The sequence below is a fragment of the Triticum urartu genome, chromosome 3 (assembly GCF_003073215.2).
Source record: "Triticum urartu cultivar G1812 chromosome 3, Tu2.1, whole genome shotgun sequence".
NCBI lineage: Eukaryota > Viridiplantae > Streptophyta > Magnoliopsida > Poales > Poaceae > Triticum > Triticum urartu.
The window spans coordinates 678,422,854-678,494,942 of NC_053024.1; the positions used below are offsets into that span (position 1 = coordinate 678,422,854).

Sequence of the window (72,089 nt, forward strand, 5' to 3'; positions counted from 1 at the left end):
AAATGAAAATGGGCCAGCCCATACAAGCACTCATCGTGTGAGGGGGATGCGCGCTAGGTCGCTCGCGGGCGACCTGTGCGCCGTCATAGGTCCAGTCTCTATTCAAAGGTTACATTATCTTGTAGCCTCACTGGCCCAATATTAACCAGTCTGGCCCAAGATGAGCCCAATAAGATGGGGTTATCTTATTTCCCGAAACCCTAGGCCACAAATCCTCTATAAAGCGCACGCTCTCGTATCCTGTATTCCCTTCCTCCATCATCTGCCGCCGTGTGACCATCTCAAGTTTGCTCGTCAATCGGCGATGTGTGCAACTTGTTTCCTGTAGCTCTTCTTAACCAGAATCTTACGTTTCTTCAGCTCTTGTTTGGTTTTGCTTGACTAGCAAAAGAGCCCGTGCGTTGCAACGGGAGAGAAAACATAACACACGCTCTTAACCCAACAACCATCACTCAAGACCACAATAGGTCCATCTTCTTTATTTTTGCGAGGCATCATATTTGTGTTGCCGCTTATCCTCCTTCTCACCCTCGCCGGCGATGGCCTCCGTGTTCACACAAAACAAAACAAAAACGTGTTTGAATATGGTTAATCCTAAGGCGTCTCTCTCTCCCTCTCTCTCTCTCGCTATCTCTCACTCCCGCGATGAGAAATCTATTGTTTTCTCCTGTGACATTTTTCAGAGATATGCATGTGTAGTTAGCAATGTTTTCTTTTCCCTATATGGTTATAGTGGGGTGTTTATTTGCAATTCGGATCGCCGCCGGTATGAAAGAAAAATGGATCTTGCGTTATAAATTATAATTTTGCTTCCAAAACAATATTTTAACAATATTTAAAGGTAAAATTAACAACATATTTAGATTCCACATATTTTTCTAATAAAATTTCATATATAATATGTTAAAATCAAAGTTACGGTTTAAAAGATACAGATAATTTAGAAAATCATTTGTTTGACTTAAATATATTCTAAAATAATATTTATCATACTTAACATGTAAAAATAATCTCATATTCATATTCTACATATTTTTCTAATCAAGTTTCATATATAACATGTTCAAATCGGAGTTACGGTTTAAAAGATATGGATGATTTAAAAAAGCATTTGTTTGACTTATATATGATCCGCGGATGAATTACCTAAAACATCAGGGGGGTTTTCGAAAAATGTAAAATAACAGTTCGGGTGTAACTTAAATCCGGACCGCGGGTTGATTTCATCAAAACACATGGACTTTTCTGAAAAATGCCATGACGGACGACCGAAACCCAATTTGCTTTAGTATTAGGTAAAGATAAAGATTTCCGTTTGATCCTTTTGTCTTCCTTAAGGAAAGGAGCAAAAGGCCCAAGATTAAAGGGGTTTAAGTGATGGTAATCTTCCACAGAAAATCATATTTAGTGTTGACTAAAATTAAAGACTACAATTATCCGATCAACTTCTAAATCTCAACTGATCTACTCTTTTGTTTTTGTGGATCTTCATCTGCTGCTATGTGCCTTCGCTTCAACTTCTCGGGTTATTTTCTTGTATCCGTGCACAACATGCCGATGCTCTGGCGAGAAGAGGAAGGAAGCATGGTAATGGGCGCGCAGAGTGACTGAAGTCGGTATGCATGTCTGCTCACCCTGACGCCCTCGGGCTTTTGTCTAGCGGACCTGAATTTGACTCACACTTTATTTATAAAAATTCTTTAGTATTCAAAAGTAATCACATCGATAGTTATGTGCATGCCTTGCTATGTAGGCTAGATTTAGTATTGTCTGTAATATTTCAGTTATCTGCATACATGACAACAAGAATTTACTTTTTTTGAAAATACTATGAATCAATATGATATGTTGATGCATTACGATATTCAAAAGAACTGGAGATAAGGGGCTTACCTGATGTATTCCCTGAAAAAAGAAAGCGATATCACTAGCTTCAACCAGATTACAGAGGGAACCTACTATATCTGTTGGAATGAGTCTTACCAATCTTTCTCAGTTTTGGAGGCAAATTTTAACATGGTCCCTCTTACATCCTTTTCTTACATATGAGGTAAGAAGGTAAGAGTGAATCCGGTCACTAATTAATAGGATCAACGACTCGGATCTATTATATACTCTTACCTCTCATATGAAAAGAGGAGGTAAGAGGGACCATGTTAAAACTGCTCAGTTTTGGAACATGAAGGGGTGACTCCTCTCCCTTTTTGGACCCCATACGTTAAAAGGATGTCGTCGACAACGATGTTCAAAAGCCATATCCATGAAAGGGAGACAGAGGGAGATGTCAAAAACGATGTCTAGTATTAAGAGGCGATGTTGATCTAGAGTTGGAGGCCCTTCTGCATGCCGCTTGACGCCATCATCTACGAATGCACTATGCCTAGGCTTGGCTTCATCCACTAATAAAGAACATAGCAATTGTGTTGCAACATTAGTGCGGGATGAAACTTGTTTTTGAAATTGCTCCACACGCTACAAAGTGTGAACGATCTGTGGACGACCCACAATCCAGTGGCCATTGTAGGGTAAGAGGACGTGATTCCAAGGCTGGATTTAACCATCGTGCACCAATATTTTGAATTTGGTCATTTGCATAGCACTTGCACTGCTCCATTTCTTTTAGAAATGGATAAAAACCTACGCCTCTGCATTATCGCGACACTTGAAATAGATAGATCGGACATGAAAATATCTTGTCATAGTGCACAGTGTACAATGTAAATGGAAAGGTAGACACTAAAAATATATTTAGAAAAATGTTAATAAAGTATTTAAAAAATATTAAACATGTACAAAAAATGTTCCTAATATATACGAAAAATGTACAACATGTATAGAAAAAGTAGATACTACAAGATGCAATTTGTTTTGAAAAAATTACATTTTTTTTCAAGTGTGTATATAATTTTTTTTATGTATACGAAAAAATACATTGTGTGTAAAAAAAGTAGACTTCAAAAACATATATTTGAAAAAAAATGTTAATCATGTATTTAAAAATTGTTAACCTTGTATAAATAAATATTCGAAATTTGTACAATATATGTACGGTGTATATGCAAAAGAGGCACAAAAACATATATATGTTAAAATGTTAATCATGTATTTATAAAATGTTAAACATGTGTAAAAACAGGTGTTCCTTATGTATACAGAAAATGTACAATGTATATATAAAAGGTAGACATCAGAACAATATATGTGACAAAAATGTGTTAATCACATATTGAAAATATGTGCAATGTTTACAAAACAATGTTTTATATGCATACTAAAAATCTTCCATGTATTTGAATAATGGTAAACATGTATAAAAGAATGTTCCTGATGTAGACGAAACGTACATTGTGTGAAAAAATGTTTTCGTGATTAAAAAATGTTGACCATGTATTCAAAAACCTTCGGGCAGAATATATACCTTTCATGTTTAATATTTCTAGGAATGGTTCGAAAAAAAGCCGCACTCCCGGTCGATGTATGAAATGGAGATCTGCTGGAAATAATGTCGTGATGGACACAAAGTTCCAATACAGCTGGCCATTTGGATTCTCCGGCGTCAAACGTGCGCTGACCGGAAGATCATTTCAACTCAACTCCACGCCTCATTGACATGCTAAGTTATTTTTGAGCAAAATCGTCCAGTGATAAGCCCACGCAGAAGCTGAAAGAAGACTGGGCTGTATATGGGTATGGCAAGTCGGGCATGCCGATGGGCTTCGTTCCTCGGCAATGCGCAACGGTCGCTTTGGAATGATAAGCTGCTCTTCATTCACTTCTCAGAAAAAAAAAACCTGCTCCTCATTCCAACCTCAAAAAAGAACATTAAAAGAAAATACTGCTCTTCATTCCGGTCTTTGAGGCGCGAACGATTGTTTTGGCGCTTTTGATGCACGGCGTGAACATGATATACTGGGATGTGTGTACAGCGTGGACAATTCCTGCAGCCGAATCTTATCCTCCACTACGTGTACCGCAAGTGCCGACATGCGGCGAATAAAGGTAATCCTGGGGCCATCTGCCCTTCCTCGACTTGTGTTGCCATGCCTAGTTGTTTTTTCTCCACTGGCCGCCCAAAACTGCAAGCACGAAATAAAAAAAGAGGCATTAGAATAGTACTGGCACTCGCCGGCCTTGTAATTTTTACTCAAGACATCTGATGGACAGGACAGATGGTTGTGTTGAAAGACTACTCACGGTGAAGATGGCAATGGACAACAGCTCAAATCTGACATGTGTATTCTCCTTTGTGACTTGTCTGGTCTGGTGGCCCTCTGAGTGTATTATTAATCTAGCAATGTCGACATCGCGGTATAAATATTGTTAGATCACGCAACACCACCACTACAAACGACAAGGCGCACCCGCGCCAACGTTTGACCGGGGCCCAGGCCGCCATGCAACCGCGTGCCCGCATCAAAGCACACAAACCGCTGCTCAACATTGTTTTCACTGCGCTCAAGACGCGGGGATGAGACGCACAGTTTGAGACCCCTTACTCGAGATCCGCCGGTTTTAACACCGACATTGGTGTTTTCATTAAGAGTTCCACTGTGTCGCTGTCAGAAGGTTCGATGACTCCATCAATCATCCGCAACGATGTTGCCTGGGGGGAGGTTTTTCTTCCCAGCCAGATCTTCGTATTCGGCGGCTTCGTATTGCGGGCCAACTCGCTTGGCCATCTAGAGCAGATCGACAGCTACGCCCCAGGTCACCAGATTAGTTTTGGAAACCTGGATTATGTCGCTGATATCCGAGGAGACTTGATCCTCCAAGGATTCACAACCCCAACCTCCGCTCTGGCCTTAGATCGGGAGCACGTCGCCGGGTCCGAAGACGGCATTTCTAAGCCTGTCAGACTATCTGTGGCCACTAAGCCCAGTATGGGAGAGCCGGAGGAAGCAGTGTTGCTGGCAACCATCATAAAGCCGGACTCTTCTCCCGACACTAGCTCCGAACCTTTGGAGTCAGCCTCGTGTGAGCTCGGCCATGGAGTCCCCTTCCCGCCGTACTCCACGAATTCTTTTCTCCCTGGACAAACCTCGCCTTTAAGCGAGGCTCTGGACTTGATGCAATCCATCGTTATTAGAGAGGAGCAACATCCGAACTACACCCAGCCCGGACTAGTGGCTGAGAGCGGGGAATTTTACGTCCCACCCACCATCCACTTCATCGTCACAGTCGAGGACTTAACTGACATGCTCGATTACGGCTCCGAAGACATCGACGGTATGGACGACGATGCCGGAGAAGAACAGGCCCAAAACCCGTCGTTTTCCGGACGCTGGACGGCCACCTCTTCGTATGATGTGTACATGGTGGATACACCCAAAGAGGGTGACGGCGATAATGAGAAAAATCCGGTTGAGGATAAACCTCTTGAGATACAGTCAAAGCGCCGATGTCAGCGGCGCCGCTCTAAATCACGCCGTGGAAAAGACAGCGATACCGGCACGAGAGACAACAACACTCCGGACGAGGCCGAAGACCAAGAAAACCCCGTCGAGCCAACCTTCGAAAAGGACGATCGGGAAGATGGGCAAGTTAGCGCTGATGAACAGGCCATAAACGAAGACTCGGAGGACAGTAATTATCTTCCACTCTCCGAGGAGGAGGTGAGCCTCGGCGACGAAGAATTTATCGTGCCTGAGAAACCTCTTGAACAGGAGCGCTTTAAGCGCCGACTAATAGCCACAACGAGGAGCTTGAAAAAGAAACAGCAGCAGCTTCAAGCTGATCAAGATCTACTCAACGGCAGGTGGATTAATGTCCTGGCAGCCGAGGAGTATGGCCTTGAGCGCCCAACTAAAAGTTACCCGAAGCGTAAACTGCTACCTCAATTCGACGGCGAGGCACTTGATCCCGTACCGTCAGCACGTAATGCGGCCGACCGGCCACCACGTGGCCGGGACAAAACGACAACTCAAGCCGAACACCAGCCCATACTATCTCGCCGTAAAGGTCGAGACACAACAGCTCGGGGCTATACATATGACCTACGGCAGGACCTGCAAAATAGAGCAGGTCCGACCAGATCGATCGACGGATCGCGAGGGCGTGCCCCGACGCGCGACAACGGCTATCTAGCCGGACATGACAAGCATAATCACGCCCGAGCTGAAAACTCAGACGGACTCCATCTGAGCTACGTCGCGACCTGGCCGGATATAGAGGCGCCGCACACCACCTCTGCTGCACTAATGAAGTAATGGAACATGAATTCCCAGAAGGGTTCAAACCTGTGATTATCAAATCATATGATGGAACATTAGATCCTGCGGTATGGATTGAGGAATTTCTTCTCCATATTCATATAGCCCGCGGTGATGATCTTCATGCTATCAAATACCTGTTGGGGATCGTAGCAGAAATTCAAAATTTTCTACGCATCACCAAGATCAATCTATGGAGTAATCTAGCAACGAGGGGAAGGAGAGTGCATCTACATACCCTTGTAGATCGCTAAGCGGAAGAGTTCAAGTGAACGGGGTTGATGGAGTCGTACTCATCGTGATCCAAATTACCGATGATCCTAGCGCCGAACGGACGGCACCTCCGCGTTCAACACACGTACGGTTGGGAGAGACGTCTCCTCCTTCTTGATCCAGCAAGGGGGGAGGAGAAGTTGATGGAGATCCAGCAGCACGACGGCATGGTGGTGGAAGTAGCGGGATCTCGGCAGGGCTTCGCCAAGCTCAGCGAGAGGGAGAGGTGTCACGGGAGGGAGAGGGAGGCGCCAGGGGCTCAGGTGTGGCTGCCCTCCCACCCCTCCACTATTTATAAGTGGGGAGAGAGGGGGCCGCCCCCCTAGATCCCATCTAGGTTTGGGGGCGGCGGCCAAGGGGGGGAGGAGTGCCTCCCAAGTCAAGTGGAGGCCCTCCCCCTTAGGGTTTCCCCTCTCCCATGCGCATGGGCCTTGGGGGGGGCTGGTGCCCCTGGCCCATTAAGGCTAGGGCGCCCCCCTACAGCCCATGCTGCTGTATTGGACGTGGTGGAACATTTTCCGGACCTCCGGACCCCTCTGGAATCCTCCGGAACCTTCCGGAAGCTTCCCAATACAATACCGGAAAAAACCGAACTTTTCCCGGAACCCGAACAACAACTTTCCATATATAAATCTTTACCTCCGGACCATCCCGGGACTCCTCGTGACGTCCAGGATCTCATCTGGGACTCTGAACAACTTTCGGGTTACCGCATACTAATATCTCTACAACCCTAGCGTCACCGAACCTTAAGTGTGTAGACCCTACGGGTTCGGGAACCATGTAGACATGACCGAGACACCTCTCCGGCCAATAACCAACAGCGGGATCTGGATACCCATGTTGGCTCCCACATGTTCCACGATGATCTCATCGGATGAACCACGATGTCGAGGATTCAATCAATCCCGTATTCAATTCCCTTTGTCCAGCGGTATTGTACTTGCCCGAGATTCGATCGTCGGTATCCGATACCTTGTTCAATCTCGTTACCGGCAAGTCTCTTTACTCGTTCCGTAACACATCATCTCGTGATCAACTCCTTGGTCACATTGCGCATATGATGATGTCCTACCGAGTGGGCCCAGAGATACCTCTCCGTCACACGGAGTGACAAATCCCAGTCTCGATTCGTGCCAACCCAACAGACACTTTCGGAGATACCCGTAGTGTACCTTTATAGCCACCCAGTTATGTTGTGACGTTTGGCACACCCAAAGCATTCCTACAGTATCCGGGAGTTGCACAATCTCAGGGTCTAAGGAAATGATACTTGACATTAGAAAAGCTTTAGCATACGAACTACACGATCTTTGTGCTAGGCATAGGATTGGGTCTTGTCCATCACATGATTCTCCTAATGATGTGATCCCGTTATCAACGACATCCAATGTCCATGGTCAGGAAACCGTAACCATCTATTGATCAACGAGCTAGTCAACTAGAGGCTTACTAGGGACATGGTGTTGTCTATGTATCCACACATGTATCTGAGTTTCCTATCAATACAATTATAGCATGGATAATAAACGATTATCATGAACAAGGAAATATAATAATAACTAATTTGTTATTGCCTCTAGAGCATATTTCCAACAATACCTCCCCCTAAAACTCAAGGGACCAGCTCGGCACTGGTTGAACAGCGTGCCTGAAAACTCTACTGGCAACTGGGAGGACCTGGAAGACGCCTTCCGCGACAACTTCCAAGGCACATATGTCAGACCTCCGGAAGCCGATGACTTAAGTCACATAGTTCAATAGCCTGGAGAATCGGCCAGGAAACTCTGGACTAGGTTCCTAATTAAAAAGAACCAAATTGTCGACTGTCCGGATGCCAAAGCACTCGCAGCCTTTAAACATAGCGTCTGCGATGAGTGGCTCGTCCGCCATCTCGGCCAAGAAAAGCCAAAGTCCATGACAACTCTCACCGCACTAATGACCCGCTTTTGCGCGGGAGAAGATAGCAGGCTCGCTCGTAGAAGCAATAGCGCAGGCGATCCTGGCACCTCAGAAGTCAGGGACGGCAATGGCAAGCCACGACGCAATAAAGACAAGTGTCACAACAATAATGCAGAAACCCAAGACACAAGGGTCAACGCCGGATTCAGTGGCTCCAAAACCGGTCAACGGAAGAAGCCATTTAAGGAAAACAGAGATGGTCCATCCAGTCTAGATAAAATACTGGATCGGCCCTGTCAGATTAATGGCAGCCCCGATAAACCCGCCAACCATACCAATAGAAATTGTTGGGTTTTCAAACAAGCAGGCAAGCTCAATGCCGAACACAAAGGGAAGGGGCCAGCCAGTTACAGTGAAGAAGAGGAGGCTCGCCTACCGAGCACCGGGGGACAGAAGCAATTTCCCCCCGAAGTAAAAACAGTAAACATGATATACGTGACGCATACCTCTGAAGGGGAGCGCAATCACGAACTACGAGATGACCACGCCATAAAGACGGACGCCCAAAAATGCAATCCAAGGGCGGCCTGCTCGATCACTTTTGATCATGAGGACCACCCAACCCGTATCCGTCACGGAGGTTCAGCAGCCCTGGTCCTCGATCCAATTATCGGTGGATTCCATCTTACGCGAGTTCTCATGGACAGCGGCAGTAGCCTCAATTTACTCTATCAAGACACTGTCTACAAAATGGGCATTGACCCTTCGAGGATCAAGCCCAACACAACCACCTTCAAGGGAGCAACACCTGACACAGGCTCAATCTTACTGGAAGTTGTCTTCGGTTCACCGGAAAACTTCCGATACGAAGAATTGATCTTCGATATTGCCCCATTCCGCATTGGCTACCATGCATTGCTCGGGCGGACCACTTTTGCTCATTTCAATGCGGTCCCAAACTACACCTATTTAAAGCTTGAGATGCCTGGTCCCCGCGGCACCATAACGATCAACGGAAACGCGGAACACTCCCTCCGCACTGAGGGGCACACTACGGCAGTCACAGCCGAAGTGCAAAGCGGCCTCCTTAAGCCGCATATCTCATCGGTGGCCTTCATCTTTGCCCAGTGCATCTTGACGCGGGCGAAGGCCATCCACGCACCATCTATGCACGCCGACCGCTAGACGGCGTCAATACGCGGCACTGCATCGACAAGCCGTTGTACCTAACCAAAATAACTACTCGGAATAGGTTCGGCTGGCCATAGCCGAATTACGACTTCCTTCATGGCAGCTCCAGACATCTTGTGTAGCTCGGCCCACTGGGCCATCTGTTCGTTCAGCAGCGCCGGACGCTTTGCCTCGTTAAATTGCGACCAGAAAAGCCTCTCCGCAGCACGTCCATCCTATGCCTAGAAGAACTGCGCCGCGTCAGAAACACTCCTCGGCAGATCCAAGAATGCGTCTGGAGAACTCCAAATTTGGTTAAGCAAGGCATACCTTGGGTCGCCGAACTTAGTCTGTAAAAGAAAGGGCTTACCAGTCGCTATCTCCCCAGCCTGTCGGATCTCCTCCCGAGCCGCTCTAGAATCGGATCGCGCTTCTTTCGCCTCTAGTAAGGCCTTGTTGAGTTCGGCTGCCTTGGTTTTGTTATCTTCCTCGAGAGATTTGCACCTATTAGTAGCATCCTTCAGCTCTCGCTCCACGACAGATATTCTGTCCTGACACTGGCGCAGGGCGGCCTGTTCGGCCTTTAAATCTGGAGCCGCCTTCTTGGCAGTTGCGTCGCTCACTCTGGCCTACTCCTTGGCCCGGGCAAGTTCAGCCCCAAGGGTCTCAACCGCGGCAGCACCATCTACAGTTATGCATATGATTTTCAGCCTCGTGCTCATACTACTATACATGCATAAACAAGCTACCCCAACACATACCTTGTGCCTCATCGAGCCGCCTGTTAATAAGAGTGATGTCCTCATCCGCTAACTCAAGCTTCTGCTTTAGATCTGCAACTTCCGTAGCTTGGGCGGTCGCCATGGGCGTAACAGCCTATGTTCGGATCGATAAGGTTACTTCCTGAGCATGTCTTTTTGATCCTCTGATCGCCTCCCTGTGGAAGCCGACCAGAGCCTCAGGGGCTACTATTTGTACACAGGTGCATTGTGCATTAAAAATAGTTAAAACTATTACATTACATACCTCGAAGCCTCTCAATAGGCCCAGGAAAGCTTCATTCAATCCGCTTCTCGCGGACAGAACTCTTTCAACCACCGTACCCATTAAGGTACGATGTTCCTCTGAGATGGGCACACTTTGTAATGTGATCGTCAGAGTATCCGGCACCTCCGGATTCCTGGAGGCTGCCGTGGGAGTATGCATCCCCTTCAAAGGGATACATCTGCTCGACCCTAGGGTTGTCTTCGGCTATAAGCCGGATAGTTTGGGGCCTTCATTGCTAGCCCCTATGGGGGCTGTACCCCCGGACCCTTAAGGATCGAAGTACCGCCCTAGGGTGTTGTTTTCATTGTCCCCCACGCTACTTGCTGGTCAGGGGAGATTCTCCGAGATGACACCTCGAAGTCATCCGCCCTAGGAGGCGAGGAAGCATGAGAAGGCGTCTCGCTTTCCATCATCCCCAGAGATAAGTCCCATGATGAGGAGGACTGTCGGGGCGGACTGTGGGCCGAACTGCAAGCATATAGTTTAAATATTACCCCTGTAACTCGAAAAGAGCAGGATATGTCTAGAACATCCTGGTTCACTTACGATTGGGCAAGGGGCTTGTCCTTAGAGAGGTGCCTTGCGATGATGTCGGCTTCGGAACCCGAACCATAGTGTAGGGATGCCTTCCCTCTCTTCGGTGCTTCCACCTCCAAGTCTTCGGATGCAGTTCTTTTCCTCCCATGAGGGGAAGGAATATCACCTTCTCCTTCCCCTTTGTCTTTTGAAGAGGGAGCTTCAGCCCCTCCGGACATAGTGTCCAGCATACCTGCAGAGTAGATGCCGCTTTCAGCCTCTTCGCTCTTTTTCTTGTCCTTTGGCGCTGGAACTTGATACGGCGCCGGGACCAGCATCCTCGTCAACACAGGATCGGTCAAGTATTCAGGAAGTGGAGCTGAACATCTAATTCGTTCTGCTTTCTTTATCCAGCCCTAGTTGAAGATAGAACTCTCAGTACATTGCAATGGGATAATCAACCAAGTTGCGATCAGAAGTTGGGTGCTTACCGAGGTATCCGGACGGTTGCAGTTGAGACCGACGTCCTCTAACGTGTCCGGCCGCTGCTCTTGAGTTTTGAAGAAAAGTTCCCACATCCCTTCGTGCGTTGTGTCGAAAAATTGCTGAAGGGTCCGCCATCCCTCCAGATTAAACTCCCACATACGGAGAGGCCGTCGCTGGCACAGGAGGATCCGGCGGACTAGCATCACTTGGACCACATTGACGAGGCCAACTTCCCTCTCGAGGATACTCCGGATACGACTTTGCAGCATCTATACTTCATTAATTGATCTCCAGTCTAGCCCTTTATTTATCCACGAGACGAGTTGCAGTGGAGGGCCGGATCAGAACGCAAGTGCGGCTGCCCATTTGGTGCCGCGGGGTTCGGTGATATAGAACCACAGCTGTTGCCATAAGTTGGAGGTTTCCGCGAAGGTGCCTTTTGGCCAAACAGTGCTGGCGAGCTTGCTCACCATAGCACCGCCGCACTCCGTTTGTTCCCCGTTAACTAGCTTCGGCTTCACATTGAAAGTCTTGAGCCATAGGCCGAAGTGTGGGGGGACGCGGAGAAAGGCTTCGCACACGACGACAAACGCCGAGATGTGAAGAAAAGATTCTGGAGCCAGATCATTAAAGTCTAGCCCATAATAAAACATGAGGCCGCAAACGAAGGGGTGAAGAGCGAACCCTAACCCGCGGAGGAAGTGGGAGATGAATACAACCCTCTCACCGAATTTTGGTGTGGGGATGACCTGCTCTTTCGTAGGAAGCCTGTGGGGGATCTTTGCAGTCAGGTACCTCGCCTTCCGAAGCTTCGCGATATCCTCCTCGCTGACCGAGGAGGCCGCCCACCTACCTTGGGAGATGGATCCGGACATAACTAGAGGGCCGGATAACAATGGGAGAAATCGAATCCTGGGCACTGGAGCTTGAGGTTGGGAAGGTTGAGGAATAGGAAGGATGGGTTTGTGCCCCTTTATAAAGGCGAAGAATATCGAACGCCTCCTCACGGGCCTTTCACTAGTAGAAAAAGGGTCAAATGTGAGACACATTAGTCCCGATTTGTAACACAACCGACACTAATGTGTCCATTAGTTCCGGTTCCAACGGCTAGGCGGGAGGAGCTCTTTAGTACCGGTTCGTGGCGAACCTTTAGCACCGGTTCGTGCCACGAACCGGTACTAATGAAAGTGGTGGCAGGATGTTGTCAGAGTGGGGCCCCTCCAACACCTTTAGTACCGGTTCGTGGCACGAACCGGTACTAAAGGTCGTCCTATATAAAATCTTCGTCCACCAGCACTCTGTTCTTCCCCCTTTCCCCTCTCCCTCTCCTTTGTTCTTTCCTTCTTCCTCTCGAGTTCATCACAAAATTTGCCCCAAATTTGTCAAGATTTGCAGGCCCCCATCCATTCAAATGATCACAAAGGTTAGCAACTTTGTCCTTTCATCTCTCATTGCTAGATCAGCTCTTGCATTGGTTTATATAGTGATTAACTGTGGGTTTTAGTAATTTGGGAGGAATTATATGTGGTAGTATTTGATTTATATGCAAATTGAGGTCAAAAGAACACTTAGTTTGCATATGTAGGTGTGGTTTACTTAGTGCCTTCTAAATCTCCGTCGTAACCACCGTCGATCGCCGGCACCGTCCCGTCGCCGGCACCACCTTGTGGTGAGCCTCTTTTTCATGAAATTTTATATAAAAAATTGATGTTTGTGTGATTTGGATATATAGTTACTCATATAATTATCTTACCCGTACGTTGTTTGTTATACATAGTGCCATGGTTTTGATATCCGTCCCCATCGGCCCTCGTCCTTGTTATGATTCGGATGTGGTATATTCTCTTTTAAAACTATTTCTTGCATTTCGTGTTTATGACAAATTATGCCCATCAAGTTGACATAGATATTTTTATCTAGGAGGTATGTGAACCGGAAATTCCAACCCACCCTATTGTCGAGAGGTTAAATTTAGTTGAAAGAGAAAACGAGTATTTGAAAGAAAAATTGAAAAGAATTGAGGGGGAGAAGATGGAATTGGAGTTGCATGTTGCCGATGTCGTCGATGATCACAAGATCAAGATGGAGAAAATGCGCTTGAAGATTAGAAAGATTAGAAAATATGCCATTGATAGTGAGGCTTGGTATCATTATGCTGTTGGATCAATTGTTACCTTAGTTGCGATCTTGATCGCATTTGTTGTTGCATTTAAATGCTTTATCTAGAGAGTTATTTGTTTGTTGCATTTAAGTGTTGTATGAACTTTATGTATGAGCTTTATGTATTGTATTAATGTGGTGTTTTCGGTGCTGTGTATTGAAGATGAGCCGGCAATGGATGTACGATGACCGATACTCTCCCGAGTTCATTAATGGCGTGCATACTTTTCTGCTTGCAGCCGAGGCAAACAAGCGGGCGGATGGTTTTATGCCTTGTCCATGTGCTGGCTGTAAGAATGGTCACAATTACTCTACGTCAAGAACCATTCACGTCCACCTGTTTGAGTCCGGTTTCATGCCCCACTATAATGTTTGGACCAAGCACGGAGAAAGAGGGGTTATGATGGAAGACAATGAAGAAGAAGAGGACGACGACAGCTATCCTGACCATGGGTTCCCAGAATACGATGATACAATAATGGGGGAAGAAGCTGAGCCAGCAATGCGGGAAGAAGATGAAGAAGAGGCATCATATGAGCCCGTTGATGATCTAGGTCGGGCCATTGCCGATGCAAAGAGAAACTGCGCAAGTGATTTGGAGAAGAAGAAGTTGGAACGCATGTTAGAGGATCACAAAAAATTGTTGTACCCGGATTGCGTAGGTGACAAGAAAAAGCTGGGCACCACACTGGAATTGCTGCAATGGAAGGCAGAGAATGGTGTATCTGACAAGGGATTTGGAAAGTTACTGGTAATGATAAAGAATATGCTTCCAAAGGACAACGAATTGCCCGAGAGTATGTACGAAGCAAAGAAGGCTGCCTGCCCTCTAGGGTTAGAGGTGCAGAAGATACATGCATGCCCTAATGATTGCATCCTCTACCGCGGTGAGTACGAGGATTTGAACGCTTGCCCGGTATGCGGTTTATTGCGCTATAAGATCAGCCGCGATGACCCTGGTGATGTCGAGGGCGAGCGCCCCAGGAAGAAGATTCCTGCCAAGGTGATGTGGTATGCTCCTATAATACCACGGTTGAAACATTTGTTCCAAAACAAAGAGCATGCCAAGGCGATGCGATGGCACAGAGAAGACCGTAAGAAAGACAGAAAGTTGAGAGTACCCGCTAACGGGTCGCAGTGGAGAAAAATCGAAACAAAGTATGGGAAGGAGTTTGCAGATGACGCAAGGAACGTATGGTTTGGTCTAAGCGCAGATGGCATTAATCCTTTTGGGGAGCAGAGGAGCAACCATAGCACCTGGCCTGTGACTCTATGTTTGTATAACCTTCCTCCTTGGCTGTGCATGAAGCGGAAGTTCATTATGATGCCAGTGCTCATCCAAGGCCCTAAGCAACCCGGCAACAACATTGATGTGTACCTAAGGCCATTAGTTGAAGAACTCTTACAACTGTGGAATGGAACAGGTGTACGTGCGTGGGATGAGCACATGGGGGAAGAATTTGACCTAAAGGCGTTGCTGTTCGTGACCATCAATGATTGGCCTGCTCTCAGTAACCTTTCAGGACAGACAAACAAGGGATACCGCGCATGCACGCACTGTTTGGACGATACCGACAATATATATTTGGATAATTGTAAGAAGAATGTGTACCTGGGACATCATCGATTTCTTTCGAGCAGGCATCCCGTAAGAAAGAAAGGAAAGCATTTCAAAGGTGAGGCGGATCACCGGACGAAGCCTCGCCACCGTACTGGTGCTGATGTACAAGATATGGTCAAGGATTTGAAGGTGGTCTTTGGAAAGGGTCCTGGTGGACAACCTGTTCCAAATGACGCTGACGGACGCGCACCCATGTGGAAGAAGAAATCTATATTTTGGGACCTGCCCTATTGGAAAGACCTAGAGGTCCGCTCCGCAATCGATGTGATGCACGTGACGAAGAATCTTTGTGTGACCCTGCTTGGCTTCTTGGGCGTGTATGGGAAGACAAAAGATACACCTGAGGCACGGGAGGACCAGCAACATATGCACGGAAAAGACGGCATACATCAGGGTCATGCAAGCTACGCTCTTACCAAAGAAGAGAAGGAAATCTTCTTTGAATGCCTGCTCAGTATTAAGGTACCGTCTGGCTTCTCATCGAATATAAAGGGAATAATAAACATGGCAGAGAAAAAGTTCCAGAACCTAAAGTCTCATGACTGCCATGTGATTATGACGCAACTGCTTCCGGTTGCATTGAGGGGGCTTCTACCGGAAAACGTTCGATTAGCCATTGTGAAGCTATGTGCATTTCTCAATGCAATCTCTCAGAAGGTAATCGATCCAGAAATCATACTAAGGTTAGAGAATGATTTGGTGCAATGTCTTGTCAGTTTCGAGTTGGTGTTCCCACCATCCTTCTTCAACATCATGATGCACGTCCTAGTTCACCTATGCGAAGAGATTAACGTTTTGGGTCCTGTATTTCTACACAATATGTTCCCCTTTGAGAGGTTCAGGGAGTCTTAAAGAAATATGTTCATAACCGTGCTAGGCCAGAAGGAAGCATCTCCAAGGGCCATGAAAATGAGGAGGTCATTGAGTTTTGTATTGACTTTATTCCTGACCTTAAGCCGATTGGTGTTCCTGAATCACGGCATAAGGGCAGACTTGATGGAAAAGGCACGCTAGGAGGGGAACAAATAATATGTATGGACGGAAATTCTCTCACTGAAGCATACTACACAGTTCTACAGAATTCCGCCTTGGTGGCTCCGTATATGGATGAACACAAGAATTTGCTACGCTCCAAACACCCGGAGCGGTCTGATGACTGGATTACACGTGAACAAACCAGGAGTTTCGCCAGCTGGTTGCAGACACGTACCATGCATGACGCCTCTATTGAAGATGACCTGTACTTGCTGTCCCAGTTACCATCTTCGAATATAATGACTTTCAAAGGGTACGAGATAAATGGTAATACATTTTACACGATCGCCCAAGATAAGAAGAGCACCAACCAAAACAGTGGTGTCCGCTTTGATGCAGAAACCAAGACGGGAAAGGAAACATATTATGGTTATATACAGGACATATGGGAACTTGACTATCAACGTCGTTTGAAGGTCCCTTTGTTTCGGTGCAAATGGGTCAATATGACACGAGGCGGGGTAACGGAAGACCCGCAGTATGGAATGACAACAGTGGATCTCAACAATCTTGCATATGCAGACGAACCATTCGTCCTTGCCAATGATGTGGCATAGGTTTTCTATGTGAAGGACATGTCTACCAAGCCGAGAAAAAGAAAAGATAAGGAAGCGAATGCATCGTACGATGAGCCAAAGCGGCACATAGTTCTTTCTGGGAAGAGAAACATCGTGGGAGTGGATGACAAGACAGACATGTCAGGAGATTATGAAAAGTTTGATGAAATTGCTACATTCACAGTGAATATTGACTCGAGCATCCCGTTAAATGATGAAGATTTTCCATGGTTACGGCGCAAAGGGACACACGCGAAGAAAAAGTTTCACACCCAAAGATCCGGGATGTGATCGGCTTCACTATCATCACTTTCTTCTGTGTTTCACACCCAGGAGGGAATCTCTGTAATGGTTAGGGTAGTTATGTGTTTTGGCATTTGAAACGCGAAGAAATTTTATGTGCAAACAAATTCTTTCATGCTTTTACTGATTTTTTCAGCTAAATTGAATATAATGATAAAACACACTAATATTAAACATAATAAAAAAGAATCACTGAAAAATGTATTTTTAAAGTTAAGTTATTCACAAACTAGTGATTCACACAAATTTCAAATAATTCAAAATTTAAACTATTCAAATTTGAAAACTACCGACACTAACAGAAAGTTTCTAATTTTTGTACCTAAAGCAAAAATATTCACAAAGAAACTCTAAATACAGCAAAAAACAACTAAAAAAAGTAAAAAAATAAATAAAGCAGAAAAGAAAAAACTAAATGAAAAAAGCCCACCTACTGGGCCACAGCGGCTTGCATACGACTAGAAACCCAAATTGTAATTGTGCCAGGATGCAGGCCCGCTAGCCCAATAGGCCCATGAGGGCATAGCAGTAGACGTAGGCCCGGAAGGCCTGCTTAAGAGAGGAGCTCGAGAGAGCTACCGCACTGAGGCTTATAAACCAGTGCGGGAGCACCTCGACTAGCGAGGTGGGACTAAACTTGCCGCACCGCACCTGCGCCAGCGCACCACCTTTAGTACTGGTTGGTGGCACCAACCGGTACTAAAGACCCCCCTTAAGTACCGGTTGGTGCCACCAACCGGTACTAAAGGGGTGCGCTTCCCGCCGCTTGGCCTGGCCAAAACAGACCTTTAGTACCGGTTGGTGGCACCAACCGGTACTAAAGGTGTCCCCTATATATGAAAACACTTCGAAAAATTTCAGTTTCTCATCTCCCACTTCTCTCTGCCGCCGCCCCGTCCCGCGCCGTCGCCGCCCCTGTCGCGCCGTCCCCGTCGACTCCGCGACGCCCCCGTCCCCGTCGACTCCGCGACGCTCCCGTCGCCGGCCTGTCCCGGTCGCCGCACCGGCCCGTCGCCGTCCCCTCGCCTCGCCGCCGTCGCCTTGGATCGACCTCGCCTCGCCGTCGCCTCGACCTCGCCCGCGCGCGCTGTGAGCCCCCCCCCCGCCCCCCCTCCTCCCTCCAATCGATCAAAGCCACCGCGCGCCGGCACCGGCCATAGCGCATGCACACACGCGCGCGCGCGCACACACACACACACTACACGCGCGCACACACACACAATTTTTCTGTTTTTAGTTTTTAGTTCTTTCTGTTTTTCTGTTTTTAATACAAAGTTTTAGATGAATTAATTAATTAGATTAGATTAGTGTCAAATAGTATATAGAAATGTTAGTTATTATATATATATATAATGTCAAAGGTTTTTTCTGTTTTTTATACAAATGTTATAGAAATGTTAGTTATATAGAAATGTTAGAAATTTTGGAAATGTTAGTTTTAGCTAGATGAATTAGATTAATTTCAAATTGTTAGACGATGATCGATGTTTTTTTAGTTTCTTATATTTTTAGTTATAAAATTTAGAATTTGCATATATGAAATCACAATCCATCATTTAAAAAATGTTACTTTACTTTTGCGGCATATAGTATTTGTTGTCGACGATGCCCGGCCCGCATCCTCGCCGTCGCCCCGTTCGCGACGACGTCCTGCTTCAGAGGACCCATGTCCGGGACTGGGCTCCGCCGGGCTGGCACTGGGAGGTGCTACCTTCAGGGGAGCGACGCTTGGTGAGGAACCCGGCCCCGGGTCCCGTCGTTGACCCTCATCTCCTTTGGTGGCGTTCGCGTGGGCCACTTTCGGTGCGGAGGGAGCCGGCCCCGCCGGAGGTGGTACGTCGCCGTGTCAGGGAGGAGGACGAGCACGTCCATCGCTACATGGCTGCTATGGACGTCAAGTTCTCCAATACCTGGCAGGTTCTTTCAGGAGATCACCCGAGCTATGATCCAGTGATGGTTCCTTCACTTTGGTTGTCCACCGCCCGCGCCTCAGGAACCGTGAGTGGCCCAGATTACTCTTTAGTATTCGATCTTTATTAGCTGCTAGATAGCTAGCTAGCTAGTGATGTATTCGATATATAATATTCGAAATGATTTATTCGAGATTATATATATTATTCGAGACGATGTATTCCAGATTATATCTATTATTCGAGACGATGTATTCGAGATTATATTCGATGATGCTTATTATGTACTATGTTGATTCAGTTTTTCCTTATTAATTGATTGCATCCACGCATTGTAATTTGAATACTAAATTGTTTTATATTTCTTTTGGATTAGTTAAATAAAAGCTATGGCGGACAATACCGGTAGAGAGGGAGAACATGCCCTGTTCGATATCATACGCCATCCTCACGGGCCAGATGATGATCAGAATGAAGAAGATTATGACGGCTCCGAATTTCTAAACAACACCGGGGAGGGTGATATGATATTCGATCGCGACGACCGAATTGATGAAGTCATGAACTATGATTATGATGATGACAAAGAAAATGTTGATCTTGAAACAACAAAGACCGGCGAGGTATATATATTTATATAAGCAGGCATCTGGTGATCATCACATGTTTTAAATGACTTGAAGATATATTAACGAATCGATCTTTCTTCTTTCAGCCATCCGGATCGAGCAAATCTTCAGGCAACAGGATGAAACGAGGCCCGGACAAAAAGTTGAAGGAGGGCGTAAAGTACAATATCGAGGCCATCAAACCTAATGGCGAACCATTAGCGCCTAAGAATGTTGCGGACAAGTTCATTCGTCAGTGCGGAGTTCTTGTGAAGGACCAACTCCCGATCTCCCTCCAAGCATGGAGAGAGCCAGCAAAGCCACGTCCAGATGTTACTTTTGTCAACGACAGACAAAAAGGTCTGCTTTGGGAAACTCTCATGGAACATTTCACCCTACCAGATCATTTCACAGATGCAGATGTGGAGAAAGTCAAGGACGCTGCTCTTAGGAAGATGGCGGTTGCATTCAACAACCATAAGAATCGTGTATGGGACAAGTACGTCAAGGGAGGAAGGAAGACTCCAGTATTCGAGGGAACACTAGAGAAGCAAAGTGCTCATTGGGATGATTTCGTGAAATTCAAGGATTCAGAATTAGCTAAGGAACGGTCGAGAATAAACAAGAAGAATGCCGAAAAAATGATAAGTCCATAAGCTGGGGCCAGGTGGCTACGCGGTGGCAATGCCTAAGTGGGATAAGTCTGAGAAAGAGATGGAGGATGCATGTGTCACTTCGGTTACTAGGAGCTGGCCCCCCAGGTGCAGGACTTGGTTCTATGCGCATGGGGGGGAGTTGGACCCGAAGATAGGCAAAGTTTCGACGAAGGCATGTCTGAACGGAGCCGACGATAAGCTACTTGTTGCAATAGAAGAGGCTCGATCGGGGGTGTTCCAGCCCAACAGAGAGAACGACGAGCTTATGCGTGCCCTGGGAAATCCTGAACACCCGGGAAGAACACGAGGCAAGGGCGCTATTCCGTGGTATGAGGGGTTTTCGGACTGGAACGCCGACTACAGAACCCGTGCGAGAAAGAAGATTGCGGAGGAGAAGAAGAGGAAGGTGGAGGAGGAGCAGAGGAAGCTGGACTATGAACGCCTTCAAGGCCTAGAATCAGCACACGCGGACTTGGCAGTCAAATTCCAGCGGCAGCAGGAGCAGATCGACTCACTTAGCCAGCAAAGGGGGTCTCAGCAGCTGCAGCAACTAGCGGATGATCCAACATTGGATAGCACCGCCCCATCCATGCGAGAAGCAGCGTGGGTTCCGCCCCAGGCGACGCAATGCTGGATAGATACCCCGTGGATGACATCATGGAGAACACTAACTGCGAGCTACACTTCAAAATGAAGAACATATCGATGAAGGTGGCGGACGCCGTTGCTTTTACAAATCCCCCCGAGGCAACCTTCCATTGCAACCCGATTCCAGCATGCGATGCTCGTGTCTTGGTTGATGAGGTGGTGGACCCATATTCGGGGCTACAACTTGACATTCCTGGAGGTGACGACGAGCACACATTGGGAGAGGCCATACATCGTATCATCCTATGGAGAAAGGATTGCATCGTCTTTCGAAGGCCACCGACACCGCGTCACCCGACTCCTCGTCGAAGTCCGCCACCGAGTCAGCAGACTGCCGCTCCTCCAAGTCCACCAACGCGTGAGGCCACTCCTCCTCCTCCAAGTCCGGCAAAGTGTCAGGCCACTCCTCCTCCAAGTCCGCACAGCGTCAGACGTCCACTCCTCCTCAAGTCCAGCACAACTTCAGGCCACTCCTCCTCCAAGTCTGGCACAGCTTCAGGCCATTCCTCCTCGTCCAACTCAGCCACGTCAGCCGTCTCCGCCGCCTCAGCAATCACGGAAGAGAGCTGCCGCAGCTATGGTGCGTAGCGGTACAAGTCGAGGTAGTACGGGAGGTACAGGCGGAGGCAAGCGATTTCAATATGGTCCAAGCAGCCTCGCACCTCTTCCGCAGAGGCCTTATGACAAGTCCGAGGAGGAAACCGCAGCCATATCGAAGGCCGAGGCGGAAGCCCATTTTGCACCGAAACCGCCACCGCCGCCAAGGGAGAAAGTGCCTGAGGAAAAGATTGACCACTTCATTCGTATGGCTAGACCACCAGCTCCCAAGCCTGTTGACACAGACTATGAGCGCCACCTCAGGAAGTTAAATCGTGCACGTATACAGAAAGAGGCGAGCTCGAGCTCGAGCAAATCAGCTGGCAAAAAATGCGGTAAAACCGTTCCCCAGCTGGGAGAACAGGCGGCGCAATCAATCCCCCCGCTTGTTGTGCCAACAACACATAAGAGTACACGCGCCCAATATTATTGTGGGCAAACCGTTAACGTTCCCCAGCTGGGCGATGTGGTAATAATCGAGGAGCATATAATGCAGGCTGAAATCCTCAAGATCACTATTGGACAACTCCTCGAGATCGAGCCCATGCCGACGCTTAGAGAGGAGGAAATAAAACGGAAATATGTCCGGGGCCAACCTTTGGTCAAGCCAGACGAGGTCAAGAAGCTCCCAACAAGAATGTATGAATTGCATCAATGGTACATGAACATTACCAAGATTTCAATCGAGAGTCCCTCATGGTGAATGTCAAGAAGGATCATTACTACCATGAGAAAGCTGTGTCCGTTGAGTATTCAGAACTATTTCAGTTATACAATCAAGACGCACTCGACAAATCTATCGTCAGTTGCTATTGTCTGTAAGTGATTTCTTTCTGAGTCTCAAGCTAGCTGTAGTGATCATTTTGATCAATCATTACCTGTAATTATCCTCACTATATTCTTTTCTGTGGTATTATGCAGGATGAAGATGTATGAAATGAAAAAAGGTGGACGCTATGGCATTGGGTTCATCGACCCAAATACTGTTAATGAATACACATGGAATTTAGATGCATATCATGAAAAAAGTGTAGAGGAAAGCATGCTAGAGTTCTTCAAGCGCCTCAATACCAAAGAAGATATACTACTTCCTTACAACTTCCAGTGAGTCACACTGTCTTGTACTACAAATTCTATTTTTGCCTACTAGCTAGCTACATGTTTTTGCTTACATATGCAAACGTGTGTGCATGCAGATTTCACTGGATCTTTTCTATCATTAAAGTTGATGAAGGAACAGTTGAAGTACTGGACTCGCTACTCAAAAAAAACTGACTACAACATCTTGTTTGGGATAGTCAACAGGTAATTTCAATCATTATTAACTATATATCTCGGCCTATTTAGTTCGTCATTTCCTGATATGAACTATTTAATAACCCCTTTATTCATTTTCTTTGTCGGTGGGCAGGGCTTGGGCAAGGTTCATCAGCGTCACTCCAGGCCAATGGAAACGAAAGCTGAAATGGTTTCGACCCAAGGTAAGTAATTAAGTAGTACTAGCTAGCTAGCTAGCTGCCATCTTTTTAATTATCATGCTTGATTAATTATTATCTGATCAAATTCCATTCTCGTAAAGGCCCTTGAGCAGGCGCAGAGGACTGATCTGTGTGCATACTGCGTTTGCGAGAACATTCGCGTGATGGCGTCCGAAAGGAGCAGATCTCAAAGACAGGAATGGGTACGTTTGTCAGAACACTATTCACAATTTTTACACCATTATTGATATCTGGTCACACAACTAATACACATGCATATTGATCTCCTTCTTAATAGTTCACAGAGGTGCGGGAGAAGCTCCTACCATCGGAGCGCGTAGAAGCACTTCAAGAGGAAATAACGGGATTTTTGCTCGACCAGGTCATAGATCCGAACGGAGAAAACCATTACCCGCTACCGCCTCCATGAACCACTTCCAATTGTCATCGTGCTCCGAAGGCACCAATTAGGCTAATGCCACTGGCTCCGAAGGCAACATGTAGGAGAAATTGTATATAGCTAGCTAATTGTATATATATATACATGTGTGTATGTGTGAATTAATATGGTGGTTTGTGAGACATTTAATGATATATATATGATCGGTTCTACTAGAAATTCTATTTATATATATGCATAACGTGTACAATGTGTAGTATCGTAAAATACCAGCAAACGAAAAAGAATTAAATGGAAAACACAAAATTAAATGAAAAATAAATCATAAACCCAAACCCCCCCAACCTTTTAATACCGGTTGGTGTCACCAACTGGTAGTAAAGGGCTCCCTGCCCCCGGAGCTGGCTCATGCCACGTGGTTGCCCTTTAGCACCAGTTCGTGCTGAACCGGTACTAAAGGGGGGGCCTTTAGTGCCCACACTTTAGTGCCGGTTACCGAACCGACACTAAAGGGCCTTACGAACCGGGGCTATTGCCCGGTTCTGCACTAGTGTTTATGCTCGCCTATTCCCAAGGGATCTCCAACAACACGATTGGATTACCCGCGCCCATATTAATGAGGATCCCGTGATAAAGGGACGCGATCTCTGCTTCGAAAAGACGTGCCAATGAAAACCGCGTCTCGAAACGTGAAGCGGGAGGCTAAAAACGGTTCGAAATAATGACCGGGCGGATACGTGGCGTCTCACTACAAAAATGTTAGTAGATGGGACTTGTTAAATATTATACTCTTTATGGAGCCTGTTTTGCAGAGCCAGACACGTTCTCTGTGTTCGAGGACTACTTTGAAATATTCGGAGGAGGAACCCGCCTTGCAATGCCGAAGATAATCTGCGCGCCGGACACCTCGTCATTGAAGTCTGGTTCAGGGGCTACTGAGGGAGTCCTGGATTAAGGGGTCCTCGAGCGTCCGGCCTGTGTGACATGGTTCGGACTGTTGGGCCATGAAGATACAAGATAGAAGACTTCCTCCCGTGTCCGGATGGTACTCTCCTTTGCGTGGAAGGCAAGCTAGGCGTCCGGATGTATTATTTCCTTTCTCTGTAACCGACTTTGTATAATCCTAGGCCCCTTCAATGTATATATAAACCGGAGGGTTTAGTCCGTAGAGAACAATCACAATCATACAGGCTAAAATTCTAGGGTTTAGGCACAACGATCTCGTGGTAGATCAACTCTTGTAATCCTCATACTCATCAAGATCAATCAAGTAGGACATAGGGTATTATCTCTATCAAGAGGGCCCGAACCTGGGTAAAACATCGTGTTCCCTGTCTCCTGTTACCATCGACCTTAGATGCATAGTTCGGGACCCCCTACCCGAGATCCGGCGGTTTTGACACCGACAGTAATGTCATAGGCTGCTTCATTTATTAGCTCATAGACTCATTTTGTCTCAGGAAGCGCTATGTTACAGTAACATAATATGTTACCACCAACACCTCTTTCCTTATTAAATACTTGCCACATAAGCAAAATTGTCTTGGGATGTGTTAAGTTACTACCTAAGTTACCCCTACTATGGCTAGCCTTATGTTTTCAAGCACACTTAAATTTGCGGTCTCCTGTGGTTTGGGGCTAAGACTATCTGGCTGATGATAGTGAGAGTAACATAAATATCACATAAGCAAAAATGATGAGGTGACAAGTAGTTAATGATGAGAGAGACAAATAGAATAACATAATATGTTACCATCATATAGCGTTTCCTAATGCAAAATGAGTCTACAAAGTAATAAATGAATGCATCTATGTTACCACACATATGACACTACCAACTATGAAGGTAATAATATAGACTACTAACATATGCATGTTACTACTCCCTTCGTCCAGCTGTATAAGGCTAGTCATAGTGGGAGTAAATTAGATAGTAACATAGCACACTCCAAGAAAATTTTGCTTATGTGGCATGTAATTAATGAGGAGAGAGGTGTTTAGAGTAACATAATATGTTACCGTAACATAGCACTTTTCGAGAAAAGATGAGTCTACAAGCTAATTAATGAAGTCATCGATGACACTACTACTATGTCACTTTGCACTATGAAGATAGTAACTTAGACTAGTGTCATATGCATGACACTATTATAAGTTACTCCTGACTATGACCAGCCTAAGAGCAAGTACAATAGAGCTGAGTCAGCTGGCTATAAGAAATAAACTACTATATTCTTGCTTAGTTGGAGGAAAAAAAAGAGGAGTGAGAAGGTAAGCGGACTCTTAATGAAGAGTCGGCTCTAGCACGAGCTCCTAGGCACTTTGCGAGAGTGAAAGATGCGCCATATAATAAAAAAGTAGTACACTTTTCTAATCAACTATTGTACATATTGGCTATAAGATGGGTTATAGATGACATGGCAATGGCTTATAGCCAACAATTGACTATACTATTAACCATGCTCTAAGTCACATTAGGAAGAGCAGCGCGACCTAGGTAGATTGAGATTGGACGAGGAGCACGGCAAGCAAGGAAACTTACAATCACAGCGCTGGTTTAAAACAAAAATAAAATCAGCATTGAATGCATGAGTGCATGCAAAACAATCACCCTTCTCTTGCCTAATCAAAGTCCAGCAACAATGCATGCAACTGGCCGTTCTCCTGTGGGCGCCTCCTCTTCCTTCCTGCACATATTCTATGTGGGCAGCAGTACAAGGCTGGGAGGGAGACGAGAACGAGATTTAATGCAATGCACCTATGATTTTCTGGGAATATTTCCTTTTCGTAAGATGACTTATGCATCTGGATGAAAGGAGTAGCCTAAGTTACTCTTCATTATGATTAGCCTAATAAAGTGTGAAGGAAACACTACATCATAAGAATGTATGGCGTCCCCTAAGCTTGCTTAATCAATTATAGACCAACACACACACAAATATATATATATATATATATATATATATATATATATATATATATATATATATATATATATATATATATATATATATATAGGTAAAATTGTGTCTATCATAGCTTGCCACAGAACTTGTTTAGAGTCATTACGATTTTAACAGTTTAAAAGTTATCAAAAATATGAAATAAATAGTGAAGCATCTCTCTAATGTAATAAGATGATTCAACGGAGGAATTGTGAAAATATGCATTTATGTCCTCGGCAAAAATAACAAGCACTTCAGCTCACACGTGAACAGACCAACCGATAAATTTACTCATCAGAAAGTTAAACTTACAGTTCCACACAGCAGCCATATCATGGCCTATATTTCAATTCAGCAATGAGGTGTTCCTCTGCAAGACTGCAAAATAAAAAGACTACGGTTACATCATGGATTGTTTCGCCATTTATCATCAATCAGTAGTACTCATCCACGACCACAGTGGGCTTGTTGGGATGCATGCGAACGGAGCTTCTGATGTCAGACACCTTGACCTTGGTAGTTTCAGAAGCCTGCTGGCTGACTCTAAGAAGCACTTGTTGGAGACTCACAAGGTTTTCTACTCCGTAAGCACCTTCCAACACCTTGAACCGGAGCTCAAGCCTTTGGAGCTTCGGCATCGCGCCTTCGAGGAAGCTTAGCAGCGGCAGCACCGGCGCTGAGAAACGGAGTAGTCTAAGGCTATGGAATCCGTCAGACGGGATAAGAATGTTTCCTCTTGAATCCATTGTATTTCTCAGGAAAACCTTCATGACACTGTGATCCTGCCTCGCTGCGTTGACTGAGAATGTGAGAGAAAACAACAGGGGCAGTTGAGCAAGAACAAACAGGTCATGTGTCCTCAGCGAAGTCAACGATAAGGTCAGTTTTTCAAGCTTTTTAAGCTCATTGATCCATTGAGGAACTTTAGGCAGTTTACCAGAAAGCTCGAGCGTGTGGATGTATTTTGGGGGACTGGATGAGGAAACCACCAGATCAAGAAAGCCTGTGAAACCATCATCAACTGCAAGATACTTGAGAGAGCAACCACTTAAGTACTCAATGGCAGACAGTAAATCACCATATTTCTGGTTGTGTTTATCAAAGTCTGCAATACTGTAGATGCTGAGCTTCCTCAACTTGGTGAGGTTATGCATGCCTCCAAGGGCTCTCGATGACCTCTGGCTTATCCCTATCCCTGATAGTGTTTGCAGTGCTGTCATCTTGGCAATCCCATCAGTGAATCTCAAGGCAGCACGCGTGGATTTATTACCGCCGAGTAGATGGGCCATTTGCTTCAGATCTGCAACTGAATCCGGCAAGACTTCCACATTTGTTTCCCTTATATCCAAGGTCTCCAGATATATCAACTTCCCAATTGCTGAAGGGAGCTTTTTGATGCTTGTCTTGCGTAGGCTCAAGTACTTCAAATGAAACATCTTGCATATTTTGCGCAGATGAATTTCAGTCAAGCCCTTGCAACCTTCAAGATCCAACACCTGCAGTATTCCAAATTTGAATGAAAAAGATTGCAGTCGTTCCAAGCTGTCAAATGCTGTCAATGATCGGACATGTGACAAGTTCATGTTCTCGATTTCAGATTTTGCACTGTCTGGATCACTACTATGTAGGGACAGCCGGCGAACCTTGTTGCCTGGTGTTGCTGTGTGCCAATGCCCCCCAAGTACTGTGATGAAATTCTCTTTGCTTGACTTTGACACAATGTATTCAAGGATCATGTCATGAACTTGATAAGTTTTAACCTTTCCATTGCTATTGTGGTCAACTGGCCGAATTATATTCCTACTAATGAGCTCATTAAAGTAGTCTTCGGCAACTTCTTCGACAGTTTTTCCTTGTTTCTCAATAATGAAGCCTTCAGCTATCCACCGCCTGACCAAACGCTTCCTGTTAATGCTGTAACCCTTTGGAAATATGCTCAAGTACAACAAACAATTCTTCTGATCAGCTTGTAAGTCATTGTAGCAGAGATTAAGTATTTGTGTCACTCCCTCAGGGGTGAGATTCACCTCCAACTCTGAACTTAGAGAGGTGTGCACTTTCATCCAATGGCTCTCTGATTTGCGGTCTCTCGCCAAAAGCCCTGCTACTGCAACTATTGCCAAAGGCAGGCCTCCACATTTCTTCAAAATTTCATATTTGGTATCTCTAAATTCATTGGGATTTGGATCATTACCACCAAAGATCTTTTCAAAGAACAAGTCCTTTGATTTGTCATCAGAGAGCCGTTCAAGAGGGTATGTACGGCCTGTTTGTTGACTGCTACTAGCCTCGGCTACAGACTTGAACCTTGTAGTTAGCATTATTCTGCTACCATTACTATTTTTCGGTAATGATACCCAAATTTCTTCCCATGCTGATACAGACCACACATCATCTATTAAGATGAAGTACCTATTGAAACAACATGTACAACAAATCAATTTAGTAACATATATACTGACACTATCCACAGATATTTTTTCAAGAACAATTCTACTTCTTGCTTCACTTTTTCTTTAATGGAATGGAATCCAACTCAGCAGGTATTGACATTGTAACATATACAATTCATTAAGAAATATTTCAATTAGGTACTTGTTCTACCGGTTTAACTACCTATTTATGATCATTGTACTAATGAAACTATGATATTCTGGCCTATAATTAATTTAGTAACCCCATCAGTCCAACAATGATATTCACAGTGCATCTTCACCTCCATTTTCAACGTTAGAGAACATAAATCAGGATATTTTGTATAGCAGAGAAATGCTAAGCAATTATGGTTTGTAAAAGATCATGATCAACCACACAATGCAGCAATCTGAATCACTTGCGAGCGATAGAAGGCGATGAAATAATATACTTAACAGAAAATGCAATGGAAATTCTGCGGTATATACCTCTTTTTCTCCAGGTGTGTTTTAAGCTCCTCCTCTAGCTTCTTGAGGCCCCATTCATCAACTCCATCAGGAATTTTCGGCAAGACCTGCTTGAGAATGCTTCTCAAGAGCGATACACGGTGCAGCTTCTGCGACGCTTGCACAGATGCCCGGGACTCGAACTTCTCCCCAAACTTGCGCTGCAGCGCCAAGGCCAGCGTGGTCTTGCCGAGGCCACCGAATCCGACGATGGCCAGGACCTTGAGGTGGTCGTTTGACCCCTCGGTCAGCCATGGCCCAAGCTGCTCAATGGCCTCCTCCATCCCGACCGGCTCCGTCGCGCTGACGAGCTGCGGAGCAGGCTGTGGGTGATCGTTGGCGTGGTAAGAAGGCGTAGCCCTGGTGCTTGCCTTGGCCGCCGCATCTGGCCCCGGGTCCTTGACACCGTATCTCGTGCGGCGTTCGCCGACGCCCTGCGCCCGGTCCTTGAGGTCAACGATCTTGGTCGCGATAGACCGGCGCTCCCAGACGGTGGTCATGGCGTACCACGCGCGGCGGATGTCGGCCAGGAGGCCCTCGCCGCGGGGCTGGCCGCGGAGGCGGTGGCTGAAGTCGTCGACGCAGTCCTCAATGTCGTAGGCCACGTCGCGGACCTGCTCCATCCAGTCCTTGGTCTGCTCGTCGTGGTCGTCGGCGGCGGCGTAGTTGAGGTTGCGGAGGAAGGCGTGCATGCTGGTGAGCTCGTCCTTGATGTACTGGATCTCGCTGCGAACGCTGCTGATGAGCGCGTACTCCTGCGCGAGCAGGCTGCCCAGCTTGCCCAGCAGGGACCTCATGGCGCTGTCCGAGGCGCCCACGGCGAGCTCCATTCTCTCCTTTGTTGCTAGTCACTGAGAACTTCTTGGTCAGAATCCAGATCTGGAATTCGTGGGCGAAGGAGGAGGAGGAGGAGAACGGCGAGGTGGTGGGAACTGGAAACGCAACTACGACGACCAATGGGCGGAGCGATCTTGGGAGTTGGGACTTGGGGCAGGAGAGAGGAGGCAGGGTGAGTGATCCGTGGGATGTGGGACTATAGTACTGTACTATTGTGTCACAGTAGGTAGTCATCAGGTGGAACACTGATTTTTTTTATTTTTGGAAAAGCTAACGTCCACACGTGTGGTATCTTACACATCGCCCATGTCTCGTTTACCACTTATTTTGTCACATGTGAACAGATGACATCAGCAGGAATCTTTTTGGTTTTTGGCTTAAAAATGTTTTATCTCTTAATTGAAAATCAAATTAAAAATCTATTTTCACCATTAAATCCATCTCGACGAGATCTTCAAAATTAGACCCCATGCTGATATGTTTCGATGAATTTTTTTGCCCAAAAATTGCCATGATGTTTACACTGTAGTTGCCATAGTGCTTAAACTAAAGTTACCCTGTGCCAATTTCAGTTTGTAGAGCATGGCAATTTTAGTATTTTGATGATGGCAACTCCAGTACTTTGACCAAGATTTTTTTTTTGTATAAACCATGGCAATTTTAAGTGCATGTATCATGGGAAATTTAGTTTATGGTTCATGGCAAGTCTAGTTTCTTAATTTTCCGTTTTATAAGTGTCAATATTTACTTTTAAATGGAGAAGAAAATAGCTGAAACATATCATGGCAACTTCAGTGTAAATATCATGGCAATTCATGTGCAATAGACATGACAACTTTTAACCCAAATAAAATTCGTCAAAATATATTATGAGATCTACTTTCGAAGATCTCGTCGCGAGGGATTTAATGATAAAAACGGATCTTCAATTGAATTTTTCATTTAAGAGATAAAACATTTTTAAGCCAAAAACCAAAAAAATTCCCACATGCATGCATGCGGTGACGTGCGCAGTCTGTGTGTTATAGGGTGTGTGAGCGGGTTTTGTTTCCATCACACGTGTGGGCGTTAGCGTTGTCCTTATTTTTTTCTCAAAGCTCATGAGATAACTCTACAAAACAAAATGAGATAAATTACTTCATTAAAAGATTTAACACAACAAGCGCTCATATATGCATGAATACACTCACCCTACGATTGCATACACGCACACCCTACCCCTAGGAGCACCTTCGAGAGACTGAGTCAGCATATCATCTTGAGATTTTACAAAGTCACAGTAGGCGCCTCGTAGTCGACGAGAACGTCTCCTTCCACTGAACGCTCATCGTCGAAAATTCTGAAATAAATCCAGGATAAATGCGAGCATCAGGACTTGAACCCTGGTGGGCTGGGATACCACTGTCTATCTAACCATCCAACTATAGATTGGTTCGCTTCTTTAGAAAACGTTGAAGTGTTAAGGCCAACTCCCTTTTTGTCCATCGCGTCCGTTTGTCTCTCGCAGATAAAATAAGCGGCGCAATGCGCCGATGCAAACGGATGTTCGTTTTCATTCCGTTTCGTCCCATTTTTGGCTTAAAATTTTAAGCCGGGTTTGCGTCCGTGTGGATATGCTGCGGACATGTGGTGTGTAGATTGTGGTTCATTTTTGGATTAGAAGTGTCTTGTGGTTATATAGTTGGATTTTGTTTGAGGGAAAAATGCCATTTGTCCTTAGATTGGTTCTTTTAGGTGGGGTATAAGTGACATGCGTGTACCCATTTTGTTAAATTACTTTTTGTGTATGCGTCCACCTGCCTGATGTTTTTTTTGAGGGAAACGCCATCATGGCTTACTTTATTGAAAATTAAGAAGAACTTACATCGTTCACGAGCGCATTAAGAATAACATCAGGAGGTTCATCAACCCAAACACAAGAAAAGGAATTCTGAAAACTAAACTTTGCTAACTCGTGTGCAGACTGATTAGCTTCCCGCAAGCAATGAAAAAATTTGACGTTCCCAATTGAGGCTATTAAATCCATGCAATCAGCAAATATAGGTGCTGCTTCACTCCACCAAGTACTTCCAGTACATTTCTGAAAAAGAGTGTATATTAATATCACGGAGATACCAATTACACCCAGGCTCTGCACCAACAAAATGTCACAAACGACATCCATGATGTACACAGCCTGAAAGAAAAAGGAAGAAGAAAAGGAAAAAAAAGGCCCCGCCAAGGTAATCAACTCCTCGCAGCAGCAACCCAACAAAAACTACCGCCAAAGACAACACCCGAAATACAAAAAGGTTCTCCAAAGGCCACGCCTCCGAGGAGGGAAACAGTGCAAAAGCGCCGTTGATACGTCTCCAACGTATCTATAATTTTTGATTGTTCCATGCTACTATATTATCTGTTTTGGATGTTTAATGGGCTTTAATATGCACTTTTATATTATTTTTGGGACTAACCTATTAACCGGAGGCCCAGTGCAAATTGCTGTTTTTTTACCTATTTCAGTGTTTCGCAGAAAAGGAATATCAAACGGAGTCCAAACGGAATGAAACCTTCGGGAGAATCGTTTTTGGAACAAACACAATCCAGGAGACTTGGAGTCACTAGTAGAAAACGGGCCTATTGTCCCGGTTCGTAAGGGACTTTTGTCCCGGTTCCTGAACCGGGACTAAAGGGTCGTTACTAATGCCCTGACCCTTTAGTCCCGGTTCTAACCAGAACCGGGACAGATGGGCCTCCACGTGGCCTGCGCGCTGAGCCCAGGCAGGAGGGCCTTTGGTCCCGGTTGGTGGCACCAACCGGGACTTATAGAGGCATCCACGCGTCAGCAATTGGCTGGAGCTGAGGTTTTTTTTTGAAAGGGGTTGGTTTAGGGGTTTTGGGGGTTAATTTAGTTTGTTATTAGCTAGCTAATAGAGAGAAGTGTCCTCTCTTATATCTCCGTGCTTGGTTTATACCAACGCTATGCTATGCCAAAACATGGCTTAGATTGAAGTGAAGGCAACATGTGGTGCATGTCGAAAGTAATACTAATTAATCCTAACTTGATCAAGTTTGGATTAGTACTACTTTCGACATGCACCACATGCATGTTGCCTTCACTTCAATCCAATCCATGTTCATTTCACCCACTGATATATAATAACTCTTCATGCTCACATCATGCATCATCATAATAATAAGTTCTACTAATCATCATGATACAACTTCTACTCGTTATTAATAACAAGTCATACGATCATCATCCTCATAGTCATCGAACCAACCCTACTTAATTGTTCTTAGCACATGATCATCAGTATTAGGTAGGACCTAAATACCCTCTTTAAGGTAAAATAGCATAAAACAGTATAGACCCTGACTCTCCATTATGGAGAATGGAGATCATCCTGTCTCCAATTCTTGCGCCGCGCTTCCTTTTGCGTCCAAGAACCTCTTTACGAGTGTCCATACATTTTTTCCATTCTCTGATTTGCATGTCTCCACTTCTTTTAGAAATCCGGTATGGACAGTTGAGATTCGTAGGATGACCTGGATATATGTTCAAAACATCAAGGCCTGCTCTGATACATCAAATGAGGCACACAATCCTCTGGGATTATCTGTTGAAAAACATAGTAATAACTTCATAGTTAGCAATGATGTACTAGTTTTAGAAGTATGCAAAAGATGCACGGATGTCGTAATAGTAAAAAATCTTACCAGGGTATCTCCATGTAGTTACCGTAGTTCAACACGTGCACTAGTGGCACGTATTGACCATAATGTTGAGGAGTTTGATTGTAGATATTGTAATTCTCAAGATCATTACAAAATCCAACCAGATATTTTTCTCCTTGTAAGTTAACTCAGAGCCATCGGTGTAGTAAGTTCTATCTACCATCTTCTGCACATTCTTTGATACTTCAAAATAAGCTGTCAATGGAAATAAGTCTGTCAACTATTTTGAAATGAACAATATAAATTAGTTAATAATTAACTATGTTTGAGAAACTCACATAGCGGTAGAACTGGAGGCGTATCAACAAGGACCCAAATGTCCATATTGTCTTGCTCGATTTCAGGATCACCGTGACAAGCATACCCTCATCAAAACCATACATCTTGCAAAATGCATCCCAATTTTTGCAACCAAAATGGGTTACGCTCTCAGCATTATACAGATTTACTTCAAAATCCACATCATGATGGGTCCTTAGATGAATTTTCTTTGTTTGAAAATTTTCATGGTCTTCAAAATCCATCCTCTCCAAGACACAACGTCTTGCATGGCATGGGATAAACTATACTCGAATTGTGAAAGATGAAAATTACACGTTGAAATAGTTGAAGTCATGCTTATGAAAAAAAACACTTGTCGTCGTTGCGTACCGTTTCAACTTCGAAGGTCTCCTCGAGCTTAATGCTGAAGCGCCGATCATCGTCCAGGTGAGGCTTGTCGCACAGACCTCGATCGTCGTGGCACCAGTCGCACTCCCCCGGGAGACTTCCATCGTCGGATGATGACATTTCCTATGTTCATAATTCAAAGATTAAACATGTACAATTAAATATATGTACTACAAAAACTAAATTAGATCATTATTATTCAACTAATCATATGCATATGCCTTGCATAGTGCTCTCCAATTTGAGCATTCAATAAGAAAAATCAAATCGCAAAATAAAGTAGTATTCAAATTAGGATGCATTCAATTATAAGAAAAACTACATCATCTCCATGTGTCCGTACATTGTCGAATATTATCACTAATACACGTCGAATACTATCATACATATCGCCAATACAACTAGAACCGTAGCGCCCGACGGGTATTGGCACGGGCGGTGGACACCCAAAGGGAAGGAACCATCACAGGATCATAGCTCCAGTGAGATCCTGAAGAACTTGCCAGGTATTCTCGAACCTGCCCTCCAACGCAACCATGTAGCGACGGACGTGCTAGTCCTCCTCGCTGACACGGTGACGTACCACCTCCGCGGTGTCCGGAAGCCTCGACACCGTCACTGGCCCACGCGACCGCCACCAAACAAGGATCGGGTCAACGACGGGCTGGCTCCTCACCAACCTACGTCCCCCAGAAGGTAGCACCTCCCAAAACCAGCCCGACGGAGCCCAATCCTGGGCATGGCCCTCTGATGAAGCCGGCCTCCTCCGCCGAGTTGACGACGAGGATGCGGGATTGGCATCATCGACGTCGATGCGGGAATAATTGATTGAACTAAAAAAATAAACTAGTTCTATTAATTTTCTTGCTAAAAATAAACTACTTTTATATATAGTAAATAAACTAGTTTTCTTAAATCAACCAGTTCAACTACTACTAATATAAGCACTTAATTACTATAAATAAAATAAAGTAGTACTAACTAAAAATAAACTACTTGTATATATAGTAAAATAAAGTAGTACTTATTAAATCAACTAATTCAACTACTAATTAAACTAGTTCAAAGCACTAACCTAGACAGTACTATCCTAAAATGCACTAAAAGTAGAACTAATAACCTCAAATGCATTAAATCAACTAACCTTAAATGTAACCTTAAATATACATAAATTGACAAAAAAATTCTATGAACAAAAAAAATCATACATCAATTCATACATATCAATGGATCATACATACATCTGCATATATACATATACATACAACATCCATATATACATACATCAATGAATTAAAAAAAAAAAAGAAAAAACAGAGAGCAGGCCGGGGAGGCAGCGCGCGGCAAAGCAGAGCAGGCCGGGGCGGTGGCTGCGGCGCGCGGCAAGCAGATAAGGCAGGGCGGCGGCGTGGGGGAAGGGAGGGGTCGGGGCTCACTGGGCGGCGGCGACGGGGCGCGGCAGAGGGCGGCGACGGCAAGGTCGGGGCAGAGGGCGGCCACGTCAGGGTGGCGCGGGGCGGCGACGGCGTCGGGGCGGCGCGGGACGGCGTCAGAGGGGCGCGGGACGGTGCGCGGCGACGACGGCGATGGCGAGGCAGAGGGCAGCCTGGCGGCTGCGTCGGCGCGGGGAAGAAGAACTAAAACGAAAATTTCCAAAGTGTTGTATATATAGACAGAGCATTGGTATCGGGTCGTGGAACCAACCGGTACCAATGCACCCCTTTAGTCCCGGTTGGTGCCACCAACCGGGACCAAAGGCCACTTTTCGGTAGCCCAAAGGGTGGGAAGCGGCGGCCTTTAGTCTCGGTCGGCGGCCTTTGGTCCCGGTTGGTGGAACCAACCGGGACTAAAGGGGGGCATTGGTCCCGGTTGGTGCCACGAACCGGGACCAATGCCCCCCTATGGTCCCGGTTCGTGCCACCAACCGGGACCAAAGGCCTTGTGCTGCTGCGCCCGCGTCGAAAGTTTAGTCCCACCTCGCTAGTGCGCAGTGGTTTATAGACCCCACTGCCGCAACCCTCTCGAGCTCCTCTCCATTGCAGGCTTACGGGCCTAATTGTCACTGCTATGCCTGTGGGCCTACTGGGCCTCCTGCGGGCCTGAATCCTGGCCCATGGATGGGTTTCTAGTCGTATTCAGGCCGTGGGGGCCCAGTAGGTGGCACTTTTTTTTGTTTTTTTGTTGCTTTGTTTATTTTATTTTGTTTCTACTTACAACAAAATACTTATTGTTGCTATTTTTATTTTTTTCTAGTTTTTTTGTTTCATTTTCTGCATTATTTATTTTCTTTTGTTTTTTGCTTTATTTTTTAATTATTTATGCTTTTAGTTTTAGAAAAATTATAAACTTTTTGTTAATGCCATTAGTTTTTAAATTTGAAAACACTTTTTTTGTTTTTTTGTTTTCTTTGTTGCTTTATTTATTTTATTTTGTTTCTACTTACAACAAAATACTTATTGTTGCTATTTCTATTTTTTTCAGTTTTTTGTTTTGTTTTTTGCATATTTATTTTGTTTTGTTTTTTGCTTTATTTTTTTTAATTCTTTTTGCTTTTAGTTTTAGAAAAATTATAAACTTTTTTTTTGATAAACAGGGGATCACCCCCCGGTTCCATTTCATATAGAAAGAAACCACAGCAGGACAAGTCTTACAAAACCAGGACTCAACAGGACAAAATAAAGAAACGGACTCAGAGAGAAGAAGCATCATGCCTCCTCCCACAAACGCCAACACTTGAAACAACAGAACCACCAAAGTAACTTGCCACCTGGAACTACAAACCTCAGGTCACCAACCTTAAGCTAACACACACCAAGCTCAGCAACATCTATGCCAAACTGCTCTAAACTGACAGAGGCCCCCACCCGACGTTGACCACGTGAATGCTGTCAGCTTCCTCGGGGTGCTATAGTTGATACTCCGGAGTGGTCCTCCCACCATGAGCAGCCTTTCCCACTGCATTCTTCCAGAGCCCCTCTCCAGCGTTTTGATCTTCAAACCAATTGCAACAGATCAGCCCGGCTCCAGCATCAATGGTTTTCTCAGCCGCTCCCAGATCAGTTCCTGAAACTCTTGCATTTTCCCTCCCAATTGACACATAACCAGTTTTTCTCAACAGAAACAAAGCCACTGACCGAGATGTTAAAGACAGATTCTACCTCAGTCCAGACCAGCTTAGCTACTACACATTCAAAGAGCAAATGATGGACAGACTCAATCTCTTTGCAAAAAACACATTCTAGTGGTTTTGCTATGCCTCTTTTCCTCAAATTATCACAAGTCATGATTTTATTCTGAGAAAAAAGCCACAAAAACCCTTGAACTCTAGGTGGTACTTTCACATTCCAGACAGCAAGGAGGTAAATAGGCTGCACCCCCCTGAAATTAACAATAGCATATAGAGACTTAGAAGAATAAACTCCTTTAGACTCATACTTCCATCAAAGAGTCTATCCCCTAAGTAAAGTCAGTCAGGGAAAGTATTTCAATGAATTCAAACCATTGTAACATCAGTTCATCCGAGAAGGTCCTTCTAAAGGTGCATTAGAGCTCCTGTCCATCCCAGAGATCTGCAATGGTTTTATTCTTTTCATTAACCAAAACATATAGGTCCCAGTACTGTGTGGCTAGGGGAGTGTTACCATACCAGGTATATTCCCATAATCTAACCAATCTACCATCACCTATTTGCCATTTATACCCCATCTTCGCTGCCTGCAGGGCCCACATAAAACTCTTCCAGAACTGGGAAGGGTGTGGGTCTCTACAGCACAGAATATTACGATTTTTAGTATTATATTTACTATCTACAATCTTTCTCCACAGAGATCCCTCTCCAGCTATGTATCTCTTAACCCAGGAACCAAAAATTATAAACTTTCTGTTAGGGCCATTAGTTTTCAAATTAGAATAGTTAAAATTTGAATTCTTTGAAATTTATGTGAATCACAAGTTTGTGATTAACTTTACTAAAAAAATGAACATAGATGCGCCTATAGAGAAAATTCAACCTAAATTCATAATCAATTTCTATGAATTTCAGAGAAATTCACTATGAATTTAGGTCAAATTCCCTGTATAGGGGCATCTATTTTCACTTTGAGAGGAGCTCAACAAGGCAGAGAGGGACAGGCTTATAAACCGGTGTGAGCGCCCTTCGGTTGGCGAGGTGGGACTAAACTCTAAGCGCAACGAGGACCAACCCTTTAGTCCTGGTTGGCGGCATGAACCGGGACTGAAGGGGAGCCTTTGGTCCCGGTTCATGCCACCAACCGGGACCAATGGTGGTGGGCCAGGAGCGAGGCCCATTGGTCCCGGTTCGTCACCAAAAGGTCCAGACGAACCGGGACCAATGGCCCACGTGGCCCGGGCGACCCCCTGGGCTCACGAACCGGGTCCAATGCACCCATTGGTCCCGGTTCTGGACTGAACCGGGACTAATGGGCTTACCCGGCCTGAACCTTTGCCCCCTTTTCTACTAGTGAGTGGACGTCAAGGAAGCAACGAGGCGGCCATGAGGTAGGAGGGCGCGCCCTGGGGGGTAGGCGCGTGCCCCGCCCTCGTGGGCCCCTCTTGACTCCACCGACCTACTTCTTTCGCCTATATATACTCATATACCCCGAAAACATCCAGGAGCACCACGAAACCCTATTTCCACTGCCACAACCTTCTGTACCCGTGAGATCCCATCTTGGGGCCTTTTCCGGCGCTCCGCCGAAGGGGGAATCGATCACGGAGGGCATCTAAATCAACACCATAGCCTCTCCGATGATGTGTGAGTAGTTTACCACAGACCTTCGGGTCCATAGTTATTAGCTAGATGGCTTCTTTTCTCTGTTTGATTCTCAATACCAAGTTATCCTCGATCTTCTTGGAGATCTATTCGATGTAATACTATTTGCGGTGTGTTTGTCGAGATCCGATGAATTGTGGGTTTATGATCAAGATTATCTATGAACAATAGTTGATTCTTCTCTGAATTCTTATATGTATGATTTGATATCTTTGCAAGTCTCTTCGAATTATCGGTTTGGTTTGGCCTACTAGATTGATCTTTCTTGCAATGGGAGAAGTGCTTAGCTTTGGGTTCAATATTGCGGTGGCCTTTCCCAGTGACAGCAGGGGCAGCAAGGCACGTATTGTATTGTTGCCATCGAGGATAAAAAGATGGGGTTTATATCATATTGCTTGAGTTTATCCCTCTACATCATGTCATCTTGCTTAATGCGTTACTCCGTTCTTATGGACTTAATACTCTAGATGCATGCTGGATAGCGGTCGATGTGTGGAGTAATAGTAGTAGATGCAGAATCGTTTCGATCTACTTGTCACGGACGTGATGCCTATATACATGATCATGCCTAGATATTCTCATAACTATGCGCTTTTCTATCAATTGCTCAACAGTAATTTGTTCACCCACCATAGGATATGCTATCTTGAGAGAAGCCACTAGTGAAACCTATGGCCTCCGGGTCTCTTTTCTATCATATTATATCTCTTTTATTTACATCGCATCTCGTTTACTATTTTGCAATCTTTACTTTTCAATCTATACAACAAAAATACCAAAAATATTTATCTTATTATCTCTATCAGATCTCACTTTTTCAAGTGGCCGTGAAGGGATTGACAACCCCTTTTATCGTGTTGGTTGCAGGATTCTTATTTGTTTGTGCAGGTACTAGGCGACTTGCGTGTAACCTCCTACTGGATTGATACCTTGTTTCGCAAAAAACTGAGGGAAATACTTACACTACTTTGCTGCATCACCCTTTCCTCTTCAAGGGAAAACCAACGCATGTTCAAGAGGTAGCAAGAAGGATTTCTGGTGCCGTTGTCGGGGAGGATTATGCCAAGTCAAGTCAAGATTTGATCTCCGACAACTCGCCGATTTCTGGCGCCGTTGCCGGGGAGATCTACGCACAAGTGAAGACATACCAAGTAGCCATCACAAACTCTTATCCCTTGCATTACATTATTTGCCATTTGCCTCTCGTTTTCCTCTCCCCCACTTCACCTTTGCCTTTTCTTCGCCCTCCTTCCGTTCAATCTTGTGTTACCATGTGCCTTTTTTCTGCTTGCATCTTCGCTTGCTAAAAGTTTATGGATCCTCATCCCCTTGTTAATCTTTTTAAGAGATCCAATTATGATGAACCAATTTCTAGTGATTTGAGTGCACTAGATTATCTCTATGAGGTTTTGCTTGAAATTCGCGAATCTGAAAATCGTGATGAAGAAATTTATGAAGAGATTCACGATAGAACCTTGAATAAAAAGCATGATTGCAATGATTTTATTATAAATTCTCTTGATGTCAATTGTGCTAATTATATGCAAAACCCTGATACGTCTCCAACGTATCTATAATTTTTGATTGCTCCATGCTATATTATCTACTGTTTTGGACTATATTGGGCTTTATTTTCCAATTTTATATTATTTTTGGGACTAACGTATTAACCGGAGGCCCAGCCCAGAATTGCTGTTTTTTGCCTATTTCAGTGTTTCGGAGAAACAGAATATCAAACGGAGTCCAAATGGAATGAAACCTTCGGGAACGTGATTTTCTCACCGAACGTGATCCAGGAGACTTGTACCCTACTCCAAGGAACAAAAGAGGCGGTCACGAGGGTGGGGGGCGCGCCCCCCTGCCTCGTGGGCCCCCTGTTGCTCCATCGACGTACTCCTTCCTCCTATATATACCTACGTACCCCAAACGATCAGATACGGAGCCAAAAACCTAATTCCACCGCCGCAAGTTTCTGTATCCACGAGATCCCATCTTGGGGCCTGTTCCGGAGCTCCGCCGAAGAGGACCGTCATCACGGAGGGCTTCTACATCATCATAGCCTCTCCGATGAAGTGTGAGTAGTTTACCTCAGACCTTCGGGTCCATAGTTATTAGCTAGATGGATTCTTCTCTCTTTTTGGATCTCAATACAATGTTCTCCCCCTAGAAAGAAAATAAAATTGCCATATGAAACTATCATGAGAGACACTTATGGATTGCCTACCAAAGATGGCAATACCTAGATCTATCCTCGCTTTTATGCCTAGCTAGGGGCGTTAAACGATAGCGCTTGTTGGGTTTCTTTCTAGGGAAGTGTTCCATGCCCTTTTTTAATGGGAATTGAAATCTAATATTTCCTTCCTTCATATCAATAATCGCACCAACCGTTCTAAGGAAAGGTCTGCCAAGAATAATAGGGCAAGAAGGATTGCAATCTATATCAAGAACCATAAAATCTACGGGCACATAATTCCTATTTGCAACAATAAGAACATCATTAATTCTTCCCATAGGTTTCTTAATAGTGGAATCCGCAAGATGCAAGTTTAGAGAGCAATCATCAAAATCACGGAAGTCTAGAAAATCACAAAAAGTTTTGGGGATAGTGGGGACACTAGCACCCAAATCACACAAAGCATAAAACTCATGATCTTTAATTTTAATTTTAATAGTTGGTTCCCACTCATCATAGAGTTTTCTAGGGATAGAAACTTTCAACTCGAGTTTTTCTTCATAAGATTGCATCAAGGCATCAACAATATGTTCGGTAAAGGCTTTCTTTTGACTATAAGCATGAGGAGAATTTAGCACGGATTGCAACAAGGAAATACAATCAATTAAAGAGCAACTTTCATAATTAAATTCCTTGAAGTCCAATATAGTGGGTTTAGCAACATCTAGGGTTTTATTTCTTTCAATCCCACTTTTATCAATTTCATCATAAAGATCTAAATACTCCAAATTTTTGGAACGCCTTGTAGGTAAAGGAAGATCATATTCAGTTTCATCAAGATTCATATTGCAAAACAAAGATTTGATAGGAGACACATCAATAACTTTTAGATCTTCATCTTGATTTTCATAGGAATTGGAAGAACACGCTTTAATAAAGGCATCTTTTGTGGCACGCATCCTAGCGGTTCTTTCCTTGCACTCATCAATGGAAATTCTCATGGCTTTGAGAGACTCATTGATATCATGCTTAGGAGGAATAGATCTAAGCTTTAAAGGATCAACCTCAAGAGAAATTCTATCAACGTTCCTAGCCAAATCATCAACTTTAAGCAATTTCTCTTCAAGCAAAGCATTAAAATTCTTTTGTGAATTTATAAACTCTTTAACACTATTCTCAAATTCAGAGGGCATCTTATTATAATTTCCATAAGAGTTGTTGTAGGAATTTCCATAATTATTAGAAGGATTACTAGGATAAGGCCTAGGATTAAAATTCCCTCTATACGCGTTGTTACCAAAATTATTCCTACCAACAAAATTCACCTCCATAGATTCATTATTATTCTCAATAAAAGTAGACAAAGGCATATCATTAGGATCAGAAGAAACACTCTTAGTAGCAAATAATTTCATAAGTTCATCCATCTTTTCACTCAAAACATTGATTTCTTCTATTGCATGCACTTTTTTATTAGTAGATCTTTCACTATGCCATTGAGAATAATTAACCATAATATTATCTAGGAGTTTAGTAGCATCTCCTAAAGTGATTTCCATAAAAGTGCCTCCCGCGGCCGAATCTAAAAGATTTCTAGAAGCAAAGTTCAATCCGGCATAAATTTTTTGTATAATCATCCATAAGTTCAAACCATGAGTAGGGCAATTACGTATCATTAATTTCATTCTCTCCCAAGATTGTGCAACATGTTCATGATCAAGTTGCTTAAAATTCATAATGTCGTTTCTAAGAGAGATGATCTTAGCGGGAGGAAAATACTTAGAGATAAAAGCATCTTTGCACTTGTTCCAAGAATAAATACTATTTTTAGGCAAAGACGAAAACCAAGCTTTAGCATGATCTCTAAGCGAAAAAGGAAATAGCTTCAATTTAACAACATCATTATCGACATATTTCTTCTTTTGCATATCACATAAATCAACGAAGCTATTAAGATGAGTAGCGGCATCTTCACTAGGAAGGTCGGCGAATTGATCTTTCATAACAAGATTCAACAAAGCGGTATTGATTTCACAAGATTTAGTATTGGCAAGAGGAGCAATCGGAGTGCCAAGGAAATCATTATTATTGGTATTGGTGAAGTCACACAATTTGGTGGTATCTTGAGCCATCGCGACAAACAAGCAATCCAACACACGACCAAACAAAAGGCAAGCGAGAAAAAGTCAAACGGAGAAAGAGAAGGAGAAGGAGATTGGGAGAGAGAGGGCGAATAAAACGGCAAGGGTGAAGTGGGGGAGAGGAAAACGAGAGGCAAATGGCAACTAATGTAATGCGAGAGATAGGGATTGTGATGGGTACTTGGTATGTTGACTTTTTGCGTAGACTCCCCGGCAACCACGCCAGAAATTCTTCTTGCTACCTCTTGAGTTTGCGTTGGATTTCCCCGAAGTGGAAAAGATGATGCAGCAGAGTAGAGTAAGTATTTCCCTCAGTTTTTGAGAACCAAGGTATCAATCCAGTAGGAGGCTACACGCAAGTCCCTCGTACCTACACAAAACAATAGCTCAACGCAACCAAAGCGATTAGGGGTTGTCAATCCCTTCACGGTCACTTACAGGAGTGACATCTGATAGAGATGATAGATAATATTTTTGGTATTTTTTTTGATATAGAGATGCAAAGTGAAAAGTAAAAGACAAAGTAAAAAAGCAAATCAAGATTAAAGTGATGGAGATTAATACGATGAGAATAGACCCGGGGGCCATAGGTTTCACTAGTAGCTTCTCTCAAGAGCATAAGTATTCTACGGTGGGTGAACAAATTACTGTTGAGCAATTGACAGAATTGAGCATAGTTATGAGAATATCTAGGTATGATCATGTATATAGGCATCACGTCCAAGACAAGTAGACCGACTCCTGCCTGCATCTACTACTATTACTCCACTCATCGACCGCTATCCAGCATGCATCTAGAGTATTAAGTTAAAAACAGAGTAACGCCTTAAGCAAGATGACATGATGTAGAGAGATAAATTCATGCAATATGAAATAAACCCCATCTTGTTATCCTCGATGGCAACAATGCAATACGTTCTTTGCTGCCCCTTCTGTCACTGGGAAAGGACACTGCAAGATCGAACCCAAAGCTAAGCACTTCTCCCATGGCAAGAACTACCAATCTAGTTGGCCAAACCAAACGGATAATTCGAAGAGACTTGCAAAGATAACCAATCATACATAAAATAATTCGGAGAAGATTCAAATATTATTCATAGATAGACTTGATCATAAACCCACAATTCATCAGTCTCAACAAACACACCGCAAAAAGAAGATTACATCGAATAGATCTCCACGAGAGAGGGGGAGAACATTGTATTGAGATCAAAAAAGAGAGAAGAAGCCATCTAGCTAATAACTATGGACCCGAAGGTCTGAGGTAAACTACTCACACTCCATCGGAGAGGCTATGATGATGTAGAAGCCCTCCATGATGACGGACCTCTCCGGCGGAGCTCCGGAACAGGCCCGAAGATGGGATCTCGTGGATACAGAAAGTTGCGGTGGTGGAATTAGTTTTTTGGCTCCATTTCTGATCGTTTGGGGGTACGTAGGTATATATAGGAGGAAGAAGTACGTGGGGGGGGGTGGGGGGGGCCCGGGGGGGGGGGGGGGCGCGCCGGGGGGGGGGGGTAGGGTGCGCCCCCCTACCTCGTGCCCACCTCGAAGATTTCTTGAGTAGGGTCCAAGTCTCCTGGGTCATATTCGGTGAGAAAATCACGTTCCCAAAGGTTTCATTCCGTTTGGACTCCGTTTCATATTCTGTTTCTTCGAAACACTGAAATAGGCAAAAAACAACAATTCTGGGTTGGGCCTCCGGTTAATAGGTTAGTCCCAAAAATAATATAAAAGTGGAAAATAAAGCCCAATATAGTCCAAAACAGTAGATAATATAGCATGGAGCAATCAAAAATTATAGATACGTTGGAGACGTATCACGCGCCCTGGGGAGTCCTACTCCCACCGGGAGTAGGATTCCCCCCTTCCAAGTAGTAGGAGTAGGAGAGAAGGAAGGGGGGCCGGCCCCCACCCAATTCGGATTGGGCTAGGGGGGCGCACCCTCCACCTTTTCCCTTCCTCTCCTCTATTCCACTAAGGCCCAATAAGGCCCATATACCCCCCGGGGGGGGGGGGGGTTCCGGTAACATCCCGGTACTCCGGTAAATGCCCGATCTCATCCGGAACCATTCCGATGTCCAAACATAGGCTTCCAATATATATATATCTTTACGTATCGACCATTTCAAGACTCCTCTTCATGTCCGTGATCATATTCGGGACTCCGAACGACCTTCGGTACATCAAAAGACATAACCTCATAATACCGATTGTCAGCGAACGTTAAGCGTGCGGACCCTACGGGTTCGAGAACTATGTAGATATGACCGAGACTCATCTCCAGTCAATAACCAATAGCGGAACATGGATGCTCATATTGGTTCCTACATATTCTACGAAGATCTTTATCGGTCAAACCGCATAACAACATACGTTGTTCCCTTTGTCATCGGTATGTTACTTGCCCGAGATTCGATCGTCGGTATCTCAATACCTAGTTCAACCTCATTACCGACAAGTCTCTTTACTCGTTACGTAATGCATCATCCCGCAACTAAATCATTAGTCACATGGCTTGCAATGCTTATAGTGATGTGCATTACCGAGAGGGCCCAGAGATACCTCTCCGACACTCGGAGTGACAAATCCTAATCTTGATCTATGCCAACTCAACAAACACCATCGGAGACACCTGTAGAGCATCTTTATAATCACCCAGTTACGTTGTGACATTTGATACCACACTAAGTGTTCCTCCGGTATTCGGGAGTTGCATAATCTCATAGTCATAGGAACATGTATAAGCCATGAAGAAAGCAATAGCAACAAACTAAACGATCAAGTGCTAAGCTAACGAAATGGGTCAAGTAAATCACATCATTCTCTAATGATGTGATCCCGTTAATCAAATGACAATTCATGTCTATGGCTAGGAAAATTATCCATCTTTGATTCAACTAGCTAGTCAAGTAGAGGCATACTAGTGACACTCTGTTTGTCTATGTATTCACACATGTACTAAGTTTCCGGTTAATACAATTCTAGCATGAATAATAAACATTTATCACGATATAAGGAAATAAATAATAACTTTATTATTGCCTCTAGGGCATATTTCCTTCAGTCTCCCACTTGCACTAGAGTCAATAATCTAGTTCTCATCGCCATGTGATTTAACACCAATAGTTCACATCGCCATGTGACCAATACACAAAGGGTTTACTAGAGTCAATAATCTAGTTAACATCGCCATGTGATTAACACCCAAAGAGTACTAAGGTGTGGTCATGTTTTGCTTGTGAGAGAGGTTTAGTCAATGGGTCTGCCACATTCAGATCCGTATATATTTTGCAAATTTCTATGTCTACAATGCTCTGTACTGAGCTACTCTAGATAAATGCTCCCACTTTCAATATGTATCCAGATCGAGACTCAGAGTCATCCAGATCGGTGTCAAAGCTTGCATCGATGTAACTCTTTACGTCGAACTCTTTATCACCTCCATAACCGAAAAATATTTCCTTAGTCCTCTAAGGATAATTTTGACCAATGTCCAGTGATCTACTCCTAGATCACTATTGTACTCCCTTGCCAAACTCAGGGAAGGGTATACAATAGGTCTGGTACATAGCATGACATACTTTATAGAACCTATGGCTGAGGCATAGGGAATGACTTTCATTCTCTCTCTATCTTCTGCCGTGGTCGGGTTTTGAGTCTTACTCAACTGCACACCTAGCAACACAGGCAAGAACTCCTTCTTTGATTATTCCATTTTGAACTACTGCAAAATCTTGTCAAGGTATGTACTCATTGAAAAAAACTTATCAAGCGTCTTGATCTATCTCTATAGATCTTGATGCTCACTATGTAAGCAGCTTCACCGAGGTCTTTCTTTGAAAAACTCCTTTCAAATACTCCTTTATGCTTTCCATAAAATTCTACATTATTTCCGATCAACAATATGTCATTCACATATACTTATCAGAAATGTTGTAGTGCTCCCACTCACTTTCCTGTAAATACAGGTTTCACCGCAAGCTTGTATAAAACTATATGCTTTGATCAACTCATCAAAGCATATATTCCAACTCCGAGATGCTTGCACCAGTCCATAGATGGATCGCTGGAGCTTGCACATTTTGTTAGCACCTTTAGGATCGACAAAACCTTCTGGTTGCATCATATACAACTCTTCTTTAAGAAATCCCTTAAGGAATGCAGTTTTGACATCCATTTGCCAGATTTCATAAAATGTGGCAACTGCTAACATGATTCAGATAGACTTAAGCATCTCTACGAGTGAGAAAATCTCATCGTAGTCAACATTTTGAACTTGTCGAAAACCTTCCATCATTGCTAGCCTCTTCGGTACCGTGCATTGCCCTTTCTCACCTTGAGAGTTGGTGCAAACTTCACCGATGCATCCAAACCCCGTGATATGATACGCTCTATCACACATAAACCTCCTTATATCTTCCTCAAAACAGCCACCATACCTACCTATTATGGCATTTCCATAGCCATTCCGAGATATATTGCCATGCAAATTTCCACCATTTCAGTTATTATGACACGCTTTACCATTGTCATATTGCCTTGCATGATCATGTAGTTGACATCGTATTTGTGGCAAAGCCACCATGCATAATTTTTCATACATTTCACTCTTGATTCATTGCCCATCCCGGTACACCGCCGGAGGCACTCATATAGTCATATTTTGTTCTAGTATCGAGTTGTAATCATTGAGTTGTAAATAAATAGAAGTGTGATGATCATCATTAATAGAGCATTGTCCAAAATAAAAAAAAGAAAACGAAAAAAAGAAAGGCCAAAGAAAAAAAAGAAAGGTCCAAAAAAATAAAAATAAAAGGGACAATGCTACTATCCTTTTTTCCACACTTGTGCTTCAAAGTAGTACCATGATCTTTATGATAGAGAGTCTCTTGTTTTGTCACTTTCATATACTAGTGGGAATTTTTCATTATAGAACTTGGCTTGTATATTCCAACAATGGGCTTCCTCAAATACCCTAGGTCTTTATGAGCAAGCAAGTTGGATGCACACCCACTTAGTTTCTTTTGTTGAGCTTTCATACATTTATAGCTCTAGTGCATCCGTTGCATGGCAATCCCTACTCCTTGCATTGACATCAATTGATGGGCATCTCCCTAGCCCATTGATTAGCCGCGTCAATGTGAGACTTTCTCCTTTTTTGTCTTCTCCACACAACCCCCATCATTATATTCTATTCCACCCATAGTGCTATGTCTATGGCTCACGCTCATGTATTGCGTGAAAGTTGAAAAAGTTTGAAAAAATTAAAGTATGAAACAATTGCTTGGCTGAAACCGGGGTTGTGCATGATTTGAGTATAATGTTTGACGAAGATGGAGCATAGCCAAACTATATGCATTTGTAGGGATGAACTTTCTTTGGCCATGTTATTTTGAGAAGACATAATTGCTTTATTAGTATGCTTGAAGTATTATTATTCTTATGTCAATATTAAACTTTTGTCTTGAATCTTTCGGATCTGAACATTCATGCCACAATAAAGAAAATTACATTGATAATTATGTTAGGTAGCATTCCATGTCAAAAATTCTGTTTTTATCATTTACCTACTCGAGGACGAGCAGGAATTAAGCTTGGGGATGCTTGATACGTCTCCAACCTATCTATAATTTTTTATTGTTCCATGCTATTATATTATCTGTTTTGGATGTTTAATGGGCTTTAATGTGCACTTTTATATTATTTTTGGGACTAACCTATTAACCGGAGGCCCAGTGCAAATTGTTGTTTTTTTGCCTATTTTAGTGTTTCGCAGAAAAGGAATATCAAACGGAGTCCAAACGGAATGAAACCTTCAGGAGAATCGTTTTTGGAACAAACACAATTCAGGAGACTTGGAGTGGACATCAAGGAAGCAACGAGGCGGCCACCACCCTCGTGAGCCCCTCGTGACTCCACCGACCTACTTCTTTCGCCTATATATACTGATATACCCTGAAAACATCCAGGAGCACCACGAAACCCTATTTCCGCCGCCGCAACCTTCTGTACCCGTGAGATCCCATCTTGGGGACTTTTCCGGCGCTCCGCCGGAGGGGGAATCGATCACGGAGGGCTTCTACATCAACACCATAGCCTCTCCGATGATGGGTGAGTAGTTTACCACAGACCTTCGGGTCCATATTTATTAGCTAGATGGCTTCTTTTCTCTCTTCGATTCTCAATATCAAGCTTGTCGTAGACGCACGACTAGGAATAAATTTTACCGTTTATTACTCCACACGTGCATATGGGTTTCTCTCCGAGACTTTATGGATATACGGAACCATGGACCATTGCAGTTATAGCACGGAATATAAACTTATCACAAACTTGGAGATAAATAATAGCTATTATTATTGCCTCTAGGGCATATCTCCTACAGTTTGTGGTCGAGATTAAGGCAGAAGACACGATGAAGGTGATAGGGTGGTAGAGGAGAGGGGAAAGTGTAGGGGACGGAGGTGATGGAGGTCAGTGGGTGGAGGAGGTGAGGGGTTTAATGGGGTTTTTCTAATAGTCTGGGCCAGGGGTGGGGAGGAGGTGATGTTTTGTGTGGGCGGGGGTTGTCGCGTTGTTGGTTATGCTGATTTGGACGTTCACCAAGGTTTCACGTTAGGGACGAATAATTCCATTCGCCGCGGAGTTCCTTACAGAACGGCTGTTTGGTTCGCTGAGATCACTTCCCAGGCCGTATAGTAGCTAGATATTGAGGTAGCGACCCTAAATTGACGGGTAGGGCAGGGGCCACTAGCCATTGAGACAACCTTAGGTCAATCATCAAACCTCATGTAAAGTGTAAGAGCATCTCTAGCAGATCCCCTAAATCGGACCATCTGGCAAAATAACTGTCTGTTTACGGAACGGAGCCCATTTTGCCGGCCTGAATAGATCCCGTATATTCATCCATCCCCGATTTGTAGGGTTCCTCCAAACCTCGGCCCATTTCCTTCATATATATGGGAGGAGCTACTCTTTTTTAAAGTATCCTGTATCCTTGGCAGGAGGGAAATTTCAGCCCCAGCCGTTTCCCTCGCGGCCGGCGCCACGGCCTCTCGAGTTCGATTCCAGCCAAAGCTTGCCTACAGCCGTAGTAGCCGCCCGCGAGCTGTCATCCACCGCCGCCACCCGCGACCTGCATCCACCGCTCGCTGTCATCTGCGCCAGCCGCAAATAAGCTCGCTGCTGGCACTTGGCGCAACAACGTGATTTGCCAGCTAGCTAGCTGAGTAACTGTTTTGCTAGCTAGCTAGCTAGAGCGAGGCAGTAGCAAGGGCTCGGCCGCGGGCGCGAGCGGGAGCTCGGCCGCGTCTGACGTGGTGCGCGCCAATAGCGGCGGCTGGAGGAGCCTTCGGTGAGGGCGCGATAGCAAGAGCTCAGCCGCGTCTGATGTGGTGCACGCCAATAGCGGTAGCTGGAGGAGCCTCCGGTGATGGCGCGACAATAAGAGCTCGACCGGCGTGTGAGCGGCCTGGGAATCAAAAGACCCAATTATAATTTAGATTACGCTTTTATGAGGGTTTATGTAATTTTGCCGGGAGCATCATTTTTTTTACAGGATCTGTTCTGGCGAAACAAAATCACACTATAAAAACGTGAAAAGATATTTTGTGGTATCATGTAAACTGATTTTTGCGGGGTATATCGGATATGCTAGAGATGCTCTCAACTGGGGCAAATGATCCAAATCAGCCCTCCTCCCACCCCAACAGACACGCACACCTCCCATGAGCTCCCCCGCGCCGCCACCGAATCGACAGTCTGCCTGGTCTCCGTTTAGATCCTGCTTGCCGGAGCTCCGCTAGCAGCCTCGCTCCGTTCCCACAGGCCGTAAGTCAATCTCTTACCCTCGCGCTGCCTCGGCTGGTTCGTCGTCCTCGGCTGATTCGTCACGCTCTCCCGTGGCATTTGCAGAGAGAAGGGCGTGCAGTGCGGAGATACAGCGGTATGGAGGCGAGCGGCAGCGGCGGCGGCGGCGGCGGCGGCGGCAAATTGCTGCTGGCTCCCCCTCCTATGCCCCCACTTCCCCCCTTCACCGCAGAATCTGTTCTTGAATATTTGGAGATCCAGAAGGAGATGAAGGAAGCATTGGTGCTGATGGAGCCCCTTCCACCGAGGATTTCAGAGCTGCTGCTGAAGCAGGGTGTCGGGAGTGTCGCCTCTGACCGCGACAGGCGTAGCTTGGCCTACATGGAGAAGGAGCTAAGCACCGTCGTCGCGGCGCTGCGTCAGCTCACGTCCAGGGTGCTCGGGCCGGATCACGTTGCCCCCCGCATCAAGGACCGGCTGGCTCACCTGAGAGAACTCGCAAATTGGACATGGGACCTTGTCGACGAATTGGCACACGGTCGAACCAGATATGATACCCGGCTCCCAGATCTGAATCTGACCTGGATTGAACAGCTTCTGCTAGTCGATGCTGCTGGCCATGACTCCTCGGCGCCGTTGTCTTGCGACAACTACCAGCTGCCGCAGCCCGACACCGATACCACGCCACATCTCGTCGCCATGGATGGGCCGAGAAAGAAGCTGCTCAGGTGGCTCATGGAGGACGGGGAGGCTACCAAAATCATCTCCATTATTGGACCCACCGGGGTCGGCAAGACTACGCTGGTTGTGGAAGTTTACAGCCAGGTTAGGCAGCACTTCCAGTGCTGCGCCACTGCTAAGATGTCCCGACAGACATCCGATGCTGAGGCGCTTCTGAGGCATATCATGTCACAAATCATGGACGAAGCAGCATTGTGCAGCAATGGCTACCTGTTGGCACACAACATTAAGACATACCTCCAAGACAAGAGGTATCTGCACTCGTGTTATCCCACCCCCCGCCCCCTCCCCCGGGTAACAATAGAGATGATTCTCTAATTATGGTTTCCAAGAACTTGAAAAACATCAGTCGCGCTTTCTTAATTCACACATTTATTTTAAATTCGTAAACTTACATGGAAGCCGTGTGGTTCTCGCGCAATCTAAGCATAGGGCTACTAGCTAGGATCCTTTAATAAAAGAGCAGTTATTCAATATATCCTTTTCTCATTCCTCTCAAGTAATGTAGAGCATGGATCACGTTTTTTATGGCAATTATGTTGTCACGAGGATGGCAATTTGATGTAGCAAACATGACCATCTCTTGCCATGTTCAGTTTTTTGCTAGGAATTGTCATGGCATTCTAAAGGAAATTGCCATCCTTGTGACAACATAATTTGCCATCTCTCGGACGTTTGATTTGCCATTGTAAAAAATCTGACGTTTGATTTGGCACGAAATCCAAAACATAACATTAAGCCATTCATCAAATCAAATTAGAACAAAAGTGGTTTGCTTAATAGCCTTACATTTTCCAGAACATGTAACAGGAAATTTGAAACGTCAAGGAGATAGCTATGTGTATACACTTGCACCTATTAAGGTTCTTTGGCCATTCGGGTGACTGTGATAATCTTATTATTATTACTTTTGGGAATGGACTTATAAATAATTACATAGGATCATTACAAAAGCATTTTATGCAAACCACAAAGATGTTTCCTGCGGCTATTTTTCATTTACATGAATTTCAATACTTTGTAAAATCACTTTACAAAATTTAAAAAATGATTAGTTGATGACTTCAGTTTTGTTCTGTAGTCATACAATTCACCTGTCTTAATTGTATAGAGAAGTTATACAAGTAGCTAAATCACTTATCTCTTATACAATACTCATTGGCAGGGACCTCATTATAATTGACGACATAAGGAAAACAACTGATCTGGAAATCATCCTTGAAGCTTTTCCACAGAATGAATGCGGCAGTAGAGTGATAATAACAACACCCATTAGAAGCATAGCATGCTTGGGTTGCTCCCATATGGATGGGCTCATTCACGAGGTTAAGCCTCTTGATGAGCTAGAATCTGAAAAATTGTTTTTGGCAAATGCTTTTGGTGCTGATGGCCTCTGGCCATCTGAATATTCGAGACAAGTTTCATATGAAATTTTGAGAAGATGTGATGGTATACCTTTGTTCATCATTGCGATGGCTGGATTAATGAAACAAGAACAAGGAGAAATGGTGAAGAGAAATGCTGCGTACTGGCTTGAAAGAGTAGTTGAACTGAAACATGTTGAAGAAGCTTTGACCCTTGTCTATGATAATCTTCCTTATGAGTTGAAGCTATTGACCTTGTACATGAGTACATTTCCTTGGGGGTACAGAATTGACAAGCATCGTCTTATCAGCAAATGGAGAGCCGAAGGACTGATTGTTCTAGATATGTGGAGAGCATTTGAGGAAGTAGCAGAGGAGTGTTTTACCGAGCTCCTCGACAGGGATATCATCCGTCCGTTGGCTTGCAAATACAATTCTGAAGTAGAGACCTGCAGCCAAGTCAATTATTTTATGCTCCAATTCCTTGTGTCCAAATCAGAACAGAACTTTTTTCTCACTACCAGCCACACAGTCAACTCAACTGCTGCAGCAGCAGCAGAAGGCGACATGACTCAAATGATACAGAGGATTTTTCTCCACCGGCCTGATCAGGAGCTGCCAACTCTGTTGGGAACAATAGATTTGTCTCACACCCGTTCACTGATAGTCTCAGGTTCAGTTAACCGAATTCCTCTAGACAAGTTCATTCATTTGGCGATGTTGGATCTTGAAGGTTGGGAGAACCTAGAGGATGTTGATCTGGTGCAGATATGTAGCAGCAATTTTTTTCTGCTGAAGTATCTGAGTGTCAGGAACACACGGGTCAGTAAGCTCCCGCCTCAGATCAGTGAGCTAGGGTATCTTGAAACATTGGACATAAGTCACACACAAATTAGTGAGATCCCAATTGAGGTGTGGGGTCTACCAAAATTGTGGTCACTGGACCTAAGAGGCACGCAAGTAAGACAGCTACCACGTGATGTGGCAACATGCTTGCGACATCTGCTCGTTAGTGGTCATAAGCTGGATGAAACAATAATGGAGATACCGGACGATATTTTGTATTGGAATTTACTGGAAACATTAGCCACTATTGATATACGCAACTGGTCCTCGTGGGTTTTCAAATATCTTGCAGACCTGCGGTTCTTAGAGGTGCTTGCAGTGACATGGTCTTTTCACCAGTGCTATGACGAGGAATACCAGACTGCTTTACGATCAGTCATCCAAAGATTAGGGTGCCTCAAGTCTTTAACAATTCAGTGTGAGGTTGGTTGTTCCATGGAATTTCTGGATTCTCTTTCCGATATGCCTAACGATTTGTCTGATGGGCCTAAGGATCTGCAGAATCTCATAATAACTGCGAGATTTTTAACTGTTCCCAAATGGATCCAAGGGCTGAACCACCTTGCTTTCTTGCACATAACAGTATGCAAACTATTGCCAGATGATCTGAAGATCTTGGGGAGCTTGCACAAACTGGAGTGCCTTGTACTAGGTTTGGATTTCCTTCCGCAAGAAGCTGTAGTGATTGAAAGGGGGGCGTTCCATCAGCTTCTGAGACTCTCTGTCAGTTGCCGTATTGCATGGCTGAATTTCGGAGAGGGAGCTATGTTGAAGCTGACGGACCTTGATCTGAATCTCTCCACTGGTCCAGTGAGCGAGGGGAGTTCACCGTCAGGTATTGGGAACCTGCTGAGCCTTGAGAAAGTCACTCTACGCTACGACCCGTGGTACATCAACAGTTGCAGTGTCAAGACCACAGTCGACGCTTTGAGGAGACAAGTCGCAGAGCTCCAGTCCACTGTCAAGCTCGTGAACAATGGCGTTCAAGAGGATGTGGTAGCAATTCTCGACCCCGTAGCAGGGCCTACTGGAATTATCAGGAGTGAAACCAAAGGCAAGGCCCCGCGGCCGTGACAAGGTGATTTTTTTATGTATACATTCGTACCGCACCACTAGCTGGTATTTCCAAAACAAAAATCAAGTAGGATCACACTTTCATTCCCTCAAAAAAAGAGAGGAAGGTACAGTGACTATGAAATCATGGATAACCGTCCTTTGTGGAATTCAGGAAGGTGCACCTCTCTGGTTGCACCACTGCCGAAAGCTAGTGGTGCGGTATGTAGCGAACTAGCGATTGAAGACATCATTCATAAGAAACAAGGATGGGGCCAATGGTGCGAAGAGTTTCAGCTAAATGTGGATCCTTGATGGCTCTGTGTAGGTTTTATTCTGCAATAACTAGTAGAAATTCTTTTGTTTTCTGTTTTTGATGGAAGTGCTAATTAGGAGGGTGTGAATTGTTTTAGGAAGGAAGATGCACCTTTTAGTTGTACTGTATGGCTTTTATTTTTTTTAAGTTTTTATTACTACTTGGTCGGTTCGCAAACATTAAGAACTTTAGATTATAGTACGGACTACATACGAAGCAAAACAAATGAATTGACACTCTAAAATACATGTATATACATTCATATGTAGTTTATATTGAAATCTCTAAAAAGGCCTATACTCCATTCGATTCTAAATATAAGTCTTTTTAGACATTCCAATATAGACTACATAGAAAACAAAATGAGTGAATCTGCACTATAAACTACGTCTATATACATCAATATGTAGTCAATATTGAAATCTCTAAAAAGATTTATATTTAGGGACGGATGGAGTAGTTAATTATCCGTGTGCTGCAACGGAGTTATACATATTACAGTGGCATGACACTGCAGAAAAGTTTACAAATTATAGGTGAAGAATGGAAGTTACGTCTTCAATTAAGGACAGTAAAACTGAGTCCAAAGTCCAAACCGAGCTCTCTTAGCCATTAGTGTTTTCAGTTGTCCGTTTTCGCGATCTATCGTTCCTGGCCATTAGATTTCTTGTCCAAAGCAATATGTCCTGCAATCTGAAATCTGGTCCAGCTGTCTTGCGGGCTGGTGCTCCAGAGGCATTGGGCTGTCCACGAGGCATCAACCCATTAAGGATAAGTACAGGCAAGTTTACAGATTAAAGGTGAAGAATGGAAATTACCTCTGAAATCTGGTCTAGCTGTCCTGGGCTGCTGCTCCAGAGGCATTGGGTCGTCCGCCAGCCATCAGCCCGTTAAGAACAGTAAATTGGAGGTCCACTGCTGGGCTTTGGGGCGTACGAGCGACCACATGAGCTCCACTCGCGACCCTGAACCCTAATCCAATCCCGATTCCTGCCGCAGACAGGAGCGGCCGCTGCGGCCGGTTCCATCCAGTGAAACGGCCGGTGTGCGTCGGTCCATAGAATCCCTCGATGCGGCTGACACGGGGACCGTCCGGCCGCTAACCCCCATGCGAGTCTACCTTCACCAAAGTAAAAAATAGAAATACTGAAAGCGAGAGGGATCAGATCAGCCTACGCGGGCAACGCGGGCTGGGCGGGAATCGCTCGATGGCGAGCGATCAGTTTGCGAGGAGGAAAGAGGGGATCCAGCAGACGCATCATCTTATGAAAACTGCTTTGCTCAAGTTTGAAGGGCGCAATTATTCTTCAGTTTCTACACATGAATTTATGGCGGGTGATGTGGCTGCCTCGTGTCCGCGTACGTGTATAAATTCTTCCTCCCCTACAACTCTTTACTCACCCTTTCCAGCCCGCGGCACAAAATCCTTCAGCATGATGCTCTGCTAGGTTTGTCTATATTTTCCTCAGTTTATGCATGGTTCATTCTTCCAGCAAGCAATTACATTGTCCTAATGTCCTTTCATTCCAAGAAATACATACAACTCATGTCATGCTCGCTGTGGTCGACTGATTACTTCCATTCATTATATATAAATCACTACTGGAATTTCCTTATACGCTGGGTGTCTGGCTCTTCGTCGAGCATCAACATTAGTAGAAAACAGGGCTTTGGTTTGGGCCTGGCCAGCCCATTAGTCCCGGTTCAGTCACGAACCGGGACCCATGGAGGGCATACGTCCCGATTCGTGAGCCCAGGGGGCCGGCCGGGGCCTCGTGGGCATTGGTCCCGGTTCGTCTGGACCCATTTGTCCCGGTTCCTGGCACGAACCGGGACCAATAGGCCTCGCTCCTGGCCCACATACATTTATCCTGGTTCGTGGCTCGAACCGGGACAGAAGGGGGGGCTTTAGTCCCAGTTTCAGCCACGAATCGGGACAAATGAGTTGCCTATATATACCCCATCGCCGCAGCAGAGCACTCCACAGTGCTTTGTTTTTTCTGGCCCGCGAGGGGAGGGCATTTGGGTGCTCTAGCTCACCTCCTATGCACATGAGGTGTTCGATGAAATGCCCGAGCCACATTAGTTAAGCTTTCTCCTCTCAAAGCTCGACCTCCAAGCTCCATTTTCCTCGAGATTTGCATAGGTTTAGCGGTCCGTCACATCCTGTCCCCATCTTCACCGCCGTCAATCGCCCGCGCCGATCTCGTCGCCGGCACCACCGTGGTGGGCCTCTTGTTCTTATCTTCTTTCTGAAAGAAAAGAATTCTTACTTTAGATAGATACTTGTCTAATTTTCTTACTTTTATTATTGCTTGTCAATGAGAACTATGCATGTACTTTGGTTTTAATGTGATGATGAACTTCTATTAATTTGGTCACTTATCTATCGATGATATTCTGTAATGGTTTTTTACACACTTAATTATATATAATGCACGCAGATGAACCGGCAATGGATGTATGGTGACAGACACACCTCCGAGTACGTTAAGGGCGTGCATAATTTTGTCGAAGTGGCTGAGGCAAACAAGCAGAATGGTTTTATGTGTTTTCCATGCCCTATATGTGGGAATACGAAGTCTTATTCTGACCGAAAAATCCTTCACAGCCATTTGCTTTATAAGGGTTTCATGCCACACTATAATGTTTGGACCAGGCACGGAGAAATATGGGTTATGATGGAAGACAACGAAGGAGAAGAGGACGATGACAACTATGTGCCCCCAGAATACGGTGATGCTGCAACGGGGGAAGCTGCTGAAGATCAAGAGGAACCAGACGATATTGTGCCCGATGATGATCTCCGCCGGGTCATTATTGATGCAAGGAGGCAGTGCGAAAGTCAAAAGGAGAAGCTGAAGTTCGATCGCATGTTAGAGGATCACAAAAAAGTGTTGTACCCCAATTGCGAAGATGGCAACACAAAGCTCGGTACCATACTGGAATTGCTGCAGTGGAAGGCAGAGAATGCTGTGCCTGACAAAGGATTTGAGAAGCTACTAAAAATATTGAAGAAGAAGCTTCCAAAGGATAACGAATTGCCCGACAGTACGTATGCAGCAAAGAAGATCGTATGCCCTCTAGGATTGGAGGTGCAGAAGATACATGCATGCCCTAATGACTGCATCCTCTACCGCGGTGCGTATGAGGATTTGAACGCATGCCCGGATGCGGTGCATTGCGGTATAAGATCAGACGAGATGACCCTGGTGATGTTGACGGCGAGCCCCCTAGGAAGAGGGTTCCTGCGAAGGTGATGTGGTATGCTCCTATAGTACCACGGTTGAAACGTTTGTTCAGAAACAAAGAGCATACCAAGTTGATGCGATGGCACAGAGAGGACCCTAAGAAAGACGGGAAGTTGAGAGCACCCGCTGACGGGTCGCAGTGGAGAAAAATTAAGAGAAAGTACTGGGCTGAGTTTGCAGGTGACCCAAGGAACGTATGGTTTGGTTTAAGCGCGGATGGCATTAATCCTTTCGGGGAGCAGAGCAGCAATCACAGCACCTGGCCCGTGACTCTATGTACGTATAACCTTCCTCCTTGGATGTGCATGAAGCGGAAGTTCATTATGATGCCAATTCTCATCCAAGGCCCTAAGCAACCCGGCAACGACATTGATGTGTACCTAAGGCCATTAGTTGAAGAACTCTTATAGCTGTGGAATGGAACAGGTGTACGTGCGTGGGATGAGCACATGGGGGAAGAATTTTACCTAAAGGCGTTGCTGTTCGTGACCATCAATGATTGGCCCGCTCTCAGTAACCTTTCAAGACAGACCAACAAGGGATACCACGCATGCACGCACTGTTTAGCTGACACCGAAAGTATATACCTGGACAAATGCAGGAAGAATGTGTACCTGAGCCATCGTCGCTTTCTTCCGACCAACCATCAATGTCGAAAGAAAGGCAAACATTTCAAAAGCGAGGCAGATCACTGGAAGAAGCCCGCCATGCGTACCCGTGATCACGTACTTGCTATGGTCAATGATTTACACGTAATCTTTGGAAAGGGTCCCGGCGGACTATCTATTCTGAATGACGCTGAGGAACGCGCACCCATGTGGAAGAAGAAATCTATATTTTGGGACCTACCTTACTGGAAAGACCTAGAGGTCCGCTCTTCAATCGACATGATGCACGTGAAGAAAAACCTTTGCGTGAACCTGCTAGGCTTCTTGGGTGTGTATGGGAAGACAAAAGATACACCTGAGGCACGGGAGGACCTGCAACGTTTGCACGAAAAAGACGACATGCCTCGAAAGCAGTATGAAGGTCCTACCAGCTATGCTCTTACCAAAGAAGAGAAGGAAATCTTCTTTGAATGCCTGCTTAGTATGAAGGTCCTGACTGGCTTCTCGTCGAATATAAAGGGAATAATAAATATCCTAGAGAAAAGTTCCAGAACCTAAAGTCTCATGACTGCCACGTGATTATGACGCAACTGCTTCCGGTTGCATTGAGGGGGCTACTACTGTAAAACATCCGACTAGACATTGTGAAGCTATGTGCATTCCTCAATGCAATCTCTTAGAAGGTGATCGATCAAGAAATCATACCAAGGCTAAGGAGTGATGTGGCGCAATGCCTTGTTAGTTTCGAGCTGGTGTTCACACCATCCTTCTTCAATATCATGACGCACGTCCTAGTTCATCTAGTCAACGAGATTGTCATTCTGGGCCCCGTATTTCTACACAATATGTACCCCTTTGAGAGGTTCATGGGAGTCCTAAAGAAATATGTCCGTAACCGCGCTATGCCAGAAGGAAGCATCTCCATGGGCCATCAAACAGGGGATGTCATTGGGTTTTGTGTTGACTTCATTTCTGGCCTTAAGAAGATAGGTCTCCCTAAATCGCGGTATGAGGGAAGACTGACTGGAAAAGGCACGCTTGGAGGGACTCAATAATATGCAGGGACGGGCATTCTTGGTCTCAAGCACACTACACCAATAGGGGAAATGACACATATTATGGTTATATAGTGGACATATGGGAACTTGACTACGGACATGATTTAAGGTCCCTTTGTTTAAGTGCAAATGGGTCAATCTGTCAGGAGGCGGGGTACAGGTAGACCCACAGTACAGAATGACAATAGTGGATCTGAACAATTTTGGGTACACAGACGAACCGTTCGTCCTAGCCAATTATGTGGCGCATGTTTTCTATGTGAAGGACATGTCTATGAGACCAAGAAAAAGAAAAGACAAGGAAGCAAATACATCATACAATGAGTCAAAGCGCCACATAGTTCTTTGAGGAAAAAGAGACATCGCGGGAGTGGAGGGCAAGACAGACATGTCCGAAGATTACGAAAAGTTTCATGAAATTCCTCCCTTCAAAGTCAAGGCTGACCCAAGCACCCTGTTAAACGATGAAGATTATCAATGGTTACGACGCAATAAGCAAATGACAGAAGTGAAGAAAAAGTGAAGACTTTCTCTCCATGACTATTATGATGATGCCTTTGATCTAGAATATCCATGTAACAGACGAGTTTCCGTATGAAACCCTGATACTTCAAAAGAGATTGTCCGTTTTGTACATGAAGTGCATCCAGTTTTTGCCGTAACCCTCTTAACTTCTTAGCACATGCTATTTGGGTGAAATGATGATACCCTGCCAACTTTCAACCTTTTCAGAGTTCATCTGTAGTGCTTTTCAATTTAAGGGTCATTTAGCTCAAAAAAATCAATAAATGCATGAAAAATAACAATGACGTCAGAAAGGATTGAAAATTGATGATGTGGCTTTGAATGGTGCATTTTGAACACACAAAGAGTCTGGAGTTCATTTTGTACACGAAGTGCATCGAGTTTTTCCTGTTACCCTCTCAACTTTTATGAAACTCTAATAGCAAAAATAATAAACTAAAATTTATGCAACTAAAATTATCAAAGCATTTTCTGTTCAAAACATTAAAAGCAAAAAGAATTTTTATAAAGAATTTTTTTGTTAGAAACTTTAATAGCAAAAAGAATTATCATAAAGATTTCTTTTGTTAGAAACTAAAATAACAAAAACTGTTTTTGAATATAATGATAAAACACAGTAATATTAAATAAAAGGAAAAGGAATCACTCCAAAATCTATTTTTATAGTAAAGTTAATCACAAACTAGTGATTCACACAAATTTCAAATAAGTCAAATTTAAACTATTCAAATTGGAAAATTAATGGCACTAACAGAAAGTTTATAATTTTTATTACCTAAAACCAAAAAGAATAACTGAAAAACTGAAAAACTAGTAATATTAATTTTTATTAATGGCACCAACCGGGACTAATGGGTGGCATTGGTACCGGTTCTTAACAACAACCGGGACCAATGCCCCTCTTTTGTCCCGGTTGGTGCCACCAACCGGGACCAAAGATCTTCTTTTCCCGCCCTTTGGGCTGCTGAAAAGAGGCCTTTGGCCCCGGTTGGGTGCATTGGTCCCGGTCCGTGACAAGAACCGGGACTAAAGCTTCATGTATATAAGGCACACTTGTGAAAATTTTGGTTTCATCTTGCAGGTCGCCGCCGTCGACGCGCGCGGAGACCTCCTCGACGCCGCCAGGCTGCCGGACGCCGTCGTCGTCCCCCGCCCTGGAGCCCACGCCGACGCCGTCCGCCGCCCACGCCGTCGCCGTGCGCCGCCCACGATGTTGTCTTCGGCCGCCCACGCCGTCGCCGTCGCCCGTGCCCTGCCCCCGCGCGCCAGCCCTGATCCTCTGCACGCCGACGCCGTCCGCCGCTCCCACCGTCGCCGTCGCCGCCGCCGCCGTCGCCCTCGCCACCCGGCCCCGCTGTGAGCCGCCACCCCGGCTCTCTTTTTTTCATTTTTTTCGTATATGTATTTTTTTCCATGTATATATACTAGTATTTATGTATAGTCGCCATGTAATTAGTACTAAATTATTAAATTAAAGAGTAACAATTTTCTATATGAAGAATGCATTAGGCAGATGTTAGGTTAGTGTGCATTTTAGATTAGTTGAATTAGATGTTTTTTAGTAAGTGTTTAATAGAATTAGTTAGAAAAATAATAGAACTAGCTAGTTAAACTTGTTTATTTTTAGTAAGTACCACTTTATTTTGTTTATAGTAAGTGCTTAGTAGCTGAACTTGTTGATTTAATAAAACTACTTTATTTTACTATAGAAGTTGTTTATTTTTAGTAAGTACTACTTTATTTTATTTATACTAAGTGCTTAGTAGTTGAACTAGTTGATTAAATAAAACTACTTTATTTTACTATAGAAGTAGTTTATTTTCAGTAAGAAACTTAATAGAACTAGTATAATTTTTTAGTTAAAGCAATTATTCCCGCATCGACGTCGACGATGCCTATCCCGCATCCTCGTCGTCGACTCGGCGGAGGAGGCCTACTTGATCAGAGGGGCCATGTCTGGGACTGGGCTCCGCCGGGCTGGTATTGGGAGGTGCTACCTTCTGGGGGCGTATCTTGGTGAGGAGCCAGCCCGTCATTGACCCAAACCTTGTTTGGTGGCGGTCGCGTGGGCCAGTGACGGTGTTGAGGCTTCCGGACACCACGGAGGTGGTACGTCACCGTGTCAGTGAGGAGGACGAGCACGTCCGTCGCTACATGCTTGCGTTGGAGGGCAGGTTCTCCAATACCTAGGAGGTTCTCCAGGGATCTCACTGGAGTTATGATCCTGTGATAGTTCCTTCTCTTTGGGTGTCCACCGCCCGTGCCGATACCAGTCGGGCGCTATGGTTCTAGCTGTATTAGCGATGCTAAAATTGGAGAGCACTATGCAAGGAGTATGCATTTGATTAGTTGATAGCTTATAGGGTTTTTGTTTTTGCAGAAATCTAGGAGCCCCCTCCAACATCCCCACCGTCGTCCCCGTCACCGACCCCCCTCCGACCTCGAGGTGAGACCAGCCAAATCTCCATGTCAATATGAGTCCTATAAGATATTTTGAAATGTTTTTGCTCATATTCTCGACCATTGAAATGTAATGGCCATCAAGTTTGAATGCTCATATGATGTAGATAAAACCATGTATATTTCCGTTCTGGAAAATTTCAGGCGCTCGATATGTCCTTTTTAGAAAGATAATTAAACGATATTTTGGGTTGACTTTAAGTCTGTCGAGTCTCCACCATATATGACAGGACGAAGAATCCCGACTGTTGTCATGGGGGTAGCTTCTCCATCGTTCCCGTGTGCTAGACAATTTGGTGTAATGCACTCGGGAACGAAAGGAGGAGCTACCATCACTGATGGCCGCAAATGTCAGAGAGGAATCAGTGAAAGATAGTCTCCACCATATATATATATATATAAGAGGACGAAGAATCCCGACTGTTGTCGGGGGGGGGGGGTAGCTTCTCCTTCATTCCTGTGTGCTAGACAATTTGGTGTAATGCACTCGGGAATGAAAGGAGGAGCTACCATCACCGACGGTCGAATATGTACACCACGCGAGCTGAGAGTTTTCAAGAAAAGACTCGACAGACCGATAGTCAACCCGTGATGAATAATAATGACCTAATTTAGGTTTTTTAGTACATATATTTAATTGTACAAGTTTAATATTTGAATTATGAACATAGGAAATGTCGTAGTTGGACGACGAAAGTCTCCCGGGGGAGTGTGACTGGTGACACATGACCGAGGTCTGTGCGACGGGCCTCACCTGAATGAAGATCGGCGCTTCAGCATTAAGCTCGAGGAGACCTTCGATACTGAAACGGTACGCAACGATGACAAGTGTTTCTTTTTTCGTAATTAAGCACGACTTCAACTATTTCAATTTGTAGTTTTTATGTTTTACAATTCGACTCCCATGCCATGCAAGACGCTATGTCTTGGAGAGGATGGGTTTTGAAGACCATGAAAGTATGGAAACAAAGAAAATTCACCTAAGGATCCATCATGGTATGGATTTTGAAGTAAATCTGTACAATTCTGAGAGCGTAACCCATTTTGGTTGCAAAAAATGGGAAGCACTTTGCAAGATGTATGGTTTTTATTAGGATATGCTTGTCACCATGGATCTTGGTGATCCTAAAATCGAGCAAGACAATATGGACATTTGGGTCCTTGTTGATACGCCTCCAATTCTACCGCTATGTGAGTTTCACACACATAGTTACTAACTAATTTATATTGTTTATTTCAAAATAGTTTACAGCTTATTTTCATTCTTCAAAGAATGTGCGGAAGATGGTAGACGTAACCTACTACACCGATGGCTCCGAATTAACTTATCAGGAGAAAAATCATCTGATCACATTTTGTACTGCCACCTCTTGAGCACTGCATTGGTTTTCCCTTGAAGAGGAAAGGGTGATGCAACAAAGTAGCGTAAGTATTTCCAGCAGTTTTGAGAACCAAGGTATCAATCCAGTTGGAGACCACGCGCGAGTCCCACGCACCTACACAAACAAACAAGAACCTCGCAACCAACACGATAAAGGGGTTGTCAATCCCTTCACGGTCACTTACGAGAGTGAGATCTGATAGAGATGATAGGATAATATTTTTGGTATTTTTATGATAAAGATGCAAAGTAAAATAAACGGAAATAGAAATAACAAAGCGTTGGAGGATTAATATGATGGAAAATAGACCCGGGGGGCATAGGTTTCACTAGTGGCTTCTCTCAAGATAGCATAAGTATTGCGATGGGTAAACAAATTACTGTCGAGCAATTGATAGAATTGAGCATAGTTATGAGAATATCTTGGTATGATCATGTATATAGGCATGACGTCCGCGACAAGTAGACCGAAACGATTCTGCATCTACTACTATTACTCCACACATCGACCGCTATCCAGCATGCATCTAGAGTATTAAGTTCATAAGAACAGAGTAACGCATTAGGCAAGATGACATGATGTAGAGGGATAAACTCATGCAATATGATATAAACCCCATCTTTTTATCCTCGATGGAAACAATACAATACGTACTTTGCTGCCCCTTCTGTCACTGGGAAAGGATACCGCAAGATTGAACCCAAAGCTAAGCACTTCTCCCATTGCAAGAAAAATCAATCTAGTAGGCCAAACCAAACTGATAATTTAAAGAGACTTGCAAAGATAACCAATCATACATAAAAGAATTCAGAGGAGATTCAAATATTGTTCATAGATAATCTGGATCATAAACCCACAATTCATCGGATCTCGACAAACACACCGCAAAAGAAGATTACATCGAATAGATCTCCACAAGAGAGGGGGAGAACTTTGTATTGAGATCCAAAAAGAGAGAAGAAGCCATCTAGCTAATAACTATGGACCCGAAGGTCTGAGGTAAACTACTCACACATCATCAGAGAGGCTATGGTGTTGATGTAGAAGCCCTCTGTGATCGATGCCCCCTCCGGCGGAGCGCCGAAAAAGGCCCCAAGATGGGATCTCACGGGTACAGAAGGTTGCGGCGGTGGAAATAGGGTTTTGGCTCCTCCTCTGATGTGTTCCGGGTATATGGGTATATATAGGAGGAAGAAGTACGTCGGTGGAGCAAAGCGGGGCCCACGAGGGTGGAGGGCGCGCCAAGGGGGGGTAGGCGCGCCCCCCTACCTCGTGCCTTGCTCGTTCGTTGCTTTGCGTAGACTCCAAGTCCTCTGGATCACGTTCGTTCTGAAAATCACGTTCCCAAAGGTTTCATTCCGTTTGGACTCCGTTTGATATAATTTTTCTGTGAAACACTGAAACGGGCAAAAAACAACAATTTGAGCTGCGCCTCCGGTTAATAGGTTAGTCCCAAAAATAATATAAAAGTGTATAATAAAGCCCAATAAACATCCAAAACAGAATATAATATAGCATGGAACAATAAAAAATTATAGATACATTGGAGACGTATCATGTACTGATCTTGAGAATTACAATATCTACAATCAAACTCCTCAACATTATGGTCAATACGTGCGACTAGTGCACATGTTGAACCACGGTAACTTCTATGGAGATACCTTGGTAAGATTTTTTTAATATTACGACATCCGTGAATCTTTTGCATACTTCTAAAACTAGTACATCATTGCTAACTACGAAGTTATTACTATGTTTTTCAACAGATAATCACGATTGATTGTGTGCCTCATCTGATGTATCAGCATGGTCGCCTTGATGTTTTGAACATATGGCCAGGTCATCGTATGAATCTCACCTGTTCATACCAGATTTTTAAAAGAAGTGGAGACATGAAAATCAAAGAATGGAAAAAATGTATGGACAGTCGTAAGGAGGTTCTTGGAAGCAAAAGGAAGCAAAGCGCAAGAATTGGAGACAGGATGATCTCCATTCTCCATAATGGAGAGTCAGGGTCTATATTGTTTTATGCTATTTTACCTTAAAGAGGGTATTTAGGTCCTATCTAATACTGATGATCATGTGCTAAGAACAATTAAGTAGGGTTGGTTCGATGACTATGAGGATGATGATCGTATGACTTGTTATTAATAACGAGTAGAAGTTGTATGATGATGATTAGTAGGACTTATTATTACGATGATGCATGATGCGAGCATGAAGAGTTATTATATATCCGTGGGTGACATGAACATGGATTGGATTGAAGTGAAGGCAACATGTGCTGCATGTCGAAAGTAGTACTAATCCAAACTTGATCAAGTTAGGATTAGTATTACTTTCGACATGCACCACATGTTACCTTCACTTCAATGTAAGCCATGTTTAGGCATAGCAGCAGCGTTGGTAAATCAAGCACAGAGATAAGAGAGGACTCTTCTCTCTATTAGCTAGCTAACACCCTAAATTAACCTCCCAAAACCCCCTAAACCACCCCCTTTCCAAAAAACCCTCAACTCCTGCCAGCTGCTGACGCGTGGATGCCTTTTGGTCCCGATTGGTGCTAGCAACCGGGACCAAAGGCCCTTCTGCCTGGACTCGCCGCAGCGGCCACGTGGAGGCCCATCTGTCCCGGTTGGTGTAAGAACCGGGACTAAAGATTTAGGGCTTTAGTACCGACCCTTTCGTCCCGGTTCCCAAACGGGACAAATGGGCCTTACGAACCGGGACAAATGGCCCTTTTTCTACTAGTGCAAACCACGGACACTCGGCAAACTCATATACGCCGAGAGTAGCACTCGGCAACCACGGGCTCAAGACAATGAGGTAATGTTTCCAACAATACATCATGACGAACAAAGCACAGTCAGCAAACACAATAAACGCCGAGAGCACCACAGAACAAAGACTAGCCATGTGGTATGTCCAATTGCAACTGATAGCTCTTTGACTTGCTGTTATGTGTACCGAGAGCCATGACGCACCGGCCATCAAACCACCTATCACTGAAATACACTGACCTGACACGTGGACCCGTTGACCCACCTATGAGTGAAACATTTAAATTATTTGTTAAAGTTTTCAAAAGAATATTATTATTAGAAATGGACCCCGGCCTCTGCATCTGGACGATGCATGCAGCCACTTTATTAATTATTCACATAAGACCTTACAAAGTCATACAACAGTAAGATTAAAGCCACCGTTTAGGCAACATCTGTCGCTACTCCTATCGAGTTGATGTAGGGATGCTGATAGTCTGGGCCTAATACCAAACAGACCTCGCAGCCAAACCTAACATCTAAGACCTGAGGTCCCAACCAGGACGCCTGCCAGGTATGGGGCACCCACCAGTCCGGCTCACTCCTCAACTAGGACGCCTACCGGGTATGAGGCCGCCGCAGCCACCTGCCACCAATCCATCTTCAGAGCTGTACGGTTGCATCTACCGTGCCAGGTTTCTCTGCCATCGACGCCACCACGACGCCAGACAGCGTCGTCCTCCTGCGCGAGTCCATCCTCGCACACCGGACGCCGAATCTGCACTATGCCACGCCGTCGAGATCCGTCGCCATCAATATGTAGGATGAAGCACCGCTCCACCAAAGATGCGGTCTACTGGTCCCTCGAGCGCGTGCGCACCTCCAAGAATGACGCCCCCAAGGGGGGAACGACATAAGAACGCCGCCGTCTTTCGATCAACTGATTTAGGGTTTCCCCCAGAGGTAGCAGACAGTGACCTTGAAACTCTCCTCGACGATGCCTTCAAGAAGGGAATGTCGCAAAATAGCGTCGCCACCGTCGGCTTTGGCAGTAAGCCGAAAGCAAGTTTTCACCCGGATCTGTTCGAAGGACCTCCAACAAGCATCTCGTGCATGGATCGCCGCCATCTCTGCCGGGGACTAGACGATGGATCCAGGCCGCCGCCACCGCCTGACCGGCCACGGCACCACCACGGTGCCTAAGCCGGCGCCGTTAGGACCACCATGCCCGCCTATAGACGCCCTCCAGATCTGCTGGCCCACGGACGAGGCCCGCGATTTGGGCCGCCACCACAGGTACTCCTCAACCATGGGGAGAACGCGCCTGCGCTGTCGTTGCCGTCACACTCGCCACCGGTGCACCGCCGATCCATGAGCCACCACCGCCGATAGGAAATCGCCACCACCACGCGAGGGGGAGGGCCCCGCCGCCGCCATCACTGGCCAGGCTATGCCAGCGTGGCCTCGGGCGGCGGCAGGAGGGGGGAGAGAGAAGCGAAGGCCGAGGGCCGGCGGCGGTAGATCGCCCCCCGTGTCGCTAGGGGCTGGCGACGCGGGGGTAGGGACGCTAGCAGTGATGATATGACGTGTTTTCTTTACCGAGAGCTATCTGGTGTCACTCAGCATCCTACCATTGACTGGAACATTTGAACCTGACCGGTGGGCCCATGTGTCCCACATGGCAGTGATACTTGTACCGAGTCACGCCAGCGCTAGGAGAAGAATGGCACTACTAGAGTACCATTCTTTTCCGAGAGTCACCGTCACAAAAGAATGTCACTGCAGTAGTTAAGGTGCTCAGGTGACCCCGTTTCCGTGTGTTACTCACGTTAAAGCATGTATGTCCGAGTGTCACTCTCGGAAATGTATCCCATTGTTTCTCTTGTCAAGCTGTTTTTTATCTAATCCCTGAAACTGAAAACAAATACATACATTTTCTGTCTATATCTTCAGTGCAGAAAATGACGTCATATCAAATGAATGCTGGAGCTCCTAGCTCCCTAGAAATTCCTCGAGCACATCACACATATATTCACAAAGGCATAATTCAAACTAGTTCACATAGGCTAATGATTTATACAAGTTCATATAGCAACAAACATTGCTCGAGCACATCAGACACAAGTTCACATATTCCGACATAGGATTAATTCATGCAAGTTCACATATTGCAAAACACATGTAAATTCAAAGTTTGTAGAGGCGTTGCACACGACATGGACACATTCTCTATGCTTGTGGAGGAGGAGGGGCATCATTTCCACCGCCTTGAGATTACATAAGGGCCTATAAGAGGAGAGTCATGTGAGCATTGTTCATTGCTATATAATGAATGGGGCCAAATTAAGACAATGTTCTATCTCAAGTTTTAGCTGGAGCATCTTGAACCTTTCGTGTTTTTCTGCTCGTTCCTTCTCTCTTTCTGCTCGTTCTTTCTCTCTTTCTGCTCGTTCCTTCTCTCTTTGCTCCTCCTCATCCTTCCACCGTTGCTCCTCTTCAGCATCACGCTTCTCCAATAAAGCCTGAAATATGACATTAGGCTCATATAGGGTGCAATGGTTCTATTTTGAGGCATTCGCATATATCAATGGTTATGGTGCCAACCTTGAGACGTGTGATCTCACGCGATGGTTGGTTGATTCTGTATGGACGGAGTTGAGCTTGTGTTAGACGCGCATATCTCATGGAGCTTAGGATGCGAGGAGATGGAGATCTTCCCATTGCAAATGAGGTGGCAACCACCTCTCTTCCCCTTGCCAGCAATGACGACCAACTCAGGATTAAGTGGCTTGGACGTAGGATCGGCATCCTCCCCATGCACCTCCATGAAGACTGCTCTAAAGGTTCTGTACTTCTCCGCCGACTCCCTGCAGAACGCTTTCCCATGCTTCCCCTTGTGATCTTCTTTCCAGACCTCTAGGATGTGGACCGGGGGATGAAGTTCCACCTCTACAAAAGGAACCATCAAGCTTTATAAATAGTGACGCACCATGATACAAAGTTAACATCATATTGCATATACCATATGTTGCTTCAAAGTTGTCAGGTTGCGGCTCCCATGGATCGGGCCTGACATTTTTGCGCGATCGTTTTCTTTCTCAACATGTTGCGCCTGCCATGCTTTGTCACACCACATGTCAAACGACACCTCCCAACAATATTCCTTCATACATGGTTCCCTCGCCTAGTCAGTCATAATCAAATCATTGAGTAATGCATGTAACAAGCGGTAGATGACTCAAAGTATAATCAAGCATTGTTGTCACTTACCACCGACATGTACTCTTCTCTCTTCAAATTGGTATAGCAAGCATATTTCCTTTTCATTTTAAGCCCCTTGTCATCGAGTTCTCGACACTTCAACACGGCTTTTTATGGTAGTGTGTGCTTCACGGCAGAGGGTATCTTCTAGGCTGCTTTCACCAAGGCTTTTGTCGCCTCCTCTTTTTCCCCATCCACACAAGAAAATGGTTGCTACAAGAATGCATATGGTAGTTAATTTCCGGGTCTTGGATATGGAACAATGAAGTGCCAAAGATACTTACATAGAAACTGTTGATGACCGGGCGGCCATGAAGTGCCAAAGTAATGGGAATGCTCCCATTTAAAACATGGGGATGGCGGGTCGTCATCACTCGGCTTGGTCAAGTTGGGGAAGTACTTCCTCATAAGGGAGCCGATGACGTGTTTGGCAATCGTGCATTGTTAGGCATGGAAGGGACGAATTCCCATTGACTTCACGATAAAAAGAAAATCATATGTCAGTGCATGGTATGCAAAATAACTTGTAAGGTCAAATGCTTACTACTCTCCTCTCAATATTATGACAGGATGGTCGGCAGCTATTGGTCCCGGGACCTTCCACGGACCACACTCGGATTTCTTCCTCTTCAAAGTGTTGCTAGAGGTAGACTGTCGGTGTCAAAACCGGCGGATCTCGGGTAGGGGGTCCCGAACTGTGCGTCTAGGCGGATGGTAACATGAGACAAGGGACACGAAGTTTTACCCAGGTTCGGGCCCTCTTGATGGAGGTAAAACCCTACGTCCTGCTTGATTAATATTGATGATATGGATAGTACAAGAGTAGATCTACCACGAGATCAAGGAGGCTAAACCCTAGAAGCTAGCCTACGGTTT

General features: G+C 44.9%; 2 protein-coding genes and 2 non-coding genes across 5 annotated transcripts; 3 read left to right on the plus strand and 1 right to left on the minus strand.

Annotated features, from left to right (window-relative positions):
- The first annotated feature begins 1,367 nt into the window (after positions 1-1,367).
- On the plus strand, positions 1,368-1,447 carry LOC125549714. Its single transcript, XR_007301441.1, has one exon. It is a non-coding gene; the product is annotated as a small nucleolar RNA Z155 (small nucleolar RNA).
- Positions 1,448-1,571: 124 nt separating this feature from the next.
- LOC125549760 lies at positions 1,572-1,684 on the plus strand. The gene has a single exon (XR_007301482.1). It is a non-coding gene; the product is annotated as a small nucleolar RNA snoR100 (small nucleolar RNA).
- A 25,101-nt stretch (positions 1,685-26,785) lies between these two features.
- Positions 26,786-30,445, minus strand: LOC125549090 (disease resistance protein Pik-2-like). Its single transcript, XM_048712579.1, has 2 exons — positions 29,425-30,445; positions 26,786-28,933 (listed from the first exon to the last, which is right to left on the minus strand). Exons 1-2 carry the CDS (start codon positions 30,270-30,272, stop codon positions 26,956-26,958), a joined length of 2,826 nt encoding a protein of 941 aa, XP_048568536.1. The 5' UTR covers positions 30,273-30,445; the 3' UTR covers positions 26,786-26,955.
- Positions 30,446-51,444: 20,999 nt separating this feature from the next.
- LOC125545877 (disease resistance protein RGA5-like) lies at positions 51,445-56,127 on the plus strand. 2 transcript variants are annotated; one of them, XM_048709935.1, is made up of 4 exons: positions 51,445-51,604; positions 51,689-52,575; positions 53,490-55,612; positions 55,763-56,127. In XM_048709935.1, the coding sequence occupies exons 2-3, from the start codon at positions 51,722-51,724 to the stop codon at positions 55,606-55,608; spliced, it is 2,973 nt and encodes a 990-aa protein (XP_048565892.1). In that variant the 5' UTR covers positions 51,445-51,604; positions 51,689-51,721; the 3' UTR covers positions 55,609-55,612; positions 55,763-56,127. The 2 variants fall into 2 exon arrangements, with proteins under 2 accessions (XP_048565892.1, XP_048565891.1); XM_048709934.1 differs by having other exon boundaries at positions 53,490-56,127.
- Positions 56,128-72,089: the final 15,962 nt, after the last annotated feature.

Coding starts and splice junctions, on each gene's coding strand:
- LOC125549090 (XM_048712579.1), bottom strand. CDS start 30,272: ATGGAGCTCGCCGTGGGCGCCTCGGACAGCGCCATGAGGTCCCTGCTG. Junction 28,934..29,424: donor ACACACCTGGAGAAAAAGAG/GTATATACCGCA, acceptor TTGTTTCAATAG/GTACTTCATCTTAATAGATG.
- LOC125545877 (XM_048709934.1), top strand. CDS start 51,722: ATGGAGGCGAGCGGCAGCGGCGGCGGCGGCGGCGGCGGCGGCAAATTG. Junction 52,576..53,489: donor ACATACCTCCAAGACAAGAG/GTATCTGCACTC, acceptor ACTCATTGGCAG/GGACCTCATTATAATTGACG.